The sequence below is a fragment of the Arachis ipaensis genome, chromosome B9 (genome assembly GCF_059453495.1).
Source record: "Arachis ipaensis isolate K30076 ecotype BB chromosome B9, ASM5945349v1, whole genome shotgun sequence".
NCBI lineage: Eukaryota > Viridiplantae > Streptophyta > Magnoliopsida > Fabales > Fabaceae > Arachis > Arachis ipaensis.
In genome coordinates this window covers 18,874,852-18,946,940 of record NC_142444.1, presented here as the reverse complement: position 1 = coordinate 18,946,940, position 72,089 = coordinate 18,874,852, and the positions used below count along the sequence as shown (strand labels likewise).

The 72,089-nt window shown below is 36.0% G+C and overlaps 1 protein-coding gene across 1 annotated transcript; it reads right to left on the bottom strand.

The window, feature by feature from the left end:
• Positions 1–53,000: 53,000 nt before the first annotated feature.
• Positions 53,001–60,438, bottom strand: LOC107617328 (linoleate 9S-lipoxygenase). The gene is made up of 9 exons (XM_016319068.3): positions 60,027–60,438; positions 58,075–58,361; positions 56,751–56,991; positions 56,038–56,355; positions 55,850–55,935; positions 55,582–55,689; positions 55,031–55,335; positions 54,681–54,944; positions 53,001–53,937 (listed from the first exon to the last, which is right to left on the bottom strand). Exons 1-9 carry the CDS (start codon positions 60,262–60,264, stop codon positions 53,181–53,183), a joined length of 2,604 nt encoding a protein of 867 aa, XP_016174554.1. The 5' UTR covers positions 60,265–60,438; the 3' UTR covers positions 53,001–53,180.
• Between the last annotated feature and the right edge of the window lie 11,651 nt (positions 60,439–72,089).

Below are 72,089 nucleotides of genomic sequence, written 5' to 3'. Positions count from 1 at the left end.
CATAAATTCAAATCTAACATGAAGAGTTCATAAGCCAATTTGGCAACATAAGTAATTAACAAGTAAAAGCATTAGAATAAATAAAAGTAGAAGAGAAACATAAATTAAAAGAACATTGAACCTCGAATGAAGAAGCGATCCTAAAATTAAGAGAAATCCTAATCCTAAAACCTAAGTGAGAGGAGAGAGCCTCTCTCTCTAGAAACTACATCTAAAACCTAAAATTGTGAATATGAAAGTTGTTTTTGATGAATGAATGCATTTCTCCACTTTATAGCCTCTAATATGTGTTTTCTGGGCCGAAAACTGGGTAAAAAACAACCCAGAAATTGCCCCCAGAGTTTTCTGTTAATTCTGCAAATCGCGAATGTCACGCGTACGCGTCAGTCACGCGTGCGCGTCATCTGTGCAGACTCCAATCCACGCGTTCGCGTCAGGCACGCGCACGCGTTGCTGCAATTTTCTCCATTCCGCGCGCTCGCGTGAGTCATGCATGCGCGTCGGTACTCGCTGGTCATCTCCTTGGTTTCTTGCGTTCCTTCCATTTTGGCAAGCTTCCTCTCCATTTTCTAAGCCATTCCTGCCCTATAAACCCTGAAATCACTTAACACACATATCACGGCATCGAATGGTATAAAGGGGAATTAATTTTTGGTAATTTAAAGGCACAGGAAACATATTTTCAATCATAGCACAAGATTAGGAAGGAAAATGTAAAACTATGCAATTAGTATGAATAAGTGTGAAAGACTTGATAAAAACCACTCAATTGAGTACAAGATAAACTATAAAATAGTGGTTTATCACCTTCGTCCAAATGCCTCCATCAGATCTAACAAAAAAGTCTGACGTGACTCCTGTTCTGATGACCTGGCGTGACGGGTTGACACGTGGACTAATGACTGGAAGGGTACTTTCAAAAATTGGACAAATAAGCCCCTGAACCTAAAAACTACATCGTTTTATGTTTGGCACTAATCCTTAAATTGATTGTATTTCTTTGTGGAGGCTAGTGATGAGGAGCCCTAATCCCTAAACCTTCGTGTCACGGCTTTCATTCCTACTCCCAGACGCTCTTCCTCCTCTTTTAAGTCGTTTTCCATCCCCATCATTCTGCATAGGCCACACAAACACTCACACATGAATTCAATTCACAATACTTTCACTACACTTAATTCAAACTACATAAACAAGTTGCAACTAGATGCAATCAGAAAGTATAACATGAACTATGATTATCATTAGATGCAGATCCATTTTCATTATTTTAATTGAAATAGAGAAAAAAATTAATAGCATTGAACATGATTTTTCCATTTAATTCTCTCTTATTAATTCGAGACACAGTAAATTAGTTGTAGTAATTGGATAAACAGAGGCAATAATGAAAATTACCACGGCATTAGGTGCAACATTGCTGGTGGAAACACCTTTAAGGGATTCCTCCTCTGATTCATGCCTCTTCCTACTACCACCGCCACCGCCACCGCTGGCTGCCTTCTGTTTTGAAGCAACCGCTCCAGGTTCCTAGTTAGGACCGGAAATAAAATCCCCAAACTGTCCCAAGCCAAACTGCGGCCTCCTGAGCCCCAAGGCACCGCCTCTAGCAGCGTTGACGGCCTGCGGGAACGGCCAGATCTCCGCCAAGCTAAACGGCACCGTATTGCCTCCCCCATTCCCAAACGAGCCCTCGTTCATCATCACACCCGAATCCATTCCAAAACCAATCTGGTCACCCAAATCCAAACTAGAAATCAGCTCAACACCACCATTCTACCTGCATCAATTTAAGGTAGGGTTCCTCACCACTAGCCTCTACAAAGAAACACGATCAATTTAAGGATTAGGGTCAAATGCAAAACAACGTAGTTTTTAGGTTCAGGGATTTATTTGTCCAATTTTCGAAAATACCCTTCCAGTCATCAGAACGGGAGCTACGTCAGACTTTTTTGTTGGATCTGATAGAAACATTTGGACGGAGGGACACATCTGTCCAAATTTTGTGAAAGTTAGGAATTTAAAAGTATTTTCAAATGGTTAGAGACAAAAATATCCGCAGAACAAAAGGTCAGGAACCTATTTGTCCTTTTTTCAAAAATATTTATGTGCTTATTTTGCAACAAATAAGAGTATTAAAAATTTTACATAATAGTGTTACATAAAAAAATATTGAATGATAATTAATTAATAATTAAGTACCTTTTATTGTTGGTTTTGCCTTTTTCATATCTAATTTTGATTTCTTGCAATTCTTTAACTACATTTTTAAAACTAGATGTGTTATTAGCTTCTTTTATGTGATGCCCTATCACTACTACTATTTTTATTTGTAATTTTTTTAAATTACAACATAGAACTCTAATAATGATAAAGCATAACTAAAATTAAGAACTAAGAACAACAGGTAATAATTGGAGAACCATAAAAAATTTCAACCAAAAATAAAAAATAAACTAAAATAGGAACAAAAATCAAGAACAGAAAAATTAAGAACAAACTAAAATAGAAATAAAAAACAATGAATTCAAAAATTTGAAATTCAAAAATTAAAATAAAATAATAAACTCAGAATAAATCCAAAAATCTAAATTAGAATAAACGAAAAAAAAGGGAATAAAATCAAAACAAACCCTAAAATAGTAAAATCCAAAAAAAATATAACAAAATTAAATCAAAATAACACGAGAACAGAGACATATACCATAAATTAGATTTTAGAGTTTAACTAATTTAAACTAGCAAGTGAGTGAGTTATCCAGAAACAATGGTAACACAGAGGACTTTTCTGGCATAGTGACAACATAGATGGCAAAGTGGCGGCAGCAAGGACCAATCGGCAGGTTACATTAGGTTTTTTAAAATAATTGTAAAAAAAAATAATAGGGAGAAGGAGGAGGATAACCTACCTGGAGGAAGGAAGGAGAGAGTTCCGACGACACAGGAAGCAGCGACAGCAGTGGCAAGAGCGACAAAAACGGCGATGACAGAACAACCAACACAACGCAAAGAGTCTATGCAATCTTTGTAGGCTGTTGGTGACGCTGGTATTGGTAGAAGGGACGGCTAGAGGTGGTTTGGGGGATATATATATATATATACAGAGAGAGAGAGAGAGAGAGAGAGAGAGAGAGAGAGAGAGAGAGAGAGAGAGAGAGAGGATTCTAGTTTAGGACAAATTTACTGTCGGATTTACCGGTGAATAAATCCGACGGTAATACATTGCGCATGACCAAAACGCAGCGGTCCATTAATTGCTCTTTATTGGCAGATAAATCTGACGGTAATGTATTGTACCTGACCAAAACACAACATTTCATTAATTGAGCTTTACTGGTAGATAAATTTGCCGGTAATTTCGTCGGTAATACTCGTGCCAATTTTTTTTCTCTAAATATTACTGGCAAATTTATCATCGGAAATCGAATCCGCCAGTAATTTTGTTGCTAATGTCCGCTGGTAAATTCAACGATATTTAGCGTATTATTTTTTTGTAGTAAGTATTATCAACTCCTCAATTTTTTATGATAAAAAATAACTATTTATTCTTTTCGTGGTTAGTACGAGCTATTACACTTGTACATAATAAAAAAATAATTAATATTTAAAGGTAAAAAGTACACAAATTTTTTGAATTTTTTTAGGATATAAATATAATAAAAAAGATCAAAATTTTATATTTTAATACTCTAACCGATACCCTTGAAAGAATTATTAGCTACATCAATCAATTTTTTAATGTTGAGCAGCAAATTATATATATAAATTAAACTAGTTACAAACTTACAAAGTTACAATATTACATAAATGTCTTAAATGAAATTTTATTACGTTTTTTTATTTTTTTTAATGAATATAAATTGTTACAATTTATAAAGATTTAAGATTTTTAACTAAATCACGATATCACGATTTAACTTAAAAAGTTAAAACGAAACTATCACGATTTAGTTTAGAACAAAAAAATTGTATACATTATGAAAAACCACCACGGTTTAGCTAGTGCTAACTGTCAAGAGACATCTTAGTTGGTAAAAACATTATAATTAATGAGAAGAGGAAACTATCATTTGTACCCACGAAAGTTGAAAACGCTGACATATTTATTCATAGAAAAAAAATTACCATTTGTACCCATAAAAAATTATTTTTACAGGCAAAATTATCCAAACACTAAAAAATTATCTAAAATCTCTAAATTACCCTTCTCTCCACACTATCATCTCCTTCCTCCCTCCTCTCTCTCTCTCTCAATATTCTTAGCCACCCAATCCCAGCATCAACCACAAACCACCGTCACCCTTCTCCGCTAGCAACGTCGAGGACCTCTGCCAGTCCAGAAGCACTGCGCCAGCTTCTCCTCGCCACCATCACCATCGGCCTCAAACCAGAGCCTACCGTGTCAGAGATCCTTCTCTTCACGCTACCTTACAGCCGTTATAGCCAACCCTCTTCACCTCTTTCTGCATCGTAGAACCACCCCTCCTTCTCTCCTTCCTTGTCTCGCTCTTGCCGACCAGAGGACCTTTGCATCCACCTCGCCCCTGCTTCGCCGCCGCTAGCAACCCTAGAGCCGTAGTGCCCCCTTCTCCTCTTTTCACCGCCGACCACCCTCACCTACCGGGGCTACCTTCTCCTCATCACCGAACCAGTGCCCCTGACGGGCCACCGCGCCAGCCGCCACCACCGCGGTCCCCTTTGCGAACTAAAATCGCGGTGAGCTCTCTCTCTCTCTCTTTCTGTCTCTTTCACCATTTTTCTTTTCTCCCAGAAAAAGTGAATCCAAATACATGAGGCTTCTGTGTTTGATTGTTCAGATTTGATCCTCTCTCCTCACTCTCTTCTCACCTTGGATCTGTGTTCTTTTTCGCCCTATTTCTATTAGCTTTCTCCATGACACCCCTTTCAATGTTTTGTTCCCTCAAACAGCTTTAGATTCAGCTGAAACCAAGATCCAATTTTGACTCTCACCCATTGTCATCTATTTTAAATTCCTCTCTGGGTTGATTTTGATTCATCAAAGGTGAAGGTTATGGTGATGAAGGAGTGGCAATGAGGTAGTTTGTGACAGAGGTGGTTTGTGGCAGAGAAATGGAGGTTAGATCGGAGAATGTTCATGTGATGCGGAGAGAGAGATGGGGATGATGGTAGCAATGGTAATGATAAAAGTATTTTGGGGTTTTTAGATAATTTTTTAGTGTTTGGATATTTTTGTTGTGCAAAACTCATATTTTATGAGTACAAATGGTAATTTTCTTCTTCTATGGATAGATATGTCAGCGTTTTCAACCTTCGTTGGTACAAATGGTAGTTTACTCTAATGAGAATTTGCCACGATTTATTGTAAACTACACATAACTACAAGTGTCCAACTTGCTCCTTTTGCTTCCCAATCGCATTGCAGACTTGTTTTATTGTGCATAACACTGCTAAAATTAATTTTATATACACGTGACTTCATTTGATTGGATGTGGTTGAATGATATGACACTATTTTGTGACATGACTTGTATTATATTATAGTGCTTAATTAAATGATTAGCAATTCCTTGTCACGGTATTAACATATGATCATACGGATAATACTAAATCATATTATGATTACTCGCACCAATATAAACTTTAGGAGGCAAACATAGTTTTTTCATTCTTCAAATTCATCTTTTAAATTAGGTGAATGCTATGGTATATAAACGTAAAAGTTTTTTTTACACAAAGAATTAATGTGGCATAAATTTAAAAATGATACGTGTTTTTTTATCATTGTTGTTGTGTTTAGACTTGTCACAAATAAAAGTATGAAAGTTGAAGTTTTGTCTTTTATAATTAAACTTAAATGATTTTAATAAAAGATTAATTAGGAGACTGATTTAGATGTTTTGGGTCAAAGACAAACAATATTTCTTGGACTTTGAAGACAAACTCGCTACTTAGATATTATAAAGATGTATTTTTTGTTTCAATAAATATCTTGTTATAAGGTTCTGTAAATTGATTTTTAGATTAAAAAAAATATTTTATTGTTATTAATAAACTAATAGTATTTAAATTTATAAAAAAATAAATAATATTTAATCAATTTCTACTAAATATTCCAAACATACAATAAATAATAAAAAATAACAATTTAAAGTCAAATTTTAAATTCTAAATTATTGTATACAAAGCTAAACTCTTTTTTTTTTATATATATTTGATATCCTAATCTAAACATCTTAGTTTTAACAAGTGATATTATTTAAAAAAAATAGTGTCCGACTAATCACACTAGATTGCCATCAAGCTAAGATCCAATAGGTTTTAGAATTTTTTTTTTTGAGAGCACCTTTAAAGATTTTTCCTAGCCGGTATTTTTTTTTTTTTTCAATTTAACTTATAATATGTTGATATTTTGATTTAGAGTATGAATGATAATTAATTTAAAGTCGTAAATCTTGTAGCTCTTTTGTGCATAAAGCCTAAGACTCTAAATGACTTCATATGAGATAGACGGAAGCAAAACACTATTTTTAGAGGAAAGAAATCTATTGGCTAGGTTATGATTTAAAAATCAAATAAATAAATAAATCTATTTCTACAAAAAAAATTCTGCATTAATTTAACACCAATGTAAGATTATTATTAAGTTGTTGCGCATTTAATGCAACGAATTTAATTATTCCGAATTCAAAATATCAATATTTATAATTTTAAATAAATTATCATTCGTACTATAAATCAAAATATTAAAGTGTTATAAATTAATTTGAAAAAAAATTAACTAATTCATGGATTAAGGAATTTTTTTCAATTAATCCATGAATCAAATGACAAAAATTTTTAAAGTTATTCTCACAAAATAAAAATAACATCTATTAGTTTTTTATGCAAAATATAAGAAAAATTTAGTGTTATATACAGTTATTTAGATATCAAATTTTGAATTTGAATGGTTGTTTTTTTTTTAATATTTACTATTTGTAGTATTTAATATTATTTATTGCATACTTAGAATATTTAATAAAAATTAATTAATTTTATTGATTAAGTAAACACAATAAAATATGTTCCTTTAATAACAATCCGTTACAACTAAAAAATTATTATTTTTTGACTCAATACAATAAAAATATATCTCTACTTAAGGTTTCATTAGAATCATTGTATTTAATTACAAAAGACAAAATCTGAACTTTTATGCATGAGAAAGTACGAGGAGCCAATATATGTATTGTACAATATATACAATGAGAATTAAATTGTAATTAAAATCAAATCATAGTCAATTAATTAATTTTAAATAGTTTCTAATTTCAAGTTTGAAACAAATTAGGATTGCAATCAGTTACACCAATACACATACTCTCTCTCTCTATACGGTTTTACCCTCTCTCTCCCTTTCTTCTCAGTTCTCCCGGCCGTGCGCAGAAGTCACCCTTCACCATTACCTTCTGGTCGTGTGCGTTGTTCTCGCCGCACCGCACTATGCCAGCGACTCCAACCAGCACTTTTCTCACCGCCGTAAACCCGCCGTGCGCAGAGGTCACCCCTCCACCATTACCTTCCAATCGTGTGAGTTGTTCTCGCCGCACCGCACCATCGCAGCGACTCCAACTAGCAACCAGATGTTCATTTTAGTATGTATCTGGATGGTTAATTTATTAAACAAAATGAATGGTCATTCTGCGTATATGATACCACTTATTGATTACATGATTATCTTTATGCATAAATGTCGGATGTTCTTGTCTACATATAACTGGATGTTCACAATTACTGTACGCGTGGATGGTTGGTTTTTGGGCGCGAGGAAGTTCAGTGTTGCAGTTCGCGATGATTCAACCAGGTCACGGTCGGATGTTCAGCCGCGTTTGGTGCAAAGTAGTTCCTTCCCGCGAGGGGGTAGGAGCCCAGTTCGGGTTAGAGGAGTTGCGCGCGGAGGCTGGGCTGCAGTCACGGTGGGATGTGCAGCAGCGACGGTGTGAAGGAGTTGCGGCCAGTGAGGGAGGATGCTCGCGAAGAAGGGCGGGCAATGCGGGTCTGCTAGCACGGATGCAGGTTTCAGCGCATACGGCGGGGCGGCGTGTGGATTCTGCAAAGCGAACGGGAAGAGTTTGGGGGGGGGGGGTAACCGTGAGAGCAAGAGTTAATGGAAAAAATTGGAATTAGGGATAAATTGGTGGTAGGGTAAATTGAAACTAAACAGGCCATTTGAAATTCGGATAAATGAGGGTTAATTTGTTTTTTTAATTTATATTGGACCAAATAAACAGTCCATTATTGTGACCATTGTATACATACCTCATTGTCTTCCTAGCAGAATTCTGCATGCATTTGTCTCGATAAATCTAAACAAAACAATAATAACAAAAGATAGATGTCACTCTTAAATCTATGCCATGTTAGATTCTTCATGTGTAAAAAAAATTTTATTTTTATCTATAGAATTCACCTTCAAATTATATATATTTTCATAACAATTTTACCATAAAATTGTTTTTTTATATCAACAATCAGTTAATAAAGTAATAGATAAATAGAAGTTGAAAAAGTATAATTTTTATAAAAAATATTAATTAATTATTGACTAAAAAAATTTATTTACAATGTTTATCATTTTGTTAATTATCCTTTAAATGATAAACACCCCATATTCGCCGTCTGATTATTTAATGTTTCTAATTATCCTTTAAACAATAAACACCGTACCCTAGATTCGCTATCTGATTATTTAATCCGTTTATATATATGCCATGTATATTATTAAAAAAACTGAAAAAGTGATATCTGTTCTCTTTTCTGACAAAATTTTCACACGAGAGTGGTCATTTTCATTTGTCATATATTTTTTGGTGAATATTATGGTACTTTTAAAATTGTGTCTAATTTACTAAAAAATAAATAAATAATATTTAATAAATTTTAAATATTTTATTTTTTATTTTAAATATATTTTTTTAATTTTTAAAAGTAAGTTAGATAATTTAGATATCATAATAAAAAATACCATAAAATTTATCATATTTTTTTAGACATGAATCAAATTCTGGCATAACACTTAATTATTGAATTTAATATTTTTTTAAATTTTAAAAATATGACAATACATTTTTTGTATATTAATAATATACATTCTAAAATTTTAAAAAATACTATAAAATTTAACAACTAAATATTATATTATACTAAAATTTGATTAATATCTAAAAGAAATTAGTCTCTTATTTAATTTGCATCCTACTTTTAGAAGAACTAATCTTAATGTTTTTCTGTGAGTAGTCGAAAATCGTCATTAATAATCATTTGTTGTGTGAACCACTGAAATAGACCTAAAAATTTTATCAATAATAACAAAGATTCGAAAATAAAAATGATTAAAAAATTTCAAAAGATACAATATATTTGCCAAAAGTCAAAATGATCTAATAATCAATAAATTTAAAGAGATTATTCAATAATATTTTACTTATAGTCTAATTATTAATTTTAACGAGTATTTTCTGGAATAACTTTTAATTTTGAACATTACAACATCACAAACTCACATATACTACATACTAGGATATTCAAAATCAAACCAAACTAAAACAAAAATGACTGATCGAACCAAAAAATCATTTTTTGGCTATTTTTATCGGTTTGATTCTAGCATGACAAATATTAACCAAATCAAATCGCTAATCCTAATAAAAATTCTAAATTGTCTTTAAATCTATCTTATCCTAATAGACTCCCAGACAATACTCTTTTACATTCAACATTTCACCTAGTGCTACAACACAAGTCGCAAATATAGAAATGAGTTACATCTCTAGAGGAGAGATAAAAATTGGTAGATAGAGAAATTTCTGTATTTTGTTTGATACAAAGTGTATGAAAATGAGTTATATGTTAGTATATATTCTAATTAATTTAAGATAAATATAGATATTTAAATAAGTAGAATTATTTAAAGAATTTAATTTTTGATGCACTAATAATGTAAAACGTTTTACACAGTCGTGCAATCACATCCGTTCTTTTGGATGACCATTCATGTAATAAATGTGAAAGGTAGTTATTTTTACTAATGTGACATTATGTAATTGGATGCACGTGTAAAACTACTTTACACCGGTAGAGCATCAAAATTAAATTCTTATTTAAATATCCTTGTTAATTAAAAAAATAAACTTTAATTTCTCTCCATCATCATCATCTTTTCCACCATCACAGCCAACCTAGCGATTTTGGTATGGACCATCCTAGAGGGTGAACCAGTCTTCCTCCCAAAGATTATCAAACAATCCATGTGGAAGGTGCTTATCGTTCTTTGGAGAAAGGCAGCTTTTCCATCCCTGATCACTGAGATGGCCACGAAAGATGAGGTAGAGTGGAAACTTGACGACTACAACACCAGACATCCCTGGAAAAGATGAATTCATACCTTATGGTAACTGGCTTAAGGATGAGCAGCTGGTGGGCAAGAAGCGAAAGACTAGAGCATCAGCAGCGATGGGACAAACATCAGCACCTGCATCATCTGAGTCATGGCCTCCACTGTCACATGAGCTCAGAATCAGGATCTTGGAGCAACTACAATGCATGGAAAGGCACATCAACATGCGTTATGAGAATATCAAGCTCCAGATCTGGGACTGGGATCCGATGCTAGAGGAGCTGGATACTCCTGAGGAGCTCTCAGAGCGTGATGATGATGAGAACCAAGCAGTTGACATCGAGGCATCTCTGTCAAACTAGCCTGAGGCAAAGCCGTCTGCTCTCCCATCCCAGTGACATTCTATCTTGGCACGGAGGACCGTGCATTTTTCTAAGTGTGAGGAGGTCGTCTACTCGATTGGTGATATTATATTACTTTTCCTTTGAACACTTTTAGATATTATTTTGCATATTTGTCAGATAGTTATTATATTTCTGCTCTATTTTGTGATATTTTGGATAGTTAGACATGTTTGGAAGTTGTTTGACTCGTTAAAAAAAATCACTTAGGTTGGTTGGTTAAGGTAATAAACTCTCGAGAAAGTAATTTTAGGGCAATAATCCATTGAATTAAGCTATTTTTTTTATAAACTTGCATGAATAATAGTTTAGAACATAGTTAGAGCTAGAACGCATCACCTGGTGAGACTTAAGCCTCATGGCGTGGTTGCATTATTATAACCACTATTTTATTGCGATGCGTTATTTATTCTCTCTATAATTGTGATCTTTAACTTGCTTGATTGTTGAGGTCTAACATTTATCGCTTGTATACATTTGTGTGATTGAGGCCTTTATTTCTTTAAACCCACTTAACCATATAAACCATCTCTCTCATTCACCTTTGTAACCATACTTTTGAGCCTTGTTTTTCTTTCTTTGATTAAGCACATCAGCCTAAGTGAAAAATAATGAATATCCAATTCTAATTTTTAATTAGCTTGGGAACAGTTGTTACATTACATTGTGTTGGAAAAAAGGAACGTGAAAAGAAAGAGAGAAAACATTGGTGATTAAAAAGAATAGAGTGCATTGTGTTGGGAATTGGATATATTCATATATCAAGTAAAGCAAGCACATACATTCTTTGATAGAAAAGAAAAGCCTTATCATGTAAAAAAAAAATAAATAATAATAACAATAATGATAATAAAATAAAATTTTGGAGAAAACATAGCCCAAAATAAAGGCTAAGTGCACAAACAATTAAATATGCATAATCATGGAGGAAATAAAATGCATAAACATATGAAAGAGGAATAGTGGGTAGCTAGGTATATGAATTCACATTTACTACGAGTAAGGTTAGGAAGAGCTTAAGTTAATCAGAGATCTATATTTTGGTTCATTTAACCATATTTATCATTACCTTGACCCTAACCTCATTACAACTCTATGAAAGACCTCTTGATGCTTGTATGCATACCTTAAATATCTGCGACTATTAGATGAAAATCAAGTTTTGGAGAAGCAAGTTTGGTCGATAATTGAGTAGATCAGGCCCTATACACTTGAGCAATTAGAGTGCAAACACTAGTAAGAGTTTGATTGCTCAACTCTATGTTTCTTTTTCTTTTAGACCTTTCTTCACTTGCAAGTTTGTATATGATTTTTCTTCAAGCTGAATTTAACGGATTGATTGATTTTAGCATCTTACTGCTTTGGCCCTCTTGATTTGTATGCATCTCGTGGATATGGGCTTATTTTAACCAAGAATATAGAAATAGTAGAAGCAGGTCATGCTAGATTAAGCAGTTGAATCTCTTTTAGGTTACAATTAATAAGTTTCTCATCTCCGTCTTCCACTTTTGATTAGTTTTAGCATGAGGACATACAGGGTTTAAGTGTGTGTGGAAGGGAGGGAGGTTTGATAAATCCACATTTTATGGTATTTATCTGCTTTAAATGAGTGAAATTCGTCGACTTTTCTCACGTTTATTCATTGAAATTGCATGTTTTTATGATTTTCTCCTAATATACTTAAGTGACTAAAACATACTTTTTGAGGTATTTAATTGATTAATTTATTTCACTTTTGACTACATTCGATGTCTTGATATGTGTGTTCAAGTGTTTCAGGACCTATAAGGTAATGATGACTTGAAAAAGTGAAGAAGAGGACATGCAAAAGCAATGAATCATGAAAATTTTAGTAATCTCGCGTACGCGAGACATTGCTGCGTACGCACCATGTGAAATTTTGGTAATCTCGTGTATGCGGACCCCTGTCGTGTACGCGGAACACAAAAAACGTACCTTATTAAAGGAGCACGTGAGTGGCGATTTTCTGCAGGTCTCTGGGCCTATTTCCAACCCAAGCTGAGGCTAATTAACTAGAGAATAGAAGCAGATGGACACACACTCATACTTAGGAAATCCTTTAGATTTTGTTCTAAGTCTTCTTTTTTTTTTTTGAGAGAAATATTTCACCTTCTCTCTAGGTTTTTTTAAGATTATTAATACTTTGCTACTGAATTGTAGTTTGGATCTTGTTTAATTTTAGTTTTCTTTTTAATTTTGTAGTCATTGCACTCTCAATTACCTAGTTTACTTGTTAGTTACTCATTTTTATTACTTATGACCATAGTTTGATACTGCTGTGAATATTGAATTTTCTTGAATTGAATTTGAGTTTTATGTTCCTTCCATGTCTATTATAGCCTTTGATAGTGATTATATGTAGTTGGTAGTTTTAATTTTCATTTATTTTGCAACTTACCCATGTCTTTATTTAGTGCACATCAAGTGTTTGATGAAATATTTTCTTTGATTATACCGTAGTTTTTGACACTCTTGGCCTAGGTTAAAAGAATTGGGTGATCTTGAGTCATTATGTCTGATTGGATCAATAATGTGAAATCTCTGTTAGTTAAATTAACACCCATTGACACTAATCTTCTACTAAGTCAATTAGTAGTTAGATTAGGACTTATGGATTGATGTTGACTATGCTTATTTGACTTTCCTCAAGCATAGAGGTAGACTTAATGGGATTGATTACTCACAATTGTCATTACATGATTGTTAGATAAGGATGGTGATCCCTTTTTTCCATACCTTAACTAATAGCCTTTTACACTTATACTAAAACCCAAAAACCTTCTTTGATCACCTTTTGTTTTAGCTAGAGGTGTACATGGCCTGGCCCGGCCCGAAGATCCGGCCTGACCCCGAACACTTTAGGGGCTAATTTAGTGTGATTTTATCGGGTTTAGAGCTGGGTAAGGGTCTCAAAAACAGACCCGGTCATTATTTTGGGTCAGGTCGGGCCATAGCTCGGGTCACCCGAACTTGGCCCGGTGGCCCGGTCATCGTACACAATTAATAGTTTGTGTTATCAGTGATGGATGATGGCTATTCTTATGTGGAATTTAAATATTGTAAACCTTAATATTTTGTGTTATTAGTCATTATAAGATTATAAGTTAATGTTTTATGTTTAAAATGCATAAGACTTTAGACTAATGCATAATATTGTGTTATTTGTATTGATTTAAATATTTGGTGTTATTAGACAATATTAGTATTGATTATGGTTATGCTTTAATTTTAGAGAAGGGTTGGTTCTTGTTATATTTTTTTAAGTGAATTTTACTATATGAATTGTGAAATAATGGTTGGAGATTAGGTGATTTTTACATGCTAAAGACCCGGTTTTTACCCGGTTTTTATCCGATTTTCACCCGGTCCGAAGGTGCGTAGGTTTCATCGGGTCTAGGATCGGGTTATGGTCTAAAAATTAGACCCGATCTATATTCGGGTCGGGTCTGGGTTAAGCCAAACCCGGTGTGGCCCAGTCCATATACACCCCTTGTTTTAGCTATTTCTAGTTAGTTTAATTAGTTTTCAGAATAGATTTTAATTCATGTTGTGCCTTGTTAATTTCATAATTGCTCAGTTGATAATTCCATCATCCCTACTTTAGTTTCTTGCAGTTTAAGTTTCTCGCATATTTAGTTTTGTTAGTTTAGTTTCTTGTTTATGCTTATCAATCCCAATTATCCCAACCAACTTTGATTCACATAATTGCACATCCTAAAGAGGACGATCCGCAAGTAATACTCTCAGCTATTTTAATTTGAATTGAGTTGAACTTGTGACAATAAAACTAAATTTTGATAATGCTAGTTACCGCCGTCATTGATCGTTGTGCTTGCCGGAAAGAACGACGCTGGAAGGAGAAGACGGCCGCGACAGAGGAGATGGAGGGAGTAGGTACGGGGGAAGTGAGGGAAGGTTGGACAGGTGGAAGGGATAAAATGAAAATTTGAAATGTTAAATGAAAGTATTTTCGAGAAGAAATATTATTAAAATTTTAGTTTTCGTGTTCAGGAATTTCAGTCCTTTGTATCCCCACTTTCTAGAGGTATTGAAAGGACTAAAATTTTGTATCTCAAAACTAAAATTTTAATTCTAATATTTAACCATTAAACATAATACTGAATCTTAGTCTTTAAATCTCAATTTTATTTTCTAAAAACAAACACTACCTAAAAATGAGGGAAAAAGGATTCATCAGGTGTCTTTTTATTTATTTATTTTTTCAATTTTTGCTCTTTTTTCTTAAACCTCAAAACGATGTCCTCTAGGACAAGATAGAGAAAACTAACCGGATTCCGGCTCAGCCCAACCAACTAATTTAGCAATTCTTCAATAGATTTTAGATTGACAATTTCTTTAATGAACTGAACCGAAGAGGCATGCAGTTTTCGGTCAGACCAGTTTTATTAGCTATATCTGTGATGCACAGATACTGACACAGACACGAGACACGACACGACACGGGACACGTCGACACACGAATTTTAAAATCTTATAAGACACGGGAACACGTATACATATAAAATATAAAATATTTTTTAGATAAATCGTAATGATATTTTGATATTTTATTAATATTAAAATATAAATTAATTTTTGTAATTATTTTTAATGTCTTATTTTAATTATATTAAATATTTAAAATATTTCTGATATTCGATTTTTAAAATATTGGTACACGTTCACGCACAACACTTTTTAAGATTCCTATCCAAGTTCAGGTGCCATTGCTCACGAGGCAAATAAATTATCACTACGGCAAAGTCTCTACCGTACCAAACATTTTATATAAATTATTTTTTACGTTCCCTTTTTTCATTTTATCAGAATCAGAATTTTTAAAGCCGGCAATAGTTAACCCACGTATACGCTACTTTTTATCCCGCATCGTAAAAGGCATTTGTTTTGTAATAAGAAAAAGAGAACACACTTTGTTACATTCTTCCTTCTTTGGACCGGCTTTTCAGCTTTTGCCTTATCCATGGAAGAGAATCACATATATTCTCCCTTTTCTTTTTCCCAAAACGTGTTTATCTTTGACAAACAGTGATTAATCTCCATTCTAAGACAAGTCAAGTGGGTTATCATTTGGTAAAGAAAAGACGATGAGAGGGAATGTGAAAAAAGTTTGTGAACATTTATTTAAAACATGACTGGTTGTATTCTTATTTTTAATATTTTTAATTTATAATTTTGTAAAAAATGTAAAAATAGGAAATGAAATTCAAAACGTGATTTTATTAATAAAAAATATTGTTTTCATTATTTTTATGAAATCCCAAAAATAACAATACTAAAAATATGAAAAAAAAGAAACACAAGCAAAACATTCTAGAAGTATGTTTGTGTTCTATTTTGCTTGGATTTTGTCTTAATTTGAAAAGCATATATGAATCCTATACCCTTATTTAATAGCGGTGCTCAAACCATAGAAATGTAAGGAAATAAACATGTTACGGAGAAAAAGAGAACGTAACTAACCCAACGATTAAGGCTATAACTGACTTCACGGGATAATAGCTGGATGCCACAATGGATATGTTGCCATACTCCACAACCGTCGAATTCCAGTAAACAATGCGTCATAATGAGTACTTAATACCGAAAAAACGATAGCCCCAAAGAGTCAAGATTAAAAGGGGATGCAACCATCAGGTAAGGACACAAAAACTCACTTACAATCTCACACTCTACTGACTTTAGCATCGGAGTATCATGCAGGTTGCCTCCCGACCTGGTTCAACAGTGACGAAGTTGTGATCTCCTACCTTCACCACCTCAGATCGTGTCCTCGCTCTGAGCATGAACATTTGGCGCCGTCTGTGGGGATCCCACTTTATCAACAATGATGGCCGAACGACGGATTCAATCCACCGTCAATCTAAAAACTCTACTAAAAAGCCAACACCAGGAAGATGGACATGAAACAGAACTCATGCCAAGTCGTGAAGAAGCCATTCCAAGCTATGAAAATCGTGAACCCGTCAATCAAGAAGGTCGTCACTTTGCTGGCTTAGGTGACGACTATCACCACGCTATGCAAAAAATGCGGCATAGGGTAAAAGAGTTGGAACGATATCAGCTTGAGCTTCAACGGCAATTGGTTGAACACTCATTATCCAGGCATTCCCATTCTCAAAGTCTCCCTGTTAAGGAATGTGATGAGCTTCGCAATGGGAACCATGAACGTAGGAGGGAGCATCGGCAAGTTTCGCCTTCTCCCCCACGTCGTAAAGACAAGAGAGGGTCACCCCGTCGACGCGCGCGGCGATTCTCGGGCGAAAGAGGAATCAAGATCCGCCAAGTCTAAAAGGAGGAGGACTCCGCAAAGGAGTCCAACTCCTAAAAGGCTTAGGGAATCTCGAGAACACGTCATTATGGGTCAGACTCTATTTGCCTCCCACATCCTACAAGTTCGATTGCCGAAACATTTCGACAAGCTGACTGACTTGAAGTATGACAGAAAAATAGATCCTCAAGAGCATATTGATGCCTTTGAAGCTAGGATGAATCTAGAAGGAGTTGAGGATGCCATCCGGTGTAAGGCTTTCCTGATAACACTGTCGGGACCCGCCATGGTATGATTTAACACCTTACCCACCGGATCAATCTCCTCCTTTGTGGACATTAAAGTCAAGTTTTTGGCTTACTTCACCACCAGGAGAACTCAGGCGAAACACCCGATTTTGTTGTTGGAAGTAGAACAACGGGAGGAGAAAGCATTCGAGACTACCTAGATCGGTTCAACAAAGCACTTCTAGAGGTGAACACACGAATCCCTGAAGCCGTGTGCCTATGCTTGATTGCCAGACTATTGGAAGGAGATTTTTGTAGACACTTGACCTCCAAGGATATAAAATCTATAGAAAAAATCCATCAAATCGCGTTAGAATACATGCGAGATGAGGTTGTGTTAAAGGTAGTCTCCACTAAAAGGAAAAACCCAGCACCATCTCCTCAAAAAGGAGAAAACTCGGAACAGACCTCGAACTCAAAATCTTCATTTTTTAAAGTTGGAAAATTCACCTCCTACACTCCGTTGGTAGCCTCCTTTACTGAAGTTTATCAATAAGTCTCTCATAGAGGCATCTTGCCAAAAGCAACGCAAATCCGACCCAGAGCCTCACTAAATAAATCCCAATATTGTGATTACCACAATTCCCATGGTCACAAGACTAAAGTTTCTATTGATCTTAAGGATGCCTTGGAACAAGCAATCCAAGACGGAAAGCTTCCTGAGTTCGTCCAACACGTACAACTGCCAAGACAATGTAACAAGGAAGAAGATCGAGAAACTAGAAACCCAAGGAGCTCGAGACCTCCAGAGAACATGGAGGAGACAACATAGGTTGTGGTCAACGTAGTGGTTGGAAGTAATAAGTTGCCAAGATCCAACAGCACTGTGAAAAAAGACGTCAAATCCGCAACCTCGGAAGTTCTCAAGGTAACAAGCATCCCGACAGTCCAGTTCACATCGGATGATTTCTGGGCCGTCACATTGGAAGAAGACGAGCCCCTCGTTATCACGGCCAGATTGGGTAATGGCATTGTGAAGAGGATCCTCATTGATACCGGCGTAGACTCAAACCTCCTTTTTAGGAACGCATTTGACACTCTGGGGTTAAACGATCAACACCTAAAATTCCACCTCCCAGGGGTCGTTGGCCTGGGGGATCACTATATAAAGCTGGATAGAGCTGTGAATCTTCTCTTTACCTTAGGAGAAGGCACGAACATAAAAGCGGTGCAAGCTAAATTTGTTGTTCTTCAAGATTTTACAGCTTACAATGTCATTCTGGGAAGGAAGATTCTTAATGATTTATGCGCGTTCATTTCAACCAAGTTCTTAGTCATGAAGTTCCTAATAGCAGAAAACTGGGTTGCGACTATTCGCGGGGATCGGGTGTCCACAGTCAAGTGTAACAAAGTTAGTCTCATGCTTTGAGATAAGGACAAATAGTCTACCAAAGTCTTTCTTGTTGACTTGGACACTCGAATTCAGGAGAACCCGAGACCAGAACCCAACGGAGAACTTGAAAAGTTTCAAATTAGGGACAAGCCAGAAAAATATACCATGATCAACAAAGAGCTACCCTACCCCCTGAAATCAAAACTCCAAAATTTATTGAGAGGTAATGTAAACTTATTTGCTTGGGAACCCGCTGATGTGCCCAGAATAGACCCCGCATTCATGTCCCATTAATTGGCCATTGACCCCGCCTTCAAGCCGGTCGCGCAACGATGTCATAAGATGTCACTCGACCGAGCAGCCGAGGTCAAAAGCCAAGTCCAGAGATTATTGGATGCCGGGTTTATCCAGGAACTAACTTATTCCATATGGGTGTCGAATGTGGTAATGGTGAAATAGTCTAATGAAAAGTGGCGAATGTGTGTGGATTACACCAATTTAAACAAAGCCTGCCCAAAAGACGATTTTCCTTTACCTAACATAGATAATATGATCGACTCCTCCTCAAGATATCAGGTTCTTAGCTTCTTGGATGCTTATAGTGGATACAACCAGATCCCGATGCACAAAGCTGACAAAGAAAAGACAGCTTTCATTACCCTAGAGGGAATTTACTGTTATACCGTAATGCCTTTTGGTTTGAAAAATACAGGGACGACATACCAAAGGCTAATGGAAAAAGTTTTCAAGCAACAGATCAGGAGGAACATGGAAGTATAAATTGATGATATGCTTATCAAAACTAATGAAGATTCTGACTTGATCAAGGACCTCTAGGAAGTGTTCAAACACCTCCGACTTCACAGAATGAGGCTGAACCCGACAAAATGTGATTTTGGAGTTTGGGGAGGTAAATTTTTTAGGATTTATGGTTACCCAGAGAGGTATAGAGGCTAATCCCGAAAGGTGCCAAGCAATCTTGGACATGTCAAGTCCTCGAAACCTCAAACAGGTCCAAAGGCTGACAAGTCAGTTGGCCGTCTTATCCAGGTTCTTGGGAGTCTCTACTACTAAAGCCAAACCATTCTTTAACTTAACGAAGAAAGATGTTGACTTTACTTGGACGGAGGAATGTGAGGCTGGTTTCCAACATTTTAAAAATTTGCTTTCATCTCCCCCTATTTTGGCAAAACCCAAGCATGGCCAACCCCTATATCCATATTTGTACGTAACCGAAGAGACCCTGGCTTCAGCCTTGGTCTTAGAGAATCAGGACAAGCATCAACTAATAGTATATTTCGTTAGCAAAGTCCTCCAAGGACCTGAGCTGCGATACTCAAAAATAGAGAAACTCGCTTTTGCATTACTAACATTGGCACGTTAGTTGTGCTAGTATTTCCAAAGTTACTTAATAATTGTGCGGACCGACCAATCAATGAAAAAGATTTTTCAAAAATCCGACCTCGCGGGTCGGATGATGAACTGGTCCATAGAGTTGTCTCAATTTGATGTACATTACGAGCTGTTCTCATCCATCAAGGCTCAAGCGATTGTCGATTTTCTAGACGAGATGACGCACCCTGATCCCGACATACCGATGTGGGGGCTACACGTTGATGGATCTTCCAACTTCCAATATAGCGGAGCAGGAGTCATCTTGACCAGATGAGAAGATGTGGTTGTTGAAGTCTCCATCAAATTTGATTTTCCTATTTCAAATAACCAAGTTGAGTATGAGGCTTTGCTTGCAGGAATGGTACTAGTTCGGGATGTCAGAGCAACGAACATCACCACATTTAGTGACTCACAGTTGGTGACCTCTCAAGTTAACGGGGAATACCAAGCAAGGGACCCCTTATTGTAACAATACTTGAAAAAGGTACAACAAGAGGTAAAAACCTTCGATTCTTTCTCGATTAAACATGTATCTAGAGAATAAAACACTCGTGCTAATGTACTATCTAAACTTGCAAGCACTAAGCCCGACTCGAAAAATCGTAGTTTAATACAATAGGTGCTCATAGAGCCCACTGTGACAGAACCCGATGTTCAAACTTTGTGTTCATCTACTCTTAATAACTGGATGAACCCTATTTGTGAATATCTAGAATGTGGGACATTGCCTAATGATCCCAAGGAGGCAAGGAAATTACAGCTCAAAGTAGCCAAGTATACTGTGATAAACGGGCAATTGTATAAAAGAGGCATGTCCCAGCCTTTATTGAAATGCTTAAGCGACCAACAAACAATGTATGTACTGCAGGAAATCCATGGAGGCTGCTGTGGACACCACTTGGGGGGAAATTGTTGGCATAGAAAGTCATCAGAGCCGGATACTACTGGCTAACGCTTATCAAAGATGCCACTGAGTATGTAAAGAAATGTGATAAGTATCAACAACACAACAGCCTCCATCAGGCATCACCCCATGAACTCGTTTCCATTACACCAATGCAACCATTCGCTAAATGGGGGTTGGAATTGCTGGGACCATTTCCATAAGGTCCCAGGCAGGTGAGATACAGGGGCAGAGCTACATATAGAAAAACGGGGGCTATTGCCCCCTAATTTTAATTTTTTACATGTAAATTTCAGTTTAGCCTCCCTTAAAATTTTATTTTAGTCTTATTTTATTGTGTAAATATTTTTGGCCCCCTCTAATATTTTATTTAGCTCCGACCCTGCTTATAGTTGCTATAGACTATTTCACCAAATAGATCGAAGCTGCACCATTGTCTAGCATTAACTCTGCCTAATGTCGAAAGTTCGTATGGAGAGACATCATATCAAGGTTTGAAATTTTGGAATCCATCATCACGGATAACAGAACCCAGTTCACATACACGAGATTCCGAGAATTACTGTCTAGCTTGAGGATTCGATAAATTTTTGCCTCGGTAGAACATTCCCAGGCGAATGGGTAGGCCAAGGCTGCAAACAAGGTAATCTTGAGTGGATTGAAAAAAAAGACTAGATGAGCATCTTGTTTCTTGGGTTGATATGAATAAAATGTTAAAATTCAATCACCCCGACATAACGGGAAAAATAACTCAAATCTCGAAAAGAAACGCGAATGATATTGCAAAAGTGTCAAAAATAACGAGGTAGCAACCTCAAAATAAGAAAATAAGTAAAGGAAATTGTATGTAAATTACAAATGGGAAACAACTTTCCCATCCACAACTTTTTTGAAGGCATCGACTTGAGAGACGTCCAAGTCGGGAGACTTCTGTAAACCCCGTAAAATTAGCAAATAATTAGTCAATAAATTAAATTTTAATAAAAAAAATTAGGAATGCTAATTTTATAGTTTAATAAGATAGAACTAATTAAAACAAGAATTTTGACACTAATTTTAAAGAATTTAGCCCAAAATTGGGCCAAACGGGTCAAACCGGACGAACCGGGCCCGTATTGGGCCCAGGGCCAATCCACACTCCCCTAACATCATGAACTCAGCCCATTCCTCCCCACACTCATGAGAAACACGCTGTTGAGGAAGAACACAAGGGGAGAGAGGGGGAAAGTTCCAAAACCCTTGGTTCCACTTTAAATCCTTGCAACTTTTAATCCGGAGCTTTGATTGACGAGCCATTTACGACCACGAATTCGTCTTGGAGTCCTCTTCAATTCAATCTAATAAAGTGGTAAGTATATCTATAATTTATGCCCAGTTCTCTGTGCCCCCTTTTCCCACAAAATTGGTTTGAGTTTTGAGTGATTTTGATGATTTTGGTGGTTTAGGTGCAATCTAACATTGGATAATTGTTGGATTATACTCCAAACATCAATGGGTAAGGTAAAAAAACTCTAAACCCTTGTATTTTGTCCAATTTTGTATACCCTAATGCTAATTTAGTGAATTGTATGAATTAGATTGAAATTATTTTAAATTGGAGCTTGAATTGGTGAATTGGAGCTCTTGGAATAAACCCTTGATGGCTGGAATTATTGGAGTTAATTGGGAATCTTGAAGCTTGAATTTTGGTATTTTTTAGCTTAGGGAGGTACCAGCCAAGGTATGGTTTAGGTTTCTCGTATTTAATATGTAATGTCTTGTGAAAACTTAGGCTAGACGACTTAGGATAACTTGAATTATAAGTGTTGGAATTTATTTGGTTGTTTAGTTGGCATTGCATGCTTGGTTTATTGAGAAATGATAAATTGTTGGTCTTATGGTATGAATATAGATGATGTGGTAAGGAAGCTAATAAATGATAACTTTGATGGTGGTAAAGGTAATTGTTAATTGTGGATATGTTAATGATTATGATTTTGATGCTATTATTGAAATTGTTGGAAGGAAACGCATGTAAGGTTGAGGTATGCTTGGTATTGATAGAATGTGGGGTTATGATGCTGAATTGAAAGGTTGTGGTGCTGTTTGCATGTTTAGAGTGTTAGTATTGAGTTGAGTTGGTGATAATAGAGGTTTATGAATTTTCGTGAAAAATCTAATTTTTGGCCGAACTTTGACGAGCCATAACTTGGAATTCGGATCTCCAAATTGTTTCAAACTTGTTTCATATGATAATTGGGTCCGTGAAGTTTGCGCTGTTTGAAGAACGGATGAAAAATATTTTAAAACGAAAAGTTATGCGCGTCGAAAGTTTGGTATGTAAAGCTGAAATTCTGCAGACTTAGCAATTTTTGACTAATCTGCAATGTGTGCGTACACGGACCCCTCCATACGTGGATGGGTGTTTCTGTCTGGCATGCATGCGTACGCGAACGAGGTAATATGTACGCCTGATGGGTAAATTGCACTCCCACGAGTACGCGTCCCCCTGTTTTCAGCAAATGGGATTTTAGTATTTTAAACATGATTTTAAACCTCTAAACCTCTATTTTCACTCTTTTAACCTTAGATCTTAGCTTTAGGCCTAGTAATGAAATGAAGCTAGGAATATGTGGTAACTTGGAGGTGAAGAAAGTTTGAGAACTAATGATTTAGGTATGAGGAGGTAGGGTGCATATATATATATATATATATATATTATTTTAGAGGTCGTAATACCACACCACCTCTGTTTTACGACTTACGCGTAAAGCTCTGTGTGGTAGTATGTTACATTATGGTATCGGAGCAGTTCATTCTTGTAGAGCCTGAGAGACGGACTGACTATGCTTCTGGGCATACTCTAAGTGTCTATACATGCTAATTAGGATATATGATTGATATATATGGCATTAATGTTCATGAGCATGCATTTGGGACTTTGAAACACTAGACTTGCGATATTGAGACTGATTACTTTGATATCACTTGTTTGGTGTAAACAGGAATCAAATGGCTTCTCGTGGGCGCGGTCGTGGGCATAATCAAGGTCGGGGATAGAGAGGTAATGAGGTAACCATACTGGTAGGTAGTTTGACCAATTTCGTGACCGCGATGATGAGTGTTGCTGCTGCCATTGGTGCTGTTGCTGTTGCTGCTGTGACCAGTCGAGTGATGGATGGGATGGAACCACAAGCTAGAATTAGCAATGACAGTGGTAATAGATATGAAGGCGAAAATAATGTCTTGAGTACAGTGGTACCAGTGGAAACAGTGAATTATCCGGAGCAAGTTAACACGGGTCAAACAACAGGAGAAAGCTTAAGAAGGACGGTGGTGGCAAGGAGCGACCGTCGGGAACCTTTCACAAAGAAAAAAGGAAAAAATTACACCTAGGAGCCAAATTTTCAAGAGGGGTCGTTTTTTCACTTCACGTTCTCAATGCCGGAACAATAACCGAAGAAACGACAACCATTAGGGACAGGATTTAGAAGAGCAGACTAGTACTCAACCGGAAGACTTGAAGTGTCCGAGATGCAAAAAGTATCATCCAAACAGACCATGTAGGGCCGGACTAGGTGTATGTTACAAGTGCGGGAGACCAGGATATATGTCTTGGAATTGTCCACACAGAGAAGGCCGGGATGCAACCGAATCTGATTCTCAGACCCGAGGTAATTGCAAACTAGCAGTTGAATTTCTAACTTCCTTGCATACCATTAATATGTAATATTCATTCGTGACACATGACAAATTTTGATAATTGTGAAGTACAAGTGGGTGGTTAGTCGAACACTACCAGTTGTTGAGACGGAGCAATATTTGGTTAACTTAGAGGGGTGGCTGGGTTCTTAAATGTTAAGAATCAGAGTGACGCAACGAAAGCAGGTTGGATTATGTCTAAGGAATCGTAAGTGTTGAGAGCTACACGGAGTTGTTGTTTGAAACCTGGTGACGGTGAGCAGCGAGGAAGAGGAATGGAACGGATTCAACTTCTAGTTGCTAATTGTTTAAGAGGCGAGTGAAGATGAGACCAAATCCTATCATGAAAAAGTTTTCGAGGTAATTCTTGAAGTTGTACCAGAATTTTCATCTTAGAGAGAAAGTGAGTTTGCGATAGACATAGTGTCGAAAGCCGAAATAACTTCGATTGCACCACAAGCGAAGACACCCTTATAATCGGTAAAACTTAGGATCGAGCTGAATGGAGTACTGGAAGAGAGAATTGTCCAACTAAGTGTTTCATTGTGAGAAGCACCGGTTATGCCAGTGAAGAAGAAAGAGAACGGCAGGAGACTTTATGCGAGAAGGAATGTGCCAACGGATCTTCGTGATTCAACCTAATCTTTCTTTTCATTTGAAACCTGCATCGAAACTCTATCTGGAGTTCTTCTTAAATGACTTGATCATCTTTTCAGTTTCACTCCTTACGCTCAGGAATCTTGTTTCTTCTAGGATGAGTATGAGCTTGTCTTACTATAATCACGTAATCCTTGGATCTTGGGAACTTGCTGCGAGTGGAGTTGCTCTCAGTCGCAAACCGTGTTCTTCAAAATCAGCCGATGCTTCTTTGACTCTATACGCTTTATTTTTTCTACCAATGGTCCTTGATTTGCACCCTTTTCTTGAGATGCACCTTAGTTCTTCTTCTTGTACATTCCATTATTTCGGTACAACTCTGTTTGACCGTATACAAGATTTTCTTTTGATTTCTCACAAATGCCGTTTGTATTATTCATTCGTCTTTCGAGCGTAATGTCTTTTTGAAATTCAACTTGAGCCTATATTAGTATCGCGTATGAATCCTAGCTGTAACCATCGAGATGTTGATTCTTTAGAACAAGACTTTTGGACGCAGAAGTTGAAACATGTAAGTGTGCACCATCAAGAGGAGTTTTGGAGCTTCAAATTCTTGCCGACCGTAATGCTTATGAGTAAGTTAACGCGTTAGAATGCACCGTCTGTGATGCTTGAATACGAAGAGAGCTTTCAAATCTCGAGAGAAGGATTAACCTCTGTGCCAGTAGTCATGATACCGAAACTTAATTAACTATTCGGAATTATTATGATGCATTATCAAAGGGGTTTAGGATGTGCGCAAATACAACATCGTGAAGTGGTGACGGATGCCTGAGCAGGAAGTCTCTGAGTATTGCTTGGATGACCAAAGAGAAAGAACTGTTAAGTAAGTTAAGGTCTTAAGTTGGGTGTTGAGAAAGTGGATAGAGGTGTCAAATTGAACCAATTACAAATTACAAGAGATTGTAAGGTCGAGAACTTAGGGAGCGAAATAATGGTGATAAGGAGCTACTAAGTGTATTGAAGCCTGTTGAATCAGGAAGATACCAAGAGAGAATTTTGTGTAGAAATCGGAAGTTGAGACGAGAAACTATTGTCCGAAGTTCATAAGAGAGGATTTTTGAATTTATCCTGAAATTACTAAAATGTACCACAAATCAAAGAAGATATTTTCGAGCGGCTAGAAATAAAGAACGAAGTGGCGATGCATGTGATTGCGTGTTTGACGCATGAGGAAGTAAAGACTGACCACCAAAAGCCATTCAAAATGCTGCAACCATGGAAGGTTCTACACTGAATAAAGAATAGCTATTGATTTTGTATGAAAATTTGGTCTGTGAAGTTTACGACACTCGAAGAACGGATGAAAAATGTTTTAAAACGAAAAAGTTATACGCGTCAGCAGTTTGGTATGTAAAACTGAAATTCTACAGACTTAGCCATTTTGACTAATCTGCAATATATGCGTACGTGGACCCCTCCATACGCGGATGGGAATTTCTGTCTGGCATGCATGCGTACGCGGACGAGGTAATGTGTACGCGTGATGGGCAAATTGCACTCCCATGCGTACGCGTGGCCCACTCATACGCGTGACCCCCCGTTTTTAAAAAAAGAAAATGCATGCCCACGTGTACACAAGGCCCACGCGTACGCGTGACCCCTGTTTTCAGCAAATGGAATTTTTGTGTTTTAAACTTGATTTAAACCTCTAAACCTCTATGTTCACTCTTTTAACCTTAGATCTTAGCATTAGGCCTAGTAATGAGATAAAGCTAGGAATAGGTGGTAACTTGGAGGTGAAAAAAGTTTGAGAAGTGATGATTTAGGTATGAGGAGGTTGGGTACATATGTATATATATTTTTATATACTACTTAAATTATGAAACCGGCTAAAGAAAGGAATAAATGTTACATCTGGGTACTCTTTCTTGAAAGTGCGACCCCAGGAGATAGTGAAAGTTGAGGATCCCCTTCCTTGTTCCTCCTGGTATTGTAAAATCACCCTTAGCGAGATCGTGGGAGGTTAGGATCCCCTCCTTTATTCTTCCTAGGCATATGAGAATGTACCTCCTGGGTAGATGCAAGGGTTGTGGTTTCGCCCCACTTGCTCCGGGTTATGATGAGTTATGTGTAAAAATGCAATTGTATGATGTACAAGTGATGTTATGGCCATAATGAATGATTATGAAATGTATATGAATGAATATGAAATGATTATCTGAGATACGAGTTTCCCTGGGTAAAGTATTGTGGCTTGCCACCACGTGTTCCAGGTTGAGACTCGATACTCTGTTGACCCTACGACGTAAGAGGTGACTGGGCACTTATAAATTCCCGGGAAGATTAACCCCCATTGAGCAATTATATATATATATATATATATATATATATATATATATATATATATATATATATATATATATATATATATATATATATATATATATATGAGAAAAAGCTATACATAGACTCTTGAGGATGCGCGTCGGGGGACATTCTAGGGTTTAGCAGCCGGACTTGTCGGGTTGGCTTGATAACCGACAGATGAGACTCATCAGCCATAGGACAGGCATGCATCATATGCATATTATTTTAATTGCTTGCTTGTGCATTAGTTAGGATTGCATAAGTGATTATAATATGCTATTTGTTATATTTGCTATCTGTATTACTTGTATTCTACCTGTGTTTGCCATTATCTGTTTGTTTGTCTTTGTAATTTCACCGGAGATGGAGGAACGGAGTGAAGGCGGAGAGATTTAGGGTTCTAGTTAAGTTTTAGTTAGATTTAAGGAATTGGTTAAGTTTAGAAAGCTGTAGAGAACCACCCTGATTCATGGTTTCTGTTTTAGTTCTTTAAGTTTTATAATCAAAGTGTCGGCATTCTAGGATTGCTTCTGGCATTTCCAAGACCTTATATCTTATGTACGTGGCACCTTAAACATATTGAGAACTCTCGGTTCTCATTCCATACGTATATTGTGTTTTTCAGATGCAAGTCGAGAGGTACCTCGCTAGGCATCTCGAGTTCTCTGCAGCGAAGTGGATTTTTGGGGCTTTATTTTGATGTATAGTCTATATATATGATCATATGTATAGGACTCTCCTGATAACTTATTTTATTTTGCATCTCTTAGAGGTTTATGGATGTATAGGACTCTCCTGATAACTTGTTTTATTTTGCATCTCTTAGAGGTTTATGGAGAACCAAAATTTATTTTATATATATATATATATATATATATATATATATATATGTATTTTGGGTTTTGGGTTAAGTATATTTATGTATATAAATATTCTCCGACCAGCCTTAGCTTCGCAGGCTGAGTTAGGAGCTTGTTATTTTGTACTCTTGACTCTCTATTCTTACCTTTTGTATGTTTATGTTTATGAACCTTAATTCCTTCGTACGCAAGTAACCTTACATCCTGAGCATTGCGCTTTTAAATTTGGCGATTTTATTTTACCCGTTTTTCAATGCTCCTTGTATAATATATTCTTTCCAATGTTGTTGTTGTTGTTGTTGTTATTATTATTATTATTATTATTATTATTATTATTGTTATTATTATTATTATTATTGTTATTGTTATTGTTATTGTTATTGTTATTGTTATTGTTATTATTATTATTGTTATTGTTATTGTTATTGTTATTGTTATTGTTATTGTTATTGTTATTATAGAGGTCGTAATACCACACCACCTCTGTTTTACGACTTAAGTGTAAAGCTCTGTGTGGTAGGATGTTACACATTCAGCTTAATCTAATACTTAATATTAGTCTCATCATCAAAGACACCATCAATAGCCATCTGCTCGGCCCTCCAGACAACCAGGTCAAGCTCCTCAATTTTCTTCATAAACTCGGAAACCTGCTTCTTCAGGGTTGCCTCCCTCAAATTCGAAGCGTCTTGAGCCGACTTCAGAGTTTTTACCTCATCCTCCAGAGAAGTCTGATTAGCCTGAAGAGTAGTAATTGAACTGTTGAGTTCATCGACTTGGCTGGAGGCCTCAGCAATTATTTTGTCCTTGGCAAGAAACTCTGAGCAAAGGTTTATAATCTCCACCTCAGCGTCTTGGACATAGGTCACGGAACACAGGAGCATCCTCTAGACCCAAGGAAGGGTGACCTCCAACGGCATCTTAGCAAGAGCTTCCCGAGTGGTTTCATCCATAATATGTTGATCAACAAACTCGGGAGCCTAGAATCCCTGATCCAGAATGTGCTTAATAGCCGGGGGGCGGAGACAGCAGCATCTTCCTAGTTGTCATCTTGGGCCACTTCCGAGTAAGAGAGTTGATAGGAGAATTCTCCACAACGAGTATTTCAGGGCCTTGCCCTTCCCCACTCCCTTCTACCACCCGAGGCTGAGGCCGAAGTTGGCAACTTATGGTTGCAAACAATGTAACACCCTTACTTTTAACACCTCATGATCGTACTAAAAGCTCAGGCGTTACTTACCTCTAATCCGTTAATTTAAAATTATAATTATTTAATATTGAGTCTTTGCGAATATAAACCGAATCCTTAGTTACGAAATCGAAAAGTCTTTATGTTAATACACTTAATCACATAATTATATTCACATAATAATAAATACATAAACTTAATCAAAACTTAATAAGATAAAATCACAATTTATTTACATTTAGATTTTCAAAAATGTAGGTTGTTACATTCTACCCACCTTACAAAAATTTTCTTCCTCGAAAATTGATATAAGATGGAGAAAAAGTTTATATTCATATCCCCTTTGGGACATTTCAAAGAAATCAAGAACATCATATCACGTGAATATAGAAAGAAATATACTAGTTTATGCAATAGTTGATAAAATAACTTAACGTAAACTAAATTTTAAAATCCAAAATCAAATAGGCACAATATTTGTTCAGAACTCTTGACAAAGTATGATCACCTCCTCTCATTACCTTAAAAGTCTACGACTCCCTATAACCTCGTACACTTACCAGATTCGCTTTATATGCGCACAAATCGCATCCCTAAGAACTAATATATAAGGAATGCTAAACTTGAGAAGAAAAGGACAAACGGCACGAACGACATTTGCGAGAAATCAGAAGAATACTCAGGCAAGGATGATATTTTGCAAGAATTTGAAAATATACGTGAGATTATCAACAAACAAAGATATATATAAATAATTAAAAGTACCAGAAGAAGAGTCAAATCAATATCTTAAGAAAGAATTTTGAATCAAAGAGTTCTAATATGAACAATAATAAGAAAAATAGTACAGCAGTTTAGAACAACTTCAAATTAATTCAGAGGAAATTGTTTATCTTCTTCAAAAGGAAATATATAAATCCAACATTTTTCAAAAGAACTAAACAAAGTATAAATAATATGTCATACTAAATTAATTTCAAATCAAAACAAATCATGTGAGGTTTGTAAATTAAAGCTTATTTGGTACTAAGAGCAAAATATTTCCTTTAAGAATATTGGGGGATATTGAAGTATATAATTAAATTAGGTAGGCATAAAATTATAGTATAGTTGGAAGAAAATCAAGTTCTTTTCAAAGAATAAATTCAGAAATAAAAATTTTTATAAATCAATAAAAGATAAGTGGTGTATTACAAATAAAAATGATTAAACTATATAAAGATGTTTCAGAGTTTATGTAAGTAGTATATGTTGAATTAAAAACAATCCCATCAAAATTCAAAGAAGGGTTGTAGTTACAATCAAGTAAGAAAAGATTTGAATTGAAGTTTTCTCGAAGAGGATCTGAAACAAGTACTCAAGAAAGAGATTACAAGAAATGGTAGGTTGCACTGAAACAAATCCGAGTTCAAATCAAGGAGCATAAAATTTGTAAGAAAAGTTATAAATAATGATAAGGATACATGTTTCAAAAGATTTAAGCAACAACTAGATACAGAACCAGGCAAAGACATGCATGAATGATAAGATAAGATTGACAAGTAAATTGATTACATTCAAAGAAAGAAATCAGGAACTAGAAATTCCAATGCAATTGATAGAGAAAGAGATAACGCCAAGCATGAATAAAGATTATACTTCAAAACGGAACCAATCTCTAGAACTTAATTTCTAACGTTCCTAAAATCCCGTGATTCGCATCACCTATTACTTCCATTGTATCCATGATAACCCATTAGTATTCCCATATACATAAATCAATAGTGTTAAGTTGGCCAGATTTAATAGCATGATGTATGTAATAGTAAGCTAACAACGTTAATCAACATACAGTCATGCATATAAAATATAAACTCTTGTTATCAGAACAAGTCACAAAGCATGACAGACACTCAGAGTATGTAGTAAAGCATAGTCAGTCAATTCCCAAAGCTCTAACAGGAATGAACTGCTCTGATACCATAATGTAACACCTTTACTTTTAACACCTCATGATCGTACTAAAAGTTCAGGCGTTACTTACCTCTAATCCATTAGTTTAATATTATAATTATTTAATATTGAGCCTTCACGAATATAAACCGAATCTTTAACTATGAAATCAAAAAGTCTTTATGTTAATCCACTTAATCACATAATTATATTCATATAATAATAAATACATAAACTTAATAAGATAAAATCACAATTTATTCACATTTAGATTTTCAAAAATGCAAGATGTTACAAACACCGAACCCCCGTCCCCACCAGCTGTGATAGGAGGTTGGGATGCCAACCTCCTCTTCATCTCTGCAATGGCAGCAAGACCTCTAGCCATGTCAACTGTAAGATAAGAGCAAAGAAAACTCGTTAAATGAAGAAGTCAGAAATAAATGGAGACAGAAAGATTTGGAATCTCACTTATGGCATTTCGAGCAACCTGCTCGTTAATAAGAATGTCCCTCAGAATTAATGGATGGTTGTGGATTTCAAATACCATAAACTTACCGGCAAGCGCACCGGGTCGTACCAAATAATAACTCAGGTGAGTGAATCGATCCCACGAGAATTAATGGACTAAGCAACAATAGTTGAATGATTAGGCTAGTCAGACAAGCTAAAAAGGGTGTTTTGAGTTTCAATTGGTATAAAACAGTAAATCAGAGAATTCAAACAAGCAAGTAATGACTGGTTGGTGAAAACGGTATGAGAAAAATAGTTAAGGCTTTAGAGATGTTCAGATTTCTGGATTAACAATTCTTATTAACTACCTTGATTATGCAAAGATTCAATTCACAACAAACTTTAAGTGATTAGACTCCAATTCCTTGGTAGTTTAGTCCTCATCTAACTCAATCAACTGCCAATTCCTTAGTCACTTAATCTAATTAGAGGATTTAAGTTCAAATCCTAGTTTATAAGCCACATAAAACCCTAAAAAAATCCAAAGATGATATGATTATATGTCACGTATCACATTAAATTTAGATAGTTAGAGAGTCACGAGAATTCAGTTCCAAGCTGTTATTCAGGTGATATAACTTTTCTAATATTCAATAAGAATTCAATTTAGAAAAGAGTTATTTTCCAATATACTCTGATCCGTATGATGAAGAACGAAACTGATTCTTAAATGTAAATCAATGTATTAATCAAAAGTAGAAAATAATAGCATTAATTCATCCAAATAAACAGAGCTCCTAACCTTAACAATGGATGTTTAGTTGTTCATGGTGAGGAAAAACCCTAGCAGAGCAAAAGTGTGAAATTGCAGAAGAGGAGAAGAAGAAACCCTAGGCCAAGATATCTTTTCCTTTTATATTTAATCCTAATTGATGTAAAATATAATTTCTAAAACCTAAAAATATCTTTTCTTAATTCAGAACTAATAAAATTCAAATTAAATCCCAAAGATTTAGTGCTGATTCACGTGGGATTCCTCCTTTATTCGCATACTGGTTCCAAACTTGAGATTGGTGGCATTTGGCACCATGTATGCAGTAACCATGCACGCATTACTAGGTCTCTGGCGCCAAACACCGGGTTGTGGCATTTGGCGCCACTACGGCAATGACAAGTATGAATTATTTGTGTCCTGGCACCAAACGCCAGTGAGGTGGTGTTTGGCGCCACCTTGGCAGCCTTGGAGTTAAAGTCCTTTCTCTTTTCTGAATTCTGCCAAACTTGCCCAAATGCTATCTGTGATCAATCAAATTGTAAAATAACTCAAAGTAGCATTCATGGTGGCTTAAAACTCCTAAATCTTGATTTAATCCAACAAATCCACATACAAATTACTACGAAAAGATAAGAAAGATGCTCACATATCAATGGATGCTCATTCCACAGCATTATTAACAAGTTGATACAGAGAAGCTCGTCAGTTCACATGGGAAAGTCGGATTTTCAGCGAAAAAACGTTAAAGTTCCAATAGAGGTTAAATCTCTTGGCACCCTTTAGAGTCATAAAGAAAGGAATGGTACCCTCAACCCCCTCATTCTTAAAAAACTTTTCTTTGCATCCATGATCGGATTCTTCGAATAAAGTAAAAATTCCTCTATTCGAGACGCCTCGGAAAGGGATGAACCCGCGACCTTGTGACCTAAATAGGACTGTTAAAGTGAAAAAATAGAAAAAGATCCTAAGTGAAGGCACGGTATCCAAGAATGAGCACAGAAGCTCAAAACCTCAGATAATCACTCAAGTGTTTGGGTGAAGTTATGAAAGGGCGCACCCAGTGTGAGTCAGAATACTCACTTGAAAATCAGAAAAGGGTAACTGAACCCCGATCTTGGAGAATAAAGTCTCATACATCCATAACCAATCTGGAACAGTACCGGCATGTTCATTTATGTGGCACAAACGGTCCTCGAATCTCGGAACAGAAAAAATATACAAATTACTAATGCTAGAATAAAAAATAATACGGGCTTCTTACAGGTTATCAAGCTTATTTTGCATGATAGTGGAAGGAGTAGTCTGAATCTCCTCGGACACCCAACAATAGATGTTCACTGGGAGCTTGATATTTATAGGGGCAGGTCGGGGTCTCGGCAAGTTCCCACTGCTACAACCTCAAGCCGCAATGACCTTTTTTCTAACCATCACCTACAGGGTCACTACTACTAAGTTACTACCACTATCAGAAAGCAAATTCCTAACGCTACAAAATTTTGGCTAAGGAGGCAAAAAGTAAAAACCAGCAAGCACAAGAATAGGGGCAAGCAAAATCTCCAAGTTATTTGGAAAAACTCAAACAGTGGTTCCCCAGCTACATTCGGACTAATCAAAGGTAAATGAACAAAAGAAAAGCGTGGAAATGGCAAAAAAACATCAAACAGCATACACAGAGCGGGGAAAGTGAACAAAGATTCACAAATAGAAAGTTCCAAAAAGGAAAAACACCAAATGCAAGAACAAGAGAAGCGTCAGAATCTTTAACTTTGAAGATGATTGATAGGTAGGATATCAACGACGATGAGCTTGACGAAGGGCGAAGGTGAAAGAAAACTGCTCAAAGAAGAAGAAGGCTCTGCCTACGCGACGTGGAAAAGTTTCAAGAGAGTGGGGGAGTGTTGGTAGAAATGAAAGGTAAGGTAAAGATAAAGGTTATTTAAATCAAACTAATGTTATATTTATTGTAGAGAGAGAGTAGAACTGACAGTTCGTGGAACGAGGAAAGCATAACTAAAATTAAAGAAAACTGTTCAGTTTGCTTTAAATAAACCCTTCGAAAACTCCTACTTAAAGGAAGGCTTAACCCATAAACCCGGATACCCTCGACCCGAAAGCCCAAGTCCAGAAATCCGAGTTGGGGGCACTGTTATGGGCAAAAAGAGAACGTAACTAACCCAACGATTAAGTCCATAACCGACTTCATGGAATAACGATCGGGTGCTACAACGAATATGTTGCCATACTCCGCAACTGTCGAATTCCGGCAAACAATGCACCATAATGAGTACTTAATACCAGAAAAACGGTAGCCCCAAAGGGCCAAGACTAAAAGGGCAAGGCAACCATCAGGTAAGGACACAAAAACTCACTCACAACCTCACACTCTACTGACTTTAGCATCAGAGTGTCTTGCAGGTTGCTCCTGGCCTATTTCAACAGTTGACAAAGTTGGGATCTCCTACCTTCACCTCCTTAGATCGTGTCCTCACTTTGAGCACAAACAAAATAATTAAAGTTGTACTATTACTTGAATTAAAAAATGGAAATGACAATACTATCATAATTTGAGGGTATTCTCCTCATTCCAACTCGATTAGGGCTTATAACTATCGAATCTAACATATGACGAGTTGTGTATGTGGTAAGTTTCATTACATGATGGGAGTAGAATCAGAGATTTTTTAGTGTTTACATTAAAATAGTTGCTATTGTGGCTATGTCATATCAACAAACAAAATACTAACGCGATGATTTTGATGTAGAAGGTTGTTTTGAACAAGAATAAGCATCAAGAATCTGATTACACAGATTCATACGTTATTGACATCATGCAAAGAACATGGATAATGTACTAATAGAATATTAAACTGGAAAAAATGGTGAAACGAAATAAAATGTATATTCAAAGCATTAAATGCTTAATGAATATTAAAGAGAGATATAAAACTAGGGCTCCAAAAGCAGGTAAGACACACATTTTAATCCCTCCTAAGCGCACTACTGACTTAAGTTTTGGAGTGCCTTCCTCCCGACCTGGTGTGAAAACAATCCATCTCAGGGTCTCGATAACTCATAAACTCGTATCAACCTCTAGTTACGAATATTGGCGCCGTCTGTGGAGACCCTGAAATTGTTTCATACTATGGCTGATCACAAAATTCAATCCGCCATTGACCAAAACATGTCTCACAAGGAAACGCACGATGAAGATGGTTGTGAGACTGACCTCAATTCCACTGAAGAACATCAAGTGCCCCCAGGGTTTGAGCACAATACTGGAGCTCGCCGCATCAACGGTTTAGGACCCGTAGATTATGCCCATGCAATGCAAGAAATGCGTCACAAGATGCAAGAAATGCAGTGCAAGATGCAAGAGTTAGAACGTAAGCTAGAAGGACATTCACAATCTCAGTAATCCCGAAGTCATACAGCCAGAGATCGACAAAATAGCCAAGACAGGAAGACCCTAGAGAGATCATGAAGGTACTGACATGAAGATGATCGTCGGCGAATCCGATGAGGAGCTCCTCGACAGAAGGAAGTACATCAAGATTATGAGAGCAAGGACAATCCCATTCCCAGTCTACCAAGTCCAAAAGGAAAAAGACTCCGAACAAGAGCCAGAGTCTTAGACGATATAAGGATCCCAAGGAATATGTAATCATGGAACAAACCCCGTTTGCCTCACATGTCCTCCAAGTCAGATTGCCTAAACACTTTCACAAATCGACGGATCTTAAGTATGAGAGGAAGTCTGATCCTCAGGAGCATATAGATGCCTTCGAGGCACGAATGAATTTAGAAGGGGTAGGAGATTGATAAACCCATATTTTATGATATATTTTGTGCTTAATCTGAGTGATTTATTCAATCCTTCACCCACTTATTCATATTAATTGCATGGTTTTACTTTCCCTTCCTTATTATGTGATGTATGTGAAAAACATGTTTTCTATGCTTTAAAATTAATTATTTTAATTACCTTTATTTCCATTCGATGTCGTGATTAGTGTGTTGAGTGGTTTCAGATCTTCTAAGGCAGGAATGACTTAAAGGATGGAAAGGAAATATACAAAAATGAAAGGAAAGCACAAAATAGAGTTTTTGAAGAAACTGGCAGCCATGCGATCGCATGGGCGACGCGGCCGCATGCCAGCGCAAAAAGGCATTGACGTGGCCGCATGACTGACGTGACCGCGCGCCTCGAGCGAAACACATATGACGCGGTCGCATGACTGACGCGACCGCGTGACAAGGAAAACTCTGAATGACGTGACCGCGTGACCCACGCGGACGCGTGACAGAGGCCACGCACCAGAAATTGCACAAAATGCTCATAGCGAATTCTGAAGCTCTTTTTGGCCCAAATCCACGTCCAGAAGGCATATACCAGATGTTATGAAGTGGGGGAATGCATCCATTCAAGGAGAGTCTCCAGTTAGTTAGTTTTCCATGATTTAGATTTAGTTTTGAGAGGGAGATTCTCTCCTCTCTCTTTAGGATTAGGATTTAGAATTAGGATTTTATTCGCTTTCAGGATTATCTCTTTATCAGGTTCAATATTCCCTTTTATTTACTTTTGTAATTTAATTTACGAATTCTTCTATGTTACAAATTACTCTTTGAATTAATGTTATTTGAGGTATTTCAGTTTATTATTGCTTTCTTTTATTTACATTATTGTTATTCCCATCTGAAGACATTTTTATTCCAGTAGATTTACTTTTCTCCTTTTGGTCTTGGTTAAGAAATCAGTAACTCAAGAGTTATCAAACTCAAACATGATTGATAATTATTATCTTTGTTAATTAAATTGAACTTCAATAATCCCAATCTTTTCTTAGGAAATAAATAGGATCCGAAGATCAAACCAATTAATCCCTTGACCTTCCTTTGCCTTAGTAAAGGTTAACAAAGTGGAATTAAGATTCAATTTTCATCATCATTGATAAGGATAGCTAGGATAGGACCTCTAATTTCTCATACCTTGCCAAAAGTTTATTTACAGTCATCTATTTATTTTACTTGCCATTTAAATTACTTGTTCTTCATTTACTTTAATTGCTAATTAAATCACTTGCTCCCCACCTTCAAAACCCCGATTTACAATCTCCATAACCAATAATAAGAACATACTTCCCTGCAGTTCCTTGAGAAGACAACCCGAGGTTTGAATACTTCGGTTATCAATTTATTTAGGGGTTTGTTACTTGTGACAACCAAAACGTTTGTATGAAAGGACTTTTGTTGGTTTAGAAGCTATACTTGCAACGAGGATTTATCTGCAAATTTCTAGACCATGCAAAAGTTTCTCTCACCAGAGATGCTATAAGGCGCAAATCGTTTCTAGTCACGTTATCTGGACTGACAATGGCATGGTTTAACACTTTGCACTATGGTTCTATTTCTTCATTTCACAATATTAAGATTAAGGCTTTTACCCACCTTACAACAAGGTGAACTCAGGCTACACATCCGATTTCCTTACTTGGTATAGAACAAAGGACTGAGGAAAGCATAAGGGACTCTTTAGATCGGTTTAATAAGGCATTTTTGGAGGTCAACACACAAACTCTTGAAGTTGTTTGCCTTTGTCTCATAGCTGGATTGCTTGAAGAGGACTTCAGAAGGTACCTCACCTCTAAAAGTGTAAAATCTATGAGGAAATTCATCAAATTGCTCTAGAATACATGAGGGACGAGAATGTTTCAAAGGTGGTCTCAACCAAGCGGAAAAACCCAGCTCTCTCATCTAATAAGGCCGGGAGCTCGGGATAAATTGCTCTGAGATCATCAGTTCCTCATCTGGAAAAGTTTTCCACATATACACCTTTAGTTGCATAATTAGTAGAAATCTATCAGCAAGTGTCACATAGGGGCTAGACAGGTATGATTGAGGGCCTCCTTGAACAAATCGCAATACTATGATTATCATAAATCCTACGATCATAAAATGGAAGGCTATATAGATCTAAAGGATACTTTGGAACAAACCATTCAGGATGGAAAACTTCCCGAGATCGTTTAATGTGTTAGGTCGCCTCAACGGCATAATGACGATGAAGAACGCAAAACTTGGAATCCCAAAAGTGTCAAACCCAATGAAAACCAAGACATCACTGCTCAGGTAGTGGTGAACGTAGTGGTAGGGAAAAATAGTTTGGCAAGATCTAGGAATACAATTAAAAAGGATGCTAAAACTGCAAGTTCAAAAATACTAAAGATATAAACCTTCCCGACTATTCAATTTACTGTCAAGGATTTACAATATGCTATGTTAGAGGTTGACGAGCCGTTGGTAATCACTGCTAAGTTGGAAAATGGGATTGTAAAGAAAATCTTGGTCGACACTGGTGCAGATTCAACTTATTATTCAAAAACGTGTTCGATGCCCTAGGTATCAAAGACCGGTACCTCAAGCCGCACTTGCCTGGAGTAGTGGGTTTGGGGGATCATTATATTAAGTTCGGTGGAGCTATTGACCTCCTCTTCACAATAGGGGAAGGACCAAAAACTCGGGTGATACAAGCAGAATTTGTCATTCTGTAGGATTCGACAGCTTACAATGTCATCTTCGGGCACAAAGTGCTTAATAATCTTTGCGCCTTTATTTTGACCATGTTCTCTGTTATGAAGTATCTAAAATCAGAAGGCCGTGTGGCGACAATCCGAGGAGATCGGGTGGCTGCCATTAAATGCAACACTGTAAGTTTAAGCCTAAGAGACAAAGTCAAGGAGTCTATAGGAGTATTTTTGGTGGATATGGACTCCCGAATTTAAGAAAAACCAAGATTAGAGCCCAATGGCAATTTGGAGAAACTCCTAATTGGGGATAAAGTCGGGAAGTACACACTTAACAATAAAGACTTGCCTTATCCCTTGAAGTTGGAGCTCTAGGATTTCTTGAAAGGTAACATCGATTTATTTACATGGGAACCATCTGACATGCTTGGTATTAGGGCTGGAAGTGAGTCAAGCTAGCTCATGAGCCAGCTTGAGCTCGACTCGTTAACAGCTCGATAAGCTAAGCTCGTGAGCTGGTGAGCCAAGCTTGAGTCTGAAATTGAGCTCATAAATTAAATGAGCCGAGCTTGAGCTTGGATAAGCTCAGCTCATTAGCTCGTGAGCTGGCTCGATTATATATATATTATAACAATCTTAATTATTTAATATTTATATTTATTTTTTACATATAATTTTAATATAGGACATAAATAAAAAAATTATAATTTATTAATAGATAAACAATATATAAAATTGATCTTTTCAAATATTTTTAAAATATATAAGTTATAATTTATTGATATAAAATTATACATTATGTATCTATGTTTCTCTTATTTGAGCCAGCTCGTGAGCTCGAGCCAGCTCGTGAGCTTTTGGTGAGTCGAGCTTGAGCTTAAGAAATAAGCTCGATTGTTAATGAGTCGAGCCGTGAGCCAAGCTCAATTTTCGTGAGCCGAGCTTGAGCTTGGTCTAGCTCGGCTCAGCTCGGCTCACTTCCAGCCCTACTTGGTATTATATTGATCCCACATTCATGCCCCATCAACTTGCTATTGATCCTTCGTATAAGTCGGCTGCACAACCACGTCGTAAGATGTCTCAAGACTGATCTGAAGAGGTCAAAAGGCAAGTGAAAGGGTTGTTGAATGTTGGGTTTATCAGAGAACTCACATATTTGACTTAGTTATCTAATGTTGTAATGGTAAAAAAGTCCAACGAAAAATGGCGAATGTGTGTGAATTACACCGACCTAAACAAAGTCTGTCCTAAAAACTATTTTTCCTTCACCCAACATTGATAATATGATTAATTCTTCATCTAGTTATCAGATTCTGAGTTTTTTAGATGCATAGAATGGTTATAATTAGATCCCGACCGAATGAAGATAAATTTGCTTTTATTACTCTAGAAGGAATTTATTGTTACATGAATTTCTTTTGGTTTAAAAAATACAGGATCCAAATATTAAAGGTTGATGCCAAAATATTCAAAGAGCAGAACGAGAGAAACATGGAGGTCTACATTGATGACATGTTGATAAAGACCAAGACAGATGCCGATTTAATAGTTGATTTACAAGAAACTTTCCGTAACCTTCGACTTCACAACATGAGATTGAACCTGACAAAGTGCGCATTTGGTGTTTGGGGAGGAAAGTTCCTCGAATTCATGGTAACTCAAAGAGGTATTGAAGCTAACCCCAATTTAAAAGAGGTACAGAGGTTAACAGGTCGGTTGGTCGCTTTGTCAAGGTTTCTAGGGGGATTCTGGCAAAAAAGCAAAGCCTTTCTTTAAGTTAATCAGGAAAGGAATAACTTTTGAATGGACGGAGGAATGTGAAAGGGATTTCAATCACTTTAAAACCTTACTATCATCTCCTCCTATCCTTACAAAGCTGGAACCCAGTAAACTTTTGTATCTGTATGTATCTATCACTGATGAATCTGTGGCTCCAGCCTTAATGTTGGAAGATGATAGTAAGCAACAACGAGAGGCGACAGAGATAGACACTTTGGATTTGGTAACCTATGTATTTTATTAGTAAAGTCCTTCAGAGTCCCAAAGTAAAATATTCAAAACTAGAAAAACTCGCTTTTACATTACTAACATCAGCACATCATTTGAGGCAGTATTTCCAAAGTTACTTAATAATTGTACAAACTGACCAGCCGATTAAAAAAGTTCTGCAAAAGCCAGATTTGGAAGGATGAATGATGAGCTGATTGATCAAATTATCATAATTCGATATATAATACGAACCACATTCAGCTATTAAGGCACAAGTAATGGTAGATTTATTAGATGAAATGACCCATTCCTTTCACGAGACCCCGACTTGGGAGCTCCATGTTGATAGAGCCTCTCATACAAGGTACGAAGGAGTAGGAGTCATCCTAAATAAAGGAGAAGAATTGGTCATCGAAACCTCCATTAAGTTTGATTTTCTAATCTCAAACAATCAAGTTGAATATGAAGCTCTAATTACAGGACTGATGTTAGCATCTGAAGTCGGTGCGGCAGAGCTGAGAGTGTACAGCGATTCCCAGATTGTAACCTCCCAGGTTAAAGGCGAGTACCAAGCACGTGATCCACTGCTATAGTTATATCTGAAAAAGGTACAAAGTGAAATTTCAAATTTTAAATCATTCTGTATTAAACATGTACCCTGAGAGCAAAACGTCCGAGATGATGTTTTGTCGAAATTGGCTAGTAAAAAGTCAGGAGGTGGTAATCGAAGTTTGATTCAGGAAGTATTCTTGGAACCATTAGTAGGCCTTTCCAATGTCAGGATTTCACATTCGGATATTGTCCCTACTTGGTTGAATCATATACGTATGTACCTAGAGTTTGGAATCCTTCTTAATGACCCCTAGGTAGCTAAGAAGTTGCGCCTGAAATCGGCCAAATATACTATGATTAATGGCCAGCTGTACAAAAGGCGTATTTCATAGCCCTTACTTAAATGTCTAATTCCTCAATAAACAAATTATGTGTTGCAAGAAATACACGAAAGATGCTGCGGGCACCAAGTGGAAGGGAGGTCGTTAGCACAAAAAGTCGTAAGCATAAAAAGTCGTAAGGCTGGGTACTACTGACCCATCATCATTAAAGATGCAATGGATTATGTGAAGAGGTGCCAGATCCATGGCAATATTCATCAAGCTCCACCACAAAAACTCGTTTCCGTGATACCGATGAAGCCTTTTGCGAAATTGGGGGGGGGGGGAGGGTAAACCTGTTGGGTCCTTTTTCCTAAGGACCTGGCCAAATGAAGTTTCTTATAGTGGCAATTGATTATTTTACTAAGTGGATTGAAGCTATGTCACTATCAAAGATAATAGCGACCCAATGCCAGAACTTTATATAGAGGGACGTCTTAACGAGGTTTGGAATTCTCGAGGCGATAGTAACTGACAATAGGACTCAGTTTGCCGACTCTAAGTTTCGTGAGTTCCTAAGCGGATTAGGAATACACCAGGTGTTTGTGTCAGTAGAGTTCCCCCAAGCTAACGGGAAGGTTGAAGTTGCGAATAAGATAATCCTTAAAGGGTTGAAGAAGATATTAGACAACTTTCCAGGATCGTGGGTTGATGATATATGGTTAGTGTTGTAGTCTTATCATAGCACCCACAATCTTCTACAGGAGAAACTCCTTTCCGACTTACATAGGGGGAAGAAGCAGTAATACTGGTAGAAGTCGGAGAACCCAGCCCAAGGATACTCCTCGAGAATACCAAAAATCATGTTGAACTAGATCTTATTGATGAGGTAAAATCTGCGACTAACTTAGCTGAGCAGGCACTAAAGAAAATGATTGCAAAAAAATACAACACCAAGGTTAAGCCTAGGAGTTTCTGAGTTGGTGCTCTAGTGTGGAGGTAGGCTGATGCTAGTATATTAGGAACTCAAGGGAAGTTAGTTTCGACTTGGAAAGGACATTTCATAATCAAGGAAGTCTTAGGGAAAGGGCCTATAAATTGGATAGTTTAGATGGTTCTGATATCCCGAGGACGTGAAATGTTGTCCACCTGAAAAGGTATTACCCTTAGAGATCTCCCATATCAAGAATTACTTTTAAATACTAAAAGGCACTCTTTTCCTATTAATATAGGCTTTTAACGAGGCCTCAATGTGAACTTCTTGTATTCAAATTATTCATAATAAAATTTGGTTTACTAAATGATATGTAATTCCTATTCAATTGTATGAAATGATAGAAAGCTAAATCATTGGTAAAGTATTGATGACAGCTCAAGCCGGGAAAACGGTAAGAAAGAAATCGCAATAAAGGCACTTATAGAAAATAACGACATAAGTAAAGTGTCGGCTACACCTAAGTAAAGTCCTGAAGAAGCTAAGTAAACATACTTAGAAAATTTCACAAAGGGAAATTAAATTACATCAACTATTTTTCCATCCACCACTTTCTTAAAAGCACCCACTTTGGAGACGTCCAAGTTGGGAGCTAAGCCTGATCTGGTCAAGCATCTTCTTCTCGACATCGAAAACCCCATTCACGGCAGCCCGCTCAGCTATTTTAACTGAGGTGGAGAGATCATCAATATGTTATGTAGGCTCCGAAACTTGTTTCTTATAATTTCCTTCCCAAACGTCGGAAGTCTTCTTTACCTCTTCCAAGGTCTCAACCTTGGTTTGCAGGCCTTGTTTCTCTTCCTTAAGAATTTTCATAGATTTATTTAAATTTTCAGCCTCCGACCTCGCTTTCTTTGGCTATTTCTCCTGTTCTGACACTTCAAATCGGAAGATAGCAATCTCCTTCTCGACATCCCTAATATAGGTGGCGAACGAAGTAGCATCCTCTGAACTCAAGAAAAATTTTCTTCAAGAGGAAGTTTAGCTAGACCTGATTTAGTCATCTCAGTCAGGAGGTACTCATCAACAAACTCGGGAGCTTAGAATTCCTTTTTGAAAATACATCCAAAGGAAATCGGATGAGGAATTTCAGCTACTTCAGCAGGACTTTTTCCTCTCTTATGTTTTTTCTTGATGGGAGAATTTAGGGGAGAAGTGTCTTCGACATTGTGGACATTAGGACCAGCCTTCGGTGGAGGTTGGATGTTACTTAGCGTGGCAAAAGAAGAAACTCTGTCACCATTGCTCGGGGTAGCAAAAATGTTAGCAGCAGAAGAAGTCAACCTTCTCCTCATCGCTATAATAGCCTCCAAGCCTCTAGACATGTCAACTGTAAAAAAAGGGGTATGGGATCACTAAAATAGGAGGTTGTAAAAGCATAAATCAACAAATATATAAAATATTTACCGATGGCATTCCGAGCTGTGTGCTCATTAGCCAGAACAGTCTGAAGACTTAAGGGATGTTCATTCCAGCGTTTTGAGAGCATTTGAATAGTCGCAAACTCGGAAGCATTAACACCTTACAATTGGATCTTATGGGACGAAACATTAAAGTTCTAATACAAAATTAAACCTTTTTTATCCTCTAAAGTCAAGAAAAAAGGTGTGATTGCCTCTACTCTCTCAATCTTAAAAAATCATGATAGGATTCTTCAAAAAAAGTGAAAGTCTTCCTATTTCGGATACCTTGAAAGGAGATAAACCCGTGACTTTGAAAACTGAAAGGCATTGTCAAAGTAAAAAAAAAATAGAAAAAGACCTTATAACGGCACTCAATCCTAGAAAAGAGCACAATAGCTCAAAACCTCAGATGATAGCCTAAGAATTTGGATGTAGCTATGAAGGAGCACATCCAGTATAACTCAAGATATCTTGTTGAAAATCAGAAAACGGAAGGTGGAGCCCGAGACATATGAATATCATCTCGTACATCCATAGCCAATCAGGACGGGAGCCCACATGATGGTTATAATGGCAAAGGCAGTCATTCCAATGGGGGAACAGTAAGTACATATAGGTTCCCCAGATCGGAATTGAAGATAACCTCGGCTTCTCGTAAAGCCTCTAGCTCGTCCTGGGTAATGGTGGAAGGAGTGGATTTCACTTCTTCAGAAACCCAAGAATAAGGATCAGCTTGCCGAACTGGAATAGGATGTGGAGCTGGCCCAAAAGATAACGTCCCAACTCGCTCACGAGAAACTATCACCTTTTTCCTTAACATGTCAATATACCTACAAGGGCACCACTACTATGTCACAGAAGGGAAATTTCTCTTTTCCTAAAGGAAAAAAATTCTTTATTCCTAGCATAAAACATCTACAAGTTTCAGAAAGAATGGGAAAAAACCTTATAAATTGTTTATGCCCTAATTAAGGGAAAAAGGCTAAACAGTGGCACCCTCACTAAAGCGATTCAACTACTCAATCATTCAAAAAAATGTCGAGCATATGGAGTGTCACATTTCAAATACACACACAGGCAGGAGCAGTAAAATCTTCATTTCTGCAAAACCCAAGACAACATAGCGAAAATAAGGAAGAGAGAAATATTAGAATTCTTTACCTGAATGAAAGGTAGTAATCGCGAGAGAGAAGGGGTGGAGAGAAAAGTCAAACACTCAGAAGACTCAAGAGAAGTGAAGAAAAAGTGGTCTTTGCTCCTCGAAGATAGAGGAAATTTTTCAGAGGAAGGTTGGAAATGGAAAGTGAAATAAAGTGGAGTTCCTTTTAGAAAAAAATAAATGTGACATTGATTGATGAGGAAAGTAGACGACGGTTTAGAAACCAAGAAGAGTTAAAATCGCTCAGGGAAAACCGAAAGGGTTTTCAAAGAATTTGTTGGCGCTACAAAGTCCAGAAAGAAAAAAAAAAGAAAAAGAAAACTTAAGTGGGCCTAGTCCATTAAAATTTGGGTACACTCGACAAGTTGCAAGTCAAGAGACCCAAGTTTGTGCATTGTTCTATACATGAATAAGCATCAAGAATCCGATTACACGGATTCATACGTTATCGATATCACACAAAGAATATGGATAACGTACCAATAGAATATTAAACTGGAAAAATGGGATGAAACATATATTCAAAGCAATAACTGCTTAACGAATACTAAAGAGAGATATAAAATGGGGGATCCAAAAGCAGGAAAGACACACATTTTTATCCCTACTAAGCGCACTATTGACTTAAGTTTTGGAATGCTTTTGCATGTTGCCCTCCAGGCCTAGTGTGAAAACGATCCATCTCGGGATCTCGGTAACTCATAAACTCGTATCAACCTCTAGGTACGAACAAAGACCTTATTGGTTTTATACATGTAGAATAGATGTAGCAGACGAAGATGAAGACAACTATTTCAAGAAGGAGGAATCTTGTAGAGGAGGCTCCATCAATAGGAACCTATTATCATAGTTGTAAGAATCGACTAGACCGGCCTTTTCGACCAAAAAATCGGTAAACTGGTCACCTGACCGGTCCGGTGGAGCAATTTGACTGAATAAGGAACAGAACCAGAAAGAATCGGGTTGAATTGTCTAGTTTTGATGAAAACCGAAGAACCGGCGATTTTGTGTAACCCAGCTAGTTCGAAACTCTTTTTTTTTTTCTTAAAACGGCATCGTTTTGGGTCATTTTTTTAAAAAAATAAAAAATAAAAACACTCGAATACCCCATTCCCCCTAACCCTAATCCCCTAAACGGAACCCATTTCCCAATAACCCTCTCAGGCTCTAGCCCTCCTTGAAGTCTCTTCCTCACCTCATCGCACCATAGTCTCTTTCAACCTCATCGCAGCCGTCTCGTCTTCTTCATCTCCCTGGACACGGTGCGTCTTTGACGACGTCCCAAGCACCGTCGCGTTTTGGCTCGCAAGTCATCTTCTTCGCCGCGACTCCTTGCTTCGCGTCGTCGTCGTCGTCGTGTCCTCTCCGTTTTATGCGTCCTCTCTCGAACATGTTGGTGGTCTGCTCATTCCTTACTTCTCTGCGTTTTGCATTATCCTATGAAGCACGGACACTTCGCTGAGTTATCGTGTCCGCGTGTCGGACACATTTCGGACACGACACTCACCGACACTCGTCCGACACGCGTGTCTGCTGTGTCCAACCGTGTCTTAATAAAAAATAAAAAATTCTTCTCCAGACACGTCTGGACACACCTAAATACCATCACGTGTCCGCATGTCCAGTCTTATTCTTAACATATATTCCTAAAATAAATTTAGATATAGTATATATTATTATTTATTAAAACAAAAAATATTTTAAATACTTGATATAATTAAAATAAGATATTAAAAATAATTAAAATTTTTAATTTATATTTTAATATCAATAAAATATCAAAATATCATTACAATTTATCTAAAAAATACTTTATATTTTATATATATGCGTGTCTCCGTGTCATGTAAGATTTTAAAATTCGCGTGTCGGCGTGTCCCGTGTCGTGTCGTGTCCCGTGTCATAGGCATTATCTCTGTTTTTTTTTAGTTATTCTATTTATGTTATGTTGTTAATTATAACTGATTGAATTTGTTGATTTTTTATTATGAATTTGTTAATTTTTTATTATAAATTTTTTGAAAATGTTGAATTTTTTATTATGAATTTGTTTAGGTTAATGGCAGATTGATATTTTTTTTTTCTGATTATTAGTGCTTATAGTTATTTTTGTTGATGTTGCTATGAATTTAAGGTTGCTGAATAGGAAATAAGAAATAGGTAATTAATTTTTTACAATTTTATACTTTTTATTTATGTGAAACCAATTTTATTGGTTCAACCAGTGATTTATCGATTAAACCAATAAACCAATAACTTGACCAATTTAATCATTGATTCGCTTCTTACAACTATGCCTATTATTAAGTATTATTCTCACTAATATATTGTATATTAAAATTAATTACCAACACAACAATTTCTCATCACGTGCATAAACATTATAAAATAGCATATTCCTTGTAGCAACACTTCAAAATACGTAAAAGATATCTCCTCCTAAAACACTTGTTTTAAACACTGGCTGCCATTCTTGACAAAAAAAAAAAAAAAACACTGGCTGCCATTGGCTGTCACCGTAAAGCTATACTTATAGAAGTTAATAGGCATTCTATACAGGAGAACTCGCCAAATACTAATACATAGTATGTAGGATGATTTTATTGTTAATCTTAAACCCAATTTGATCGGTTTTGACAACAATGTGACCTCCATGGCTCCATTAAGAAAGGGATAAGTGCGACACTTACAACATCCAAAAAAAAAATGAGCAATTTTGGGCTCATACTAGCCCTAAAAATAACAAACAAAAATACAAAAATAGGTAAAACACTTCAAGTATGGGCTTAAGAAGAAATCCAAATAAAGAATACACCATCTTCTTCCTCCCTCGTCTTCTTCAACTTGAGGCTTTTTTTCTTTAACTTTTAAGTAGTCTTAGCGCCAAAATTCGCTCTTATCTATTCCATCGCTGTTCTTATTAAAAAATGACAAATAAAATACGGTTCAAGACCTAATACATCCAAATAAAATTAAAAAAAAATAATAAATTATTAAAATTTATTTTTTGACCATAAATTAATCATTAATATTTTTAAATATAGACTAAAAATATATTCTTGAGCTACTAAACTAAAAAAACTGAATTGATGATTAAAAATAATGGTTAAAAATAATAAATTTTGATAGTTTTTGAATATTTTCATAAAATAAAATAACATGTACATGAACTAATCCAATGCTTGAAACATGACTACAAAGGAACCACTCCATTGATTTTGATTACTCCTTCTCCTTGTGGCCACACTAATACAACTTGAAAACTCTTGGAAGATAAACAGGCAAAAGAAATCCAAACAAATTGAAACACAATGTCATGTTATGGAGCCCTACCAATATTTAGAATACTTGTTGTTCGGTAGGTCGGATATCGGACGGGTCGGGTGAGTATCTCGATCAATAGGGGAGAAATCGACTGGACGTACGTCTCCGGATTGGGGGGTAAGCGAGGTCCCAAGTTCTTCAGATGTGGAAGGGAGGTGTCACCTGCAAAGACACTCCGATGCTTAAGTCAGTGGGTTGTGCAGGCGAAAAGAGGCGTGATTGGTATGTGACGTACCTTGGGGGAAGGGTAGGTCCTTCCCCATATATACCGTATCAGAGGTAGGCCCTGCAGGGACAGGCCCACCTTCTTCAAGGCCTCCCTTGCACAGCTGTAGCAAAGCTGTCAGGGACGCGTGTCCGGGTTGGAACCTGAGCATCTCCCCCGACCCTGCTCAGGTCGGGCCGACTCGTAAACTGCTTGGGTCAGGCCGTAACACTTGTCAAATGATCCCAATATTATTTTATGATCCAAAAGGTTCTATTTAATATTTATAGGCAATTCTAGAAATTAAAATATCAATGAACTGGCACTGTGGCACAAACGTTTATTAAAGTCCTTGCTTTCTTTTGGGGTGAGTAACCCGTCGTAACTGCATCCAACTTCTCCTAACCACTTCCATAAATTACAGCTTGAGCTTGACAAAGTCCTTTTGTCAGAAACGCCTCTTGTGGAAGAGATTATTTTCACTAATATTATTTATTTTTGACATAACTCCTCTACATGTCTCCTAGATTGCGTGAACTTGGAGACTCTCTCATCATGCAACAGAAGAGGGTTGTTTATTGGATTGGGTTCTATGGGTTTGGCGATTTTCGTGGGTTAAAGATAATAGAAATAGGATGGGAACATGAACTTCCGGACTAGATAATTATTTATAGAGTCCACAAAAACCGTGAGAGTCATATCTACAAAGAAATTTCAATGGTCAAGTCAAAAAGAGTGCTAGAAATAGTTAGGGGATTGAGTTTAGATGTTACCAAAAGTGTGAAAGTGATGACGATGGAAAAGTTCTATGTGAGATAGAAATTAGGGATGGTGTATGTAGATACCAAGGTTCCGCAAAACCAAATTGATAAATGAATGTAAAATTAGAAGTTCAAAAATTTAATGGTTTAAGTGTGGTTTAATTGAAGAATTTAATTTTAATTTATTGTTAATCACATAACACTACGTCATCAAAAATAGTTAGTGATGGTAATCAGTGGCTAAGAGAAAGGGGGTTGAATCTTAGTCCCTCTTTTTTGCTGAATATTACTTTCTGCTTTTTAAGATAGTTTCAGGAGATATTTTTATTTTTTGTCTCATAACAAGTCAAGAGACATTTTCTTTTTGTCTCGTAACCGGTTAGTAAATATTTTTCAATTTTGTCTCCTACGCAATAGAATCAAAAATGGAGTAGATGAGAAAGAGAGAATCACTCCCAGAAGTATCCTGGTTCAGCTGTTAAGTGCAATGCAGCCTACATCCAGTCTCCATCACAATAGTGACGGAATTTCACTATAATCAACAGATTACATACACCAATTCTTCCCTATGAACTACCCATTCCTATCCGGGACAAGTCCAGAATCTACCCCCAAAACTGAACTTGACTTGGACCACTGCCAAGCTTTCAACTGTAAAGTACTAACTCAACTTGCAAGGGAACAAGTCCAAATTCTACCCCAACCTGAACTTGACTAGACCTCAATCTAGCTTTCAACCGCAAAGTGCTAACCCAACTTGTAAGGGAATCCCCTCAGGATCATGACAACAAAACAGAAATACATACAAAGAATTTCTGAGATAATAATGGCTTTTTCTTTAACTTTGCCTTTTTCCACCCATTGGTTTTTTCTTACAAAACCTCACATTTTGCCTTTTACCAATGAAACACAGACAGACTAAACTGAGATAAAGAAATAATCAATGAAAGCCATGAAGGAGAAGAATAAACAGCTCAAAGAGTTATGGGAACCCAAACATGTGCTCTCACTCCTTGTCTCAATCCTTGGCCGTTCACCCTTATTATAGAAGGGGAAGCTTTCAAGGTTGAAACCGGTTCAACCAAGTCACTTTCTTCTTCTTCAATACAAAGGCCGGTTCAGACAGAGAGAAAAGAGAGGGAAAACCGAAAGCAAAACCAACATGCAATTACCTCTCTCTCATCCCTTCTCATCAAGCTTCATCAATCTGAGCCTTCCATCTTGACTTGGTCCCCAAGAAGAATTTCTGACCCTTGATGAACTCTTGATCCTTGACAGCTCCATCTATTCTATTTTTGCTTCTACTTCCACATAGCTACATTAGCTACCTTCTGTGATGGATGAACAAAAGTGGAAACGAGCTTCACCTCAAGGATTTTTTTCTCTGACCGAGACGGATTGCTACTACTTTAGGCATGGAGATCTTGAAGCTTTTTCTTCACATCTTTCCATTTGTGGCAAAAATCTCAGCCACACCATGCCTTGGATCTTCTTTTTGCAAGGGCCATCATCACCTTAGCCGCTTGCTTCTTTCTAGCCTCTCTGTGATTTTCTCTGATAGCTTCTTCCATCTTCTTTTCCTGATAGAAGTGACAAACAAAAACAAGAGAGAAGAGAGAAAAGAGAAAAGGAAACTTTGGAAGCAATGAATAAAATTAAACCAAATTAAATCCCACTTCCATTCCCCTATGCATAGTAACGTGTGGAGCAGTAAATTCCATCAAATCAATTTGAATTTTCTTTCAGTTACCAATGCATGCAATTAAACCAATTTAATTTTGAATTCCATTCCACAATGGGAAGTAGGTAACCGTGGAGCTTTCAATGCAAATAAATTGAATTGATTTGATTTTTGGTTACTTAAGTATGAGCTTAATTAACTAATTTGGGTTGGTCGAGTGGTCAGCTCACTCGTCCGCTTAAGCAAGTGTCGGGGTTTCGAATCCCGCCTTGTGCATGCAGCAATTCATTGGCCAGCGGCAGACCCTTAAATGGAGCTCCGATTCGCGACGGATTAATCCTTGACCTATCGGGTTGGGAGATACCGTGGACAAAAAAAAGTATGAGCTTAATTGAGATGTAGTATGAAGTCCATTAACCATGAGAGTTTCGGTTACCAAGGAATATAATTAATTGAATTGGAATTTGGATTCGAGTAGATAACCGAAGCATGTCTTGATCCACTTCTTTCTTCTTCTAGTTTGGATCAATAATAATGTTGGACCAAGAGAAGAGTTTATTTGGGTTTTTTATTAGTTTCTTGGACCAACTTTGGATTTCTTTTTTTTTTTTAATATTCAGCCACTAATATTTGAATTAATTTTGTCCAAGGCTGAATTTTCTTCAATATTCATTTGGACTTGTTTATCTTTTGGCCCAATATAAAATTAAATTGCTTGCTTACATACTTAAACAAAAATCATCAAACAACCTATTGAAAATTATTAAATAAAATACTTAATAATAATTCTAATAATTTTTTTATTTATATTTTAATAATGTTTAATCATCATTTGAGTTTTTAAACTCAAGTTATTATTTTATTAATTGCGTAAATGATCATCTAAAAAGATAGATGTAATTGTACCATTTTATATTGTGCATTAGAATTAAATTTTTAATTGAAATTGAATTGGACAAAATAAAATAATATATTTATGTATAAAATATTTTTTTTAAATTTATTTTTTATATTTTATTATTTTAAATTGATTAACTGATAAAAAAAAATTAGACAGATGTGATAAATGATTTTCGATTAATCTTATTAAACCGACAGATTCGTTCCAGTTCTAAAAACATGGTAGATACTACCCAGTCCCACCTCCATGGATTGCCATCCCTAGTTTTAGCCTTTTATTGTGATAACTCCGCTTAGTTGAACATCGAAAAGAACAAAAATTAAGAGCAAAACATGAGAACAATTAATATGAAGAAGATAGTAGTTCATATGAATATACCAACCATGTTACAAGCATAGTATAGTACTTATCTTATCAATACACTGACATGATATCTCTGAAAACATTTCACACAGGATAACAATAGTACTCAATGAAGAAATAAATTTCCTTCTTATTTAAGCCACAATACTCAAGAACCACAACTCCCTTAAATGGATATACTGTTTGGAATGCCTCTGAAGGTCAACCCTTCCTCACTTGAAGGATAAAGCAGAGTGTACGGCATCTGTGCTGGGCCATAACGATTCCTCAACCTCTCATCGTTGTTCCTCTGTATCAGTTTCTGCTCAATCTCAACCAACTTCTTTCCAAACCTCTTGAAGGCCTCAATGGGCGCCGTGTCGGCGGTCCAGTTGTCACCATCTCCTCTCTGTCCAAGGTACTGCTCATCAGAAGCATGCCTTGACAGCACCTCAATGATTGTGAGGTCAGTCAGGGTCTCTTTCTTCCCAGTAATTGTGTTCAAGAAAACCTTCTCAGGGTTCTTGGCCAGATCGTCGTACTCCTTCGACCCTTTCTCCGGCATGAATTGCCTGCTAAGAGTTGGACGGTTCAGAATGTAACCGCCATAGGGGTACTGTCCGAAATTAACTGCTGCGTGCAGAGCTGAGGCGATCCATATCAGAGTACTGCAAGTTTGAACTAACTCCGCACGAGTTTGCATCCTTGGCCACCATGATTCGTTCTTCTTGTCGCCGTGACCCACCTCCACCAGTTCCTTCCAGAATGCTTGGAGTTCAGAATCTTGAACTATTGCAGCATCTGACTTGTAGTAGAAAGATACGTATTCTTCAACCCATGACTTGATTGCACCCCATATCTCTAGTCCATCAGCGGCATAAGGATAGTCCTCAATCAGAAGACGAACGCCGTGTGGGGAAGATGAATCTTCAACTGCCACTCCTCTGAAGTATAATATAATTTAATGTTAATATAATAAGAAGCAGCATCTTTCTATGTTAAAAGATTATTTTTACTCAATCAATTAAGAGGTTGCGGGTTCGAGTCTCCTATTTTTGGTAAAAAAAAAAAAGATTATTTTTACTCTTTAGTTTTTCAAAAACAATATTTCCACCTTAAAATTAACTACTAAAATTAGTCGTTATATATTTGTCTCATTTTTAAGATGTATTTATATTTGTAAAATGTTAAAAAATTATCAGAATTTATTATTTTTTACCATCACTCTTAGTTTCATCAACCCAATTTGTTTAATGAGAAATGATAGGAAGCCAGCAACTTTTGTGATTTATAGCCATCAAATAGCTATCAATGATGGTTTTAATGGTGTGAGATTGGTGTGAGATTTCATCCAATGACTCACTTTTCTTTGCTGGTTATATGTTAGCCAAAATTTAACAAAGTTGTGGCCCCTAGATTTTTCCTTGTTTAATTTAGTAATCTAACAATATATTACTGTTAAATATTAATAACAAATTGATGACTAAAAATAATAAATTTTGATGATCTTCTAGTATTTTTCTTTATATTTTAATTTGTATTTTATATTAAATAATTGATTTTTGTGATTGATTTTAGTGTAATCCTTGTTAGTTTGTCTCTCTCTTTTATTTACTTTTTTTTTAGACGAAAAAAAATAGATTATTTTTTGTCTTAAACTAAATTCAAAACCGAAACTAATAATTACCTCTTGAGAAGGTCATTAGGTAGTGCTTGCTCAGTGAGAACCCAATCCTTATAAACAACAGCAGACATTTCCAAAGAATACCCACCCCACAAGAATGTTGATTCAATGATACCCTCTGCATTAACAAGGACATTACGTGCTAGTGCATTTATGTTCATTGTGTCTCTATAATGTGGGAGAAGTAGTTTATGAATTGGGTGAACCACACTGAGGTGTCTGTTTGTTGCAATAACGAATGGCTCAACCACAGCGTGAGTGTTTAGCCTGCCATACATATAAACATAAACATATATTAATAAAATTAGATTATTTTTGTTTGAAGAATCAATGTTAACGAAAATGGTATATACCAATGGCTGACAAGTTGGTGAAAGCAGGAATCGTTTACAACAACATAAGCCTTGGCAAGTTGCCAAATAGAACCGTCAACGCCTTGTTTTGTTGGAGTGTAAACAGTGCTAATAGGACCATAGTTGTCTCCTTGAGGATTTGGCTTACTTAGCTCAATGGCCACAGGCTTTAGTGTTCCATCGTTTTGCAAGAAAAGAACGGTTCTTGTAGCATAGGCCTTTGTGGTGGTTTTGTTAATTTTACTCAAATAGGGGAAGAGTGGGTCATGGTGGTCCAATATGAACAATTTGTTGTTGCTGATAGCCTATTATTCAATGAGTCATGTTAGTTATATGAATCATATCAAAACAACAGAGGAAATTGTGTTGAGAAATGGTTGTACACCAAAATCGGTCACTAAAATCAGCCACCAATGTATTTGTGTATAAATAAATATGTGATTTAATTTATTTTCAATGTATATTTATATTTCAGCATGTATTTTATATTAGTAGCTGATTTTGGTGGCTAATTTTAGTGTCCACATAACATAACTCAATTGTGTTATTACCTCCTCTACGGTCACCCCACCCAAGCTTGACTCCACGTGTTGTTTGGTGATTGTACTGGTATTATCACCATAGAGTTGCTTATCTAGCTTGCTTTGTGGTGGAAATTCCTACATTAAATTTTGTATGAAATATTAATTAATACCAAATTTAATTTGAAAGTTTTTTTAAATTAATATATTAGTCAAATAATCCAACGCTTTTAAATATTACCGCCGATCAAAAACAATAAATTGTATTGAGCTTGTGGCATTCCTCTATTGAATTTACCTTAAGAACTTTAATAACGTGTGGATTGAGTCCGGCAATCATCTCTCTAGCAAATTCTTCATCGGTCATCCATGCAGATTTATCAACTGGATATTCCAAATAAATCATTTTAAAAAAATGAGCAACTTATATATGCCTTCCATGTAAATTAGAACTACTATATATTATTTACCATAATATATATATACCTTGAATAATTTTAGGTACTGGAAATTTAAGGGCCTGTTCCCCATCAGTTCTAAAGAGCTCCTTGAACAACGGGATGGGACTAAGATCACTGAGAATATTAGTAGGCAACTTAATTCCACCTTCATAAAGGTCACGCACATCTTCAAAAGTGTTAAATTCAGTCTGACCAACTAATGGAAGTGCAGATTGCAATTGAGGTATCACATTTTGAGATGCAGATTTCAGTATGTAAACAAGAAAATCTGAAGATTTCAAGTGACCAAATGCTTCATCTCTTGGAAGGTAAACACTGTCGCTCCGACTCTCACTCTTGGGATCTGTATGCAAACATGATTTTTGTCATTTTTATGACAAATCTATTAGTACCGATGCTGACAAAAATACTCATTTCTTGTATAATTCTTGTGTAAGAGAATTAGCTTAACTATTAATCGAGTGTCATTAGAAATAACTAAAAGATGAAATGTTTATTTGATTAATGTAAATATTAAAATGTTTTGTATAATAAGAACATGAAAATACAAATTATTAGATATAATGCACATGAAAAATCAGTATGCAAAAGAAATAATTTTGTAAACAAAATACTGAAAAATTTAGAAGATTACTGAAAATTCGATGGAGTTGCCACTAATTTCTACATGACAATCACATATCCAAAAAAAATGATAAAAGAGAGATTGAGATAGAGCAAAAGTTAAAGCTTAAATACCTGTCTTGGTTGGTTTTCTGCCAGTTCTTCCCCTTCGTGGGTAAGGAAAGGTGGTGTTTCCTCCAAGAACTGGACGAGCCAATCTGGCATTACTGTCTGGATTACCCAAATCATTGTAGACATCATAGTCATAGATTCTTTCATGTTCTTTGCGCTCTCCTGTGCCATCTCCTCTTAAAATCACCAATTCATCTTCTCTGTACTTCTTTAGTGGAGCTGGCATATCACCCGGAAGATATGTCTACATTTAAATGTTCAACAAACTTTATCATTAATCTTCTCAAGAAAATAAATTAGTAAATAAGCTTGTTGTTATTGTAGAGAGACAAGTATAAATTTAAAAGAAAATCAATATTGATTGATTAATTATTGGCTAAGAAAAATTATTTTGATATTTTTTAATATATTTCAAGTTAATAAATAATATTGGAAGAGGAGTGATAGGGGAAGCAGATTTTGTGAGTTGTAGCCATCAATTAGCCATCAATAATGTATTTAATGGTGTAAGATTTCATCTAATGGTGAAAAATCACTCATTTTTCTTTTGCTGGCTAAGTGCGGGCCAAATTTTAATAAATCTGCTGTCCCTAAACTTTCCCATATTGGAATTAACAAAAAGAAAAGGAATTACAACAAAGTTTAATTTTTCAGCATATACTAGTATAAGTGAAACTAAAATTGCATTACACAAATAGAAATAATTCATTTACATATACCCAAAATAAAAGAAAGACATGCATTATCTTTCTGTTCACCAGTTTTTTTAGTCCAAAACTATTTTATTTTGAGATAAAAAATAGTGTTAAATTATAATAAATATTGTCATTTTTAAATTGATAATGCGACTCTTTTGTTATTTATTTTTTCCAAATTATATTGAACAAAAATTTTTTTGTATCACTATGAAAAATAAAATAATGAGAAGTAAAATAATTTAAAAAAAATGCACACTACGATGTTTATGGATTTAATGATCAATTTTAGCAACACCTAAAAATTATTGTTAAAATTAAAATAATATTTTTTTACTAGTTAATAACATTTTTAGCAACATTTAAAAAGTGTTGCTAAACTTATATATCCACCGTAGTTACTGTAACTGAAATTAAAATAGTATTTTTTTTACTAATTAATAACGTTTTTAGCAATATTTAAAAAGTGTTGCTAAAGTTATATATTCATCATAGTCATATCGTAACTGAAGACAACATAGATTCAACCATTTATAAATTATAGAAAACTAAGAAAAAAGAACATATTAAATTTAGGGGCACAATTTCATATCCTTAATATATAATATAGAGAAAAGTTTATGTTGTAGTACCTTGTTAGAAAAGAAAATGCGATCAGATTTGTAGAGTTTAGAGTTATAGACCCAGGAATTGCAAGGGAATTGGATGGTGCCCTGGTTGGGAACATCTTCAAGAGTCAAACTGACAAGGTAGAACTCAACTTGCATGAAATTCTCAATATAGAATGCTCCTGGTACTCCCATGTCAGTGTCCCATTCGAAATGGATATCGAATGCAGATTGCCCTGCTCCCAACGTTGGCAGTGAAGTAATAACACCTTCTAGGAACGTTTGCTTTCCCACTTTCCCTTTTCCACTTGCTGCATAATGCATATTTATTAATTAATATAAGTGTTCTATCATGGAAATAATTAATAAGAAAATAGCCTTTAAACAGAAATGTCATCAAATTGGCCATGGTATTTGAATATTGTAGATATTTTAGTGAAGATGAATCTATAAAAGTCTTCTTGTGAACATTTTTTTTTTGTAAACTATTGAAGGATAAATTGTAGAGTTTAATTTTAATATATTAAAAAGTGTTACTTTTATTTAAAAGAGTTACTATTTTTTTTAATTATTATTTATTTTCGTAAGTCATGCTTTATTAAAGTATGGATAAACAAATATTTTTAGGAGAAAATATTTTTAGTATTTTTATTAAAATTTATAAAATTATATATTATTTTATTTATTTTTAATGTGTATTTTTTATTTAAAAATATATACTATACTAATGATTGATTTAGTGACTGATTTTGTTTTTTTTTATCGATGCTATGGTTGGCCTTGAAAATTACTTTGTTCTAGGGATATATACTATTAGTTAACTCATAGCAGTTTACTTCAATTTTTTCTATTTGTGCATTATTTTTCAAGAAAGATCAATATTTTAAGTACAATGCATGGAAGAGTAACCAATTATTTTTGTTGATGAAGATTTAAGTTATCAATTTTTAAAAGAGAGTGAAATGACAAAATTGTCTTTAAAAATATTATTTTAGAAACAAAAATATTAATAAATTAACAAGAATCCACCTAATATATTCCAAAAGATCATCTAAAAAAAATAATGGGAAAACCCATTAATCTTTTATCTTTTAAAATTCAGATAATCCAATCCCTCTGCCATATTACCTTCTAGAAAAATAAAGGATAGATTTGATTTAGAAAATATTAGGGAATAGTAATTTAGAGATTAACTAGAATAATATTTTAAAAAAAAATTAGAAACCAATTTTATGAATTCGTTTTATGAAGTATTAATATATAGTGTTGACCATTCAGCTCAAAAAGGACAAAAAATAAAAAAATAAACTCATAATATTCTAAATAAATATGAATTGTATATGACATAATATTCTTTTAGTACTTAAACTTTAAATTATTTTGTCACATATTATTTATGTTTTAACAAATACTAAAAATAGTCTGATACACAATCATTCCTATTAACACAAAATTTAAAAAATAGTCACATTCAAAAAATATAATATATACATCCTAATTTGATAATTACCATTTGAGATAAATTACATTTTAATAATTTTTTAGACAACAAATTAAAAAAGATATTTACACACATAAAATTACCTTCATGTATGAAAGATGAAAATTCAATAAAAAAATAATAAAAATTCAGATACAATTAATTTTATGTAAAGTTGATAATTAAAAATTATTAAATGATAATTTAATTAAAGGGAGTGGATCATCTCCAATGAAAAAAAAACTGGATGGTATCCAGTGCTTAATCTAACCATTCATTACTCTTTCTCTTATTTATTTTTAGTCTCACTTATAGAATCAAAAGTAAAAAATTACACTGTATTTTGTCAAGTGTTAAAAAACTGGAGAAGATCAATTTTCTTAATTAAACGTATTAAATTATTTAATGACTTTCAACTATCAATTTTAAGTAAAGTTAAGTGGACCTGAATTTCTATCTAAAGAAATTGTTGTGGTGAGAGAAAGAAGTTAATTACCATCAGCACTGGTGGCACTGATCAACTTAAGTGCGACAGATCGACCCAAGAAAGCAGTGAGGGTATCAACTGTGGTGCCTATAGCACCACCAATGACGCCTATAGCACCACCAATGATGCCAGTAGCACTCTGTGCAGAAGTGAGTTCATTGATGTCCAACACATTCTTTCTCATCAACACCACCGTCCCCTTCAGCTTCTGCCCCCTGTTAATCAGTCCTGTTACCCCGGAAAACATCTTTGCTTTGTTGCTTGGAAAATTCGATAATAATGAAATGTTTTGTGGCTTGTGGAGAACTCAAGCCGCAGAATTGGGTATTTATAATGAAGAAGGGACAAAGGCTATGCCATCTTTGCCATGTGTGAGGGGCTGAGGGCAACTCAAAGATTAATTGTTAATTTTTTTTCCTGCATACTAGATAATAATTGATAATTAATTAATTGTCCACGTGAGAAACGCGCCTGAACACGGTTCATCCTTTCATTGCTGGTCTTCCTGTCTTGACTTGAGTGTTATTTTATTTTATTTTAATTATTTTTTGGATGACAAGTTTAATTTATAAAAAAAAATTTATATTCCCTAAAATAAAAATAATAATAAAATAATAAAATAAAAGGTTAATTATTATCAAATTTATAATTTTTATGAAATGTGTATTTACTATTTAAATTTAAGAATGATTAATTCTTTATTACTTCACTAATTTTTTTACTTTATAAAATTTTAATTCAAAAAGAAAAATGAATAAAAAGTGTATTGTTTAGTTTTTTAATTTTTTTTTAAATACAAACGGTGTATTTTTCTTTTTTTTTTTTCAAAAAAATGTTCAAATACAAATAATGGTTAAGATAGGAATAAATTAAACGTCTTATTATAAATGTATAATTTTGTGTGGATTTTGTAAGTGTATTTCTTTATCTAGTTTTTATATCTTTTTAGTTAGGATTTTAATTTTGTGAAGCTTTTGTAATTTGATGAACATAGATAGATAAGCACTTGCTAACTGAAGGATTCAAGAGGGTTCAAGAGATGATGAATTAATTTATATAAGTAAATAATTATTTTTAATCATAAAAGATGTTAAGCTTAGTTTGATTTTGGGTAATTTATGATGACAAATATTATTTGGGTTGAAAGTCTAATGCTGTTTAATGGGTGTTTTAATTGTTGCAGGTCCAAATTGTCCAAGTTCATGTTGCTTCAGCCTAAGAGTAGCATATGCTTCAGCAATGTAAAGAACTAATACTCCTCATAGCACCGTTCAGCAATTAAATGGCTATGTATTTGCTAAAAGAAAAAAGAGCAACTGTCTACATCATGAGCAAAACAGGACAGCTAAAAGAAATAGAATTAAACAACACACCAAGGACAGCTGGTACACTCCCACTTCTCCAAGGACAAATAGTAAAGCAAATTTCAGTAATGGGAGAGCAAAACACAAATTTGCTAAGCAGCAAAAGTAATGGTGCAGCTCCTCGTATAGCAGAGATAATGGAGCAGAAGGAAAAAGGAGTGCATGCCAAGGAAGAAAGCCAAGTCAATGACCACAGAAATAATGGACGAGCTCCTCATCCAGCAGAGGTAGTGGAGCATGATGAAGAAGGACTACATGCTAGCTGTGACAGCTCCAACGGGCAGCAAGGACATGCAAAAGAAAGAAGCAAGAATGAAGGCAAGTTGAAGATATTTAAGAGGCTTCATTCCATCATTTGAAAGCAAGAAAAAGAGAGCACACACGCAGAGCATCATCTCTAACATGGAGCTGAATTCTTTTTCTTCTACTCAAGCTTAATTTCTGATTCTTGTGTTATGACTATCTTGTGTCATTGTCTGTATTGAGAAAAGGCTAATCTTGTGAGGTTGAAAAACCAAGAGAGAAAATGCAAGAGTGATACAAAAGAGCCACTGATTTCTGATGTAATTTGGTTTTGAACTAGGATTAGTTCCCCTTGCCTAGTTGGGTTAGTACTGGGTGAAGTCTGAATCTGTTAGATTCCCCTTCCTAGTTGGGATAGCACTATGGGAAGCTAAGCTTTGGTGAAGAAATCTTAGGGTAGATACTAGTTGAATTAGGGAGTAATTCAATAGTATTGGTGTATGTAATCTGAGAATTATAGTGAAAAATTCCACCATGGTTTGTGGTGGAGACTGGACGTAGGATTCATAGCACAAAGAATCCGAACCAGGATACATGCTGGCCTATTTCTCTTCTTCCCTACTCTTTACTTGTTCTACACATGAGATAAAATAAAATAATCTCCTGCAACTAGAACTTCTGCTGAAACGGAGTTTGAAACTATAAGTTTTAAGCCAACTTTATTCAACCCCCCTTCTCAAGTTCAACTAGAACCATCAATTGGTATTAGGAGCAAGGTCTCAAGGAGTCAAGCTTCACAACTTGGAGTAAAGATCCATGGCCAAAAACATGAATTCCAACATCGTGGCTTTCACTCTCACTGAAGGACAGTCTAATAATTGATGAGCGGATAATTTATACCCTTTTTGGCATTGTTTTTACATAGTTTTTAGTATGTTTTAGTTACTTTTTATTATATTTTTTATTAGTTTTTATGCAAAAATCACATTTCTGGACTTTACTATGAGTTTGTATATTTTTCTGTGATTTCAGGTATTTTCTGGCTTAAATTGAGGGACCTGAGCAAAAATCTGATTCAGAGGCTGAAAAAGGACTGTAGATGCTGTTGGATTCTGATCCTCCTGCACTCGAAGTGGATTTTCTGGAGCTACAAAAGCCCAATTGGCACGCTCTTAATTGCGTTGAAAAGTAGACATCTTGGGCTTTCCAGCAATTTATAATATACCATACTTTACCCGAGATTTGATGGCCCAAACTAGCGTCCAAACGCCCACTAGAGACCCTTTTCTGGCGTAAAACGCCAGAACTGGTACCAGAACTGGAGTTAAATGCCCAAACTGGCACCCAAGCTGGTATTTAACTCCAAGAATGGCCTATTCACGTGTAAAGCTCAATGCTCAGCCCAAGCACACACCAAGTGGGCCCCGAAAGTGGATTTCTGTACTATCTGCACTTAGTTACTTATTTTCTGTAATCCCTAGTAACTAGTTTAGTATAAATAGCACTTTTTACTATTGTATTCACAGACTTAGACTTTATCATCCTTGGACTTGGAGGCTGGCCATTCGGCCATGCCTAGACCTTTTTCTCTTATGTATTTTCAACGGTGGAGTTTCTACACCTCATAGATTAAGGTGCAGAGCTCTGCTGTTCTTCATGAATTAATGCAATTACTATTGTTTCTCTTTCAATTCACGCTTACTTCTGCTCCAAGATATACTCTCGTACTTAATTCAGTTAAGTCGGAATGAAGGGGTGACCCGTGACAATCACCCACTATCTTCGTTACTCGCTTAGCCAAGATCCGCGTGCCTGACAACCACAAGTGGTCTACATGATGTTCAACGTAGTCATTGGACGACAGCCGGAGTATATTCTCTTGGATCTCTGATCCGCGATTCGCATCATCTCTCCTGACAACAGAGCATCCGAATCTGAGATCAGAACCTTCGTGGTATAGGCTAGAATCAATTGGCAGCATTCCTGAGATCCGAAAAGTCTAAACCTTATCTGTGGTATTCCGAGTAGGATCTGGGAAGGGATGACTGTGAAGAGCTTCAAACTTGCGAATGTTAGGTGCAGTGACAGTGTGAAAAAGGATAGAGAGATCCTATTCCGACGCTAGTGAGAACCGACAAATGATTAGCCGTGCGGTAGCTGTACCTGGTATTTTTCATCCGAGACGAGAAATCCGACAGTTGATTAGCCGTGCAGAAACCGTACCTGGTATTTTTCATCCGAGAGGATCATACAGCTTGCCATGGAAGGGAGTACGCATGATTGGAAGAAGACAATAGGAAAGCAGAGGTTCAGAAGCAACAAAGCATCTCCAAACGCTTATCTAAAATTTCTACCAATGAATTACATAAGTAACTTTATTTTATTTTATGTTTTATTTATCTTTTAATTATCAATACTCATAACCATTTGAATCCGCCTGACTAAGATTTACAAGATGACCATAGCTTGCTTCAAGCCGACAATCTCCGTGGGATCGACCTTTACTCACGTAAGGTATTACTTGGACGACCCAGTGCACTTGCTGGTTAGTTGTGCGGAGTTGTGAAAAGTGTGATCACAATTTTGTGCACCAATAATAGACCTCCCTATTTTAATTGCAGCAACTATTCTTACTAGAAAGAAAGAATGAGAATCTTTGTGCAGTCAATCGACTACAACATCTGGAAGATCATCCTCAACGGACCAGATGTCCCCACAAAACAAAATGGTGATGGAGAAGTTGTGGTAAAAGAAGACAACGAGTGGACAGAGGAAGAAAAGAAGAAGGTTGAACTCAATGCCAAGGCTATCAACCTACTGTGCAATCATTTTTGAAGAATTCAGAAAAGTTTCAAGGTGCAAGACGGCTAAAGAAATATGGGACAAGCTCAGACTCACTCATGAAGGCACTAAGCAAGTAAGGGAGACCAGAATTGGCATGCTAATGAAAGAGTATGAAATGTTCGGTATGAAGGAGGATGAGAGCATCAATCAAATGTTCGAAAGATTTTCAATAATCATCAACAATCTAGATGCCATGGGAAGGAGCTATTCTGAAGAAACCTTAGTAAGGAAGAAACCTTACTAAGAAATGGAAAGTAAAAAGCACAGCCATCTCTAAAAGGAATAATTTGATCAAAATCACCTATGATGAGCTAAGAGACAAGCTGATGGCCTATGAAACCACTCACATGTCTCAAGACAAAGATGACAAAAAGAAAAGTATAGCACTGAAATCAAGAATGACAGCCAAGAAAAAAGAATTTGATGACAGTTTCTCATATGAAGAAATGGTGCCCTTTGCAAGAAAAATGAGAAGATTACCGAGATTCAAAAACAAAGGCAAAGGAAGCTCTTCATCCAAAGAGTTCAAGAAAGATCAAGTCAAGTTCACATGCCACCACTGCAAGGAAGCATGTCACTTCAAGTTAGATTGTCCTCAACTAAAGAAAGGTGAAAAATCCAGAAAAGACAAAAAGAAGGTGATGATGGAAACTTGGGAAGACTTGGAGAACGACACCAACTCTAAGGATTCAGACCAAGAAGCTCAGCTATGTCTGATGGCTGATCATGATGAAGATGAGGTAGATCTCTCTGATCTATCTATTGATGAATTGCATTACATTATCATAGACATTACTGTGGAATCTAAGAAACTCTTAGATAAGTATGCTAAATGTAAGAAAGAAAATGAGGCATTAAGGACATAAAATGATCTTCTATTAAAAAAGGTTAAGGCAACTGAAACCTGTAATGAAAATTTTTTAAACGAAAAAAATAGTGCTTTGCGTGCTGAATTAGAGAAATTCAAACTCAAGCATAAAGTTACTGCTTCCAATGATTTAATTTCTGAAAACAAAAAGCTGAATGAACAAATAAAAATTTTGAATGAAGACTTAGCAAAGTTTATTCAAGGTTCTCAAAATCTGAACAAACAGCTTGCTTGTCAAAGGTTTAGGTCTAAAAAATCTGGACTTGGATTCAAAGAGGAAAATAAGATGTTTTCAAACAAAATATTCAAAAATCTAAAGCCTCCTCTTCCAAGTTTTTCAAACCAAAAGGATTCAGCAGAGCTCAGAAATCAGTGGGCAAAAATCATTGTTACAAGTGCAATAGAAATGGTCATGATCCTCCTCAATGTTTCATCTTTCTTAAGTCTTTTGGTAATGATAGTAAATTATATAAAGTTGTTCATGATTTTAATGCTCTTAGGCAACCAAGAAGATTTCACATCAAAGGATCTAAATGGATTTGGATACCTAAGGTTAGTTGAAGAACATGCAGGTTTGCCTTACATCCAAAAAGAAATTGGACATGTGGTATCTTGATAGTGGATGTTCAAGGCATATGACCGGAAAGGATACTTTCTTTGTTAAACTCAACAAGTATGATGGAGGATTTGTCACTTTCGGAGATAATGGTAAAGGTAAAATAATTGCCATTGGTAAGGTTGGCAAAGATTTTTCTACTTGCATTGATAGTGTTTTCTTAGTTGATGGGTTAAAGTATAATCTATTGAGCATAAGTCAATTATGTGACCTTGGATATGCTGTAACCTTTAGAAAATCTGATTGTAGAGTCATTAATGAGAAAACAGGGGCTGTTTTGTTTGTTGCCAAAAGAAGTGACAATGTTTATGGTCTCACACTAGATGATCTTAAAGTTCAAAATGTAACTTGTTTTTCTTCAATGGAATCTGAAAAATGGATGTGGTATAAGAGATTAGGACATGCTAGCGTGTTCCAAATCTCTAAGCTTATAAAGAAAGGCTTAGTAAGAGGTCTTCCTAATATAATATTTGATAAGGACATCATTTGTGATGCTTGTCAAATGGGTAAACAAATAAAAACCTCTTTCAAACCCAAGGAAGACGTCTCAACTAAGAAACCATTAGAGTTGTTGCATCTTGATCTGTTTGGACCAACTAGGACTCAAAGTCTTGGAGGGAAAAGCTATGGCAAGGTAATTGTGGATGACTATACTAGGTTTGGTTGGGTGTTCTTTCTAGCTCATAAACATGAAGTATTTTCTGTTTTTGAAAAATTCAGTAAAAAGATTCAAAATGAAAAATATTTAAAAATTGTTTCAATTAGAAGTGACCATGGCAAAGAATTTGAAAATCAATACTTTGAATCTTTTTGTGATGAACTAGGCACATCACATAACTTCTCTTGTCCTTGAACACCTCAACAAAATGGTGTTGTAGAAAGAAGAAATATAAGTTTACAAGAAATGGCTAGAGCTATGTTATGTGAATATGAAATTCTCAAGTTCTTATGGGCTGAAGCTGTGAATACAGCTTGCTATGTTTTAAATAGAACCATCATTAGGAAGTTTTTGAAGAAAACCCCATATGAACTTTGGAAATGGCATCCTCCAAATCTTAGTTAGTTTCATGTGTTTGGCTGCAAGTGTTTCATACTGAATATCAAAGAAAATTTAGGAAAATTTGATCCTAAAACACATGAAGCCATTTTTCTAAGTTATTCCACTCATAGCAAGGCATATAGAGTTTATAACAAGAACTCCAAAACTGTTGAGGAAACCATGCATGTCACATTCTGTGAGTCTAACACTGTTCCTAGTGTTTGCATTGATGATAGTCTAGGTTTTGAAACTGAATTGTCCAAGAAAGCTGAGTCAGTTCCACAAAATTCAAGTTCTCATGAAGTTGCACCTGTTAGCATCGAAAATCCCAATTCTACAGGAGACAATTTGGAATTATCTCCTGTTGCTGTAGAAAATACTGATGCAGAGGCCATTGTTGATCAAGAGGAACCTGAATCCTCAACCCAAACTAGACGGCCCAGGGAGTGGAAGTTTCTGAAAAACTATCCTGAAAAATTCATAATTGGTGATCCCTCCAAAGGAATATCAACTAGATCATCTTTGAAAAGAGCTGAAACCAATACCTTAGCTCTCATATCAAAGATTGAACCTTAAAATATCCAAGAAGCTCTTGCTTATCCATCTTGGGTATTAGCTATGGAGGAGGAATTGCAACAGTTTGAGAAGAATCAGGTCTGGACCTTAGTGCCTCACTCAAATGGAAAGAAAGTCACTGGCACTAAATGGATTTTCAAAAACAAATTAGGTGAAGATGGAACCATTGTCCGCAACAAAGCTAGATTGGTTGCTCAAGGATATGATCAAGAGGAAGGGATTGATTTCGATGAATCCTTTACACCTGTAGCTCAAATGGAAGCCATCAGATTGCTCCTTGTTTATGCAGCTCACTGTGGCTTCAAGCTATTTCAAATGGACGTAAAGTGTGCTTTCCTCAATGGCATAATAGATAGAGAGGTTTATGTGGCTCAACCACCTGGATTTGAAAACAAAACTTTTCCTAACCATGTTTTCAAACTCGCTAAAGCCTTATATGATTTAAGACAAGCTCCTAGAACTTGGTATGAGAGGCTTAGCTCATTTTTATTGAAAAACAAATTTCAAAGAGGAGCCACTGACACCACTTTATTTATTAAGAATTATCATGATCATTTTATTCTTGTGGAAGTCTATGTTGATGATATTATCTTTGGTTCTGCTAATGAAGATTTGTGTGCAGATTTTGCTAAGCTTATGACCAATGAATTTGATATGAGCATGATAGGAGAGCTCAACTTCTTTCTAGGCTTGCAAATAAAGCAAACTGCAGAAGGGATATTCATTCATCAAGAAAAATATGCAAAGAAACTTGTCAAGAAATTTGGGCTGGACTATGCCAAGCCAATGGGAAGCCCCATGCATCCAAATATCAAGCTTGACAAAGATGAACATGCTAGAGATGTTGATGAGACACGCTATAGGGGGATGATTGGCTCTTTGATGTATCTAACCTCCTTAAGGCCTGATATCATCCAAAGTGTTGGAGTGTGCTCAAGGTTTCAATCAAAGCCTAAGGAATCCCATCTCTCAGCTGTCAAGAGGATCATCCGATATGTGCTTGGTACCACTGATTATAGTTTATGGTTTCCTAAGACTGATTCTTTTCAATTAGTGGGTTTCTGTGATGCAGATTTTACTGGGGATAGAATTGATAGAAGAAGCACTAGTGGCATGTGTTCTTTCTTGGGAAATCACTCATTGTTTGGTCAAGCAAGAAGCAAGCTACAGTGGCACTTTCAACAGCCGAAGCTGAGTATATTGTAGCCTCCTCTTGTTGTTCTCAATTATTATGGCTGAAAACTTAATTAGCTGACTATAAGCTGAATGTTTCTAATATTCCATTGTTTTATGACAACATGAGTGCTATAAATATTTCCAAAAATCTTGTTTTGCACTCAATAAAAAAGCACATTGAAGTTCGATTTCATTCTATAAGAGAACATGTGCAAAATGGAAACTTAGATATTCAGTTTGTTAATTTTGAAAGTCAGCTGGCTGATATTTTCACCAAACCCTTGATAGAAGAGAGGTTCTACAAACTAAGGACTGAACTGGGCATTCTTGCTTCATCTTTGTTCTCTTAATGATTCTGATGTTGAGATTTTTTGTATATTGTCTCATAAATCGCGATGAGATTTTTTGGCAGATGATGAGTAAACTTCATTAATTCACTATAAAACCTACTGGATTCGAACTTGACCACAATGAATGATCGACCTCAAGTGCTGGAGCAGTTCACAAAATATGGGCTTTCTTTACTGAATCCATTGGGCCTTTTTCATTATTGCTTTCTCAAATTTTTTGGCAATAGCATTTCATTTTTATTTGGGCCTCATTTCAACTGTTTTTTTTTCAATTTTTTCTTTTTTTTCTTTTTGTATTTTATTTTAAACATACGAAGGTTACAGCTGTAACTTTCAATGCTTTTCAAAGTTTGCATTTTTATCCTCTTTCCAAGACTCAACCTTTCCACTCCTCCAGGCTTATATTAACTCCCCACTACATGCATCCATTCACACTATACTCTCCACTCCTTCATCTTCTTTAAACTATCGCTCTATAAATATGGCACGAAAGAAAAAAGCTGTCCGCAGAGGCTCTCACAGTGGCACCCATCGTTCTGACTACACACATTCTTCTCCATCACAATCTCCCACTCATTCTATCCTTCCTTCTCCACCAAATCATACCCCTGACATGGCTCGTACTAAGACCACTGCACAACGCCCTGGAGTCGCTCCTCGCCTTACTCCTCCTCCTCCAAATACATCTCAGCCAAGTTCATCCAAACTTAGTTCCTCCAGAGGTAAACGAACCCTTCATGAAGAAGACGAAGAGATTCCTGCTTCACAGACTCGTCATACCCACGGTACAGTCATTGATTTTTCTCTTCGCTTAGTTTCTGAACCTAAACTGTCCAATCCCATCGGTTACAAGTCCTTCTATGCTGAGTTTTTCCACAAGTCCTTTGATCGTCGTCATTTTCAATACCTCATGAACTACCTATTTTTCTGTAAAGACATCCATTATCGCACTCTCTGTCCTCTTAAGCTTGTCAATCTAGACAAACTCTGTAGGAAAGGTTTGAACTTTACTCCACTTTTTACATGTCAAGGATGGATTTCCATTCTGACCATTAAGGAGAAAATTTATCCTGATCTGGTGAAGCAGTTCTATTGCAACCTATCTTAGAAAGAAGGGAGAATCGCTTCTTTTGTCAAAGGTAAGGTGATCATTCTCGACAAATACCACCTAAGCAAAGCCCTAGATTATCAGGACAGGGGGGTTGATGTCTATACATCGGGTAAGTGGGACGATACTATGAATGTGTCTTATTTTGAAGCTCTGAGTACTGTGTGCGTCAATATCCCTCTCTTAGAAGGTACTAATCCTACTCACAAGTCTCTTGGTCCAATCCGTGTCCAGTTACACAGGATTGTTAATCACATCATTCTGCCTCAGTGCGGCTCTCTTCAACGTGTCTCATTTTGTGACACACTGGTTCTGTTTGCTCTTCTCTCTAAAACACCAATTTCTTTTGCATACTTGCTTGTGAGACATATGCATGCCCGTGTTAGCAACAAAAATGCTTTACCTTATGCCATGCTTCTTACAAAAATTTTTCAATATTACAATGTTGATTTTGGGGCTAAAATTTTAAAAGAGTGTAACTCATACATAAAAGGGGGTGGTGCAGTAAAGAAAATAGCACCCAGACGTTGCCAGACTGATGACAGCACTGATGTTCCCTCTGTTGATGAGGATCCTCTGATTTCCCCTTCAACCTCCACCACCATCAAGGTCATGACACGCATTCTGAAGAATGTGCTTGAGGAGTTCATCAATCTAATAGACATTCTTCTCACTCATGGTGCTGAGCGCAAAAGGAACTAAGTTATGGAGGAAAATGCTCTCAAGAAGACCAAGGGAAGAATTCGGATTCTGAGGGACTTTGTGGAGGATATAGAGGTCGGACTCACAACTACTAACAATAAGGGGGATGACGATGGAACCTCTGATGAATCCAACTCTGATGCCTAGCTCTTTTTTCTCATCTGTGACTATGACTCATTTTTATTTTCTTTAAACTTTTTATGTTTTATTTGGATGACTATAACCCATAATTAAATTACTGCTTTTTGGATAGCCACTAACAAATTTTATGCAGGTTTCTTCTTTTCCTCCCTTGATGACAAAAGGGGGAGAACAGAAAAGGAATGTTAGCTTTGGCTTAGGGGTTAAGGACAATGATAGTTAAGGACAATGATGCTTGATACTTATGATTATGATTAATTTGTCCTGTGTTGTGTGTCATGGTTAATGTTAATTGCTTTGTGTCTAGAGTCACTATGACTGTGATAAATTGCAAATTTGGTCTTGGTTGTTTTTTTAAGCATTGTCCAGGTGAAAATATAAGCCATGATTAAGGGGGAGAGAACTGCTAACATTAAGGGGGAGTACTACACACTTTGGACGGTCATCAAAGGGAAGTGCTCTTAACCCATTTCAATTAATTTTAAATTCTACCATCCTCTTTTATCATGTTTGTCATCAAGGGGGAGATTCTTAAGCTTAGTTTAATTTTGGGCTAACTTATGATGACAAACATTATTTGTGTTGAAAGTCCAATGCTGTTTAATGGGTGTTTTAATTGTTGCAGGCCCAAATTGTCCAAGTTCAAGTTGCTTCAGCCCAAGAGTAGCATATGCTTCAGCCATGTAAAGAACTAATACTCCTCATAGCACCGTTCAACAATTAAATGGCTATGTGTTTGCTAAAAGAAAAAGGGCAGCTGTCTACATCATGAGCAAAACAGGACAGCTGGAAGAAATAGGATTAAACAATACACCAAGGATAGCTGGTACACTCCCACCTCTTCAAGGACAAATAGTAAAGCAAATTTCAGTAATGGGAGAGCAAAACACAAACTTGCTAAGCAGTAGAGGTAGTGGTACAGCTCCGTATAGCAAAGATATTAGAGCAGAAGGAAAAAAGAGTGCATGCCAAGGAAGAAAGCCAAGTTAAGGACCATAGAGGTAGTGGACGAGCTCCTCATCCAGCAGAGGTCGTGGAGCATGAT

Excerpts from the sequence above, each read along its gene's own strand:
- LOC107617328 (XM_016319068.3), bottom strand. The coding sequence starts at position 60,264 with ATGTTTTCCGGGGTAACAGGACTGATTAACAGGGGGCAGAAGCTGAAG. Across the intron at positions 55,936-56,037 it reads AGTACCTAAAATTATTCAAG|TTGATAAATCTGCATGGATG; the intron begins GTATATATATAT and ends TGGAATATCCAG. Across the intron at positions 53,938-54,680 it reads CCTAATGACCTTCTCAAGAG|AGGAGTGGCAGTTGAAGATT; the intron begins GTAATTATTAGT and ends ATTATACTTCAG.